General features: G+C 36.7%; 2 protein-coding genes across 2 annotated transcripts; both read right to left on the reverse strand.

The window, feature by feature from the left end:
* Positions 1–21,706: 21,706 nt before the first annotated feature.
* LOC131631939 (uncharacterized) lies at positions 21,707–22,192 on the reverse strand. The gene has a single exon (XM_058902698.1). It carries the CDS (start codon positions 22,190–22,192, stop codon positions 21,707–21,709), a length of 486 nt encoding a protein of 161 aa, XP_058758681.1.
* A 2,262-nt stretch (positions 22,193–24,454) lies between these two features.
* On the reverse strand, positions 24,455–25,999 carry LOC131631940 (uncharacterized). Its single transcript, XM_058902700.1, has one exon. It carries the CDS (start codon positions 25,997–25,999, stop codon positions 24,455–24,457), a length of 1,545 nt encoding a protein of 514 aa, XP_058758683.1.
* Between the last annotated feature and the right edge of the window lie 46,090 nt (positions 26,000–72,089).

The raw sequence follows: 72,089 nt of genomic DNA on the forward strand, positions 1-72,089 counted from the left end.
TATGTGGTAATGGAAAGTCATCTTTTGGACTGGCTTTGTTCAAGTCACGGTAGTCAACACACATTCTGACTTTTCCATCTTTCTTCGGAACTGGCACTATGTTGGCCAACCATTGAGGATACTCAGAAGTGACAAGAAAACCTGCGTCGAGCTGTTTTTGAACTTCCACTTTAATCTTGTTAGCCATATCAGGGTGAGTCCTTCGCAATTTCTGCTTGACCGGCGGACATTCTGGCTTCAATGGCAAGTAATGCTGAACAATATTGGTATCCAACCCAGGCATGTCTTGGTAGGACCAGGCAAACACGTCAACATATTCTTTGAGAAGGTCTGTCAACTTACTCTTGATATCAGTATCAAGCAGCGATCCAATGGTCACTTCTTTTTTGTCTTCTTCAGAACCCAAGTTGATCTTTTCTAAAGGCTCTTTGTGAGGCAAAATGGTTCTTTCCTCGTGCTTAAGTAATCGAGAGATCTCGTCCGGGATCTCCTCTTCTTCCTCTTCCTCGGCTTCGAACACAGGAAACTCAAAGTTGGGAGAGGGCATAGGGTTATTGCATTCAATGGGTTTATCAATAGTTAATCTGCACATGTGATTTATATCTATTTCAGAAAATTTATGAATGCAGGAGTGTATGCAGATTTTTTTTGAAAAGCTTTTTTTGGTTTGGTTTTTTTAGGATTACCATTTCCAGAAAAAAGCAAAAAATAAAATACATAATGTAGGGAATTCAAAATGACACTTTATTTATGATTCATTTTTGAAACAAAGCCCTAAACACAAACTCATTTGTCTTGGGCAGGACAAAGAGGGAAACTTTTAAAAACAAAGCCCTATACACAAAGTTATTTGGGCGGAACATTTAAAAGAAAAGCCCTATAAAACATCTCTCTGCTTTGGGCAAGGCAGGAGGTCAAAATAACAGCGAGGTGATTACTTTAAGCGGCGAACAACATTCGGAACATCGACAGCTTTCCAGTAGCAACGAACTCCTCTATGTATTATGTATTCAGGAAAATTCCCCTCAGAATCATCTTCAGTATTGACCGCTGGTCGAGCAGGATTTGAAGGTCCTGGTTTGTCAACCTTGTTTTTTGTAGAGTTGAAACGGTCTTCTTCTACTTCTTGAAGAGCATAAGACGAGTCACAATCCTCAGAATTTTCAGGATGTATTTCCCAGTCTTCAGGATGAAGAGACTCATTGTCAGCGACACTTTCTGAGTCAGTTGCGGGACCATCTTCCCCTTCATCTTCAAAAATGGCATTTATGTGATGGTAACCATCTTCAGGATTATAAACCTTGGCAGATGCATTGAAGTCAGTAATTTCAGGCTGCTGAGAAAATTGACAGTATTGGTAAGCCTCTTCTGGTTGACTATTATATTCAAAGGAATCTCCCCATCCAGTTGGTTGGATATCCTCAATCGCAATCTTTGAACTTTCAGGTGCAGTGTATTTCACCATGTAATCAAATTTTCCACTTGGTTGTCCCAAGGTGTCCCAAACCTCTGCAGGAATAGGCGGAATTTCTTTAGCACTTGTTTTCTCTGAAGGAGGATATGGTTCTTCCTGAGATATATATCCTGAGTCATTGAGATAAAATTTCCATTCTTCTTCATCATCGGAGAGACCTTCTTCGATGCATTCTTCGATAAGGACATTAACCTCTTGAGGAATTGGGTTAAGGAATCCTCCACTAATGAATGTTTCTTTGATCGGACGAAGGGTTTCATCCTTCTTGGTGTAGTTTGAGAATGTTGGTGAACATCCGAGTCCTGCTCTGGTTTCATTCTTGGTAGGGATCACAACTTGCCCCCAGCCAGTGGTAGTTCCATCTTTCACTACTTTTACCGCCTCTTTGTAAGAAGAGATTGATGCTTTCTTCTTGGAAGATTCGTCTTCTAAAGAGAGACCTTGGAACTGAGTTCCTTCCACATCATCAGCACTTATGAAAGAGAAATTGGATAAATGGCTCACCATCAAGGCTTGTTCTCCACTTATTGTTACCAATTTTCCATTTGTTACAAATTTTAACTTTTGGTGGAGCGTAGAAGTTACTGCCCCTGCTTCATGGATCCATGGTCGTCCTAACACACAGCTATAAGCAGCTTGAATGTCCATGACCTGGAAGGTGATTTGAAATGTATGTGGACCAATTGTCATAGGAAGGTTGACTTCGCCGATAACAGATTTTCGCGATCCATCAAATGCTTTGACTACTACACCACTGAACTTCATAGGCATTCCTTGGTAAGACAAGCGAGCAAGAGTCGTCTTTGGCATAACATTCAAGGAAGATCCGGTGTCTACCAACACATTGGACAAAGAGTCTGACTGACAGTTCATAGAAATGTGCAAAGCAAGATTGTGATTTTTACCCTCCTCGGGGAGTTCTTCATCACAGAAGCTTAAATTGTTACAGGCTGTTATGTTAGCTATTATCCCATCAAAGTGATCAACAGTCACATCATGATCTACAAAAGCTTGATCCAAGACCTTCATCAGGGCTTCCCTGTGGGCTTCTGAATTCAACAGCAATGAAAGTATTGAGATTTTTGAAGGAGTCTGCATAAGCTGATCCACAATCTTATATTCACTTCTTTTGATAAGTTTCAAAATTTCATCAAAGTCCGGATTGACATTGGTTCCACTGGACTGACCAACATCAGTGTTTGTATTACTAACAGGAGTTCCCTCAGGATTCCCTACTGGTGTATTCACAGGATTTTGCCCGGTAGCAGGAGCAACAGGCTGCTTCGGAGGTAGTGGAGTATACACACGTCCACTTCTTGTTACTCGACTTACATCAGCGATGTTCACAACAGATGAAAGAGTAGGTAAAGGAACTTCTTGTCCGTTCTTTATCATTGTTGCACTGTAATTGTATGGAACTGCCTTGTCAGAGTCATAAGGAACAGGTCCAGGTAGACAAATGATCAAAGGAGCAATAGGAACCTTTGGCTTGTTGTAAGTAACTTCCATGCGCTCAGGCATGTTGAAATGAGGAACGATGACGTTAACTGTAGGCATTTCCGAGTTGATATCTGAGACTAAAAGCTCATGCGGATAACATCCTATCATGTTAACTTCATTTTCATCCCTATTTCTGTAGATCTCAATAGTACCATTATCTAGCAAAACTTGGAGATCTCTTCTCACAATCGAACACCCGTGAGGATCCACACAACATATTCTACAGGAACCGTATTGATGCTGGCGAAAATTCTGCCCCCGACAAAGAGTAGCGTGCATTTGTACCAAATCTGCTCTTGAGAAGTTGATATTATAGACTCGGTATTGGCCAGGACATCCATATACCATGTTTACAACATGCCCTCCATGATTGGGCAGCGGATTTGCTTGCACATTAGGGTTCAAATTTCTGAAAGAGAGAAGATTAGATCTAACCAACCTCTGAACTTCATATTTCAAAGCTATGCAATGCTCAAGATCATGGCCAGGTGCTCCTTGATGATAAGGGCATGAGACCTCAGCTTTGTACCACCATGGGAGTCTCTCAGGTACTGGTGGTGGTGCTCTAGTTTGAACAAGACCTCTTTCAATCAAAGCAGGGTACAACTCTGTGTAGGTCATTGGAATCGGATCAAACTGTGGAGCTCTTTGTACACGATTCTGATTATTGTTAAGCTGTTGAGCCTGTGGTCGAGGCTGTTGTTGTTGAAACTGTGGGGTAAATCCCGGATTTGGTGTTGTGTTAACGACTGGTGTGATAGCAGCAACCTGTCGTTGACGATTGACGTTTCCTCTTGGCCTCCCTTGGGATACCATGTCAACACTTTGTTCTTTCTTCTTTGGGAAACCACTTCCGAACTTTTTGGTTCCACTCGAAGATCCACCTTCTTTAGTTAAACGTCCTGTTCGGACTCCTTCTTCTAGACGCATCCCCATGTTTACCATTTCGGTGAAATCACTTGGAGCACTAGCAATCATGCGTTCATAATAAAACGGACTGAGAGTATTCAAGAAGATCTTTGTCATCTCTTTCTCTTTTAACGGTGGATTAATCTGAGCAGCAGTTTCTCTCCATCGTTGGGCATACTCTTTGAAAGCTTCATGATCTTTCTGAGCCATGGACCGAAGCTGATCTCTGTCTGGAGCCATATCCGAGTTATACTTGTATTGTCGGACAAAGGCCTCACCTAGGTCATTGAATGTTCGAATATTAGTGCTATCCAAGCCTGTGTACCACTTCAGTGCGGCACCAGTCAAACTGTCTTGAAAGTAATGGATGAGTAACTGATGATTATCTGCATAAGTAGACATCTTCCTGGCATACATCACAAGATGGCTTTGTGGACAAGAACTACCTTTGTACTTCTCAAAGTCAGGGACCTTGAATTTAGCAGGTATTTGTACGCTGGGAACCAAACATAGCTCCTGGGCATTCTTTCCAAACAAATCTTTTCCACGGATAGCTTTAACTTCCAACTGCATCTTGTTAAACTGCTCTTGGAGATCTCCCACAAGATTACGCTGATTTGTGCTATCACCTTGATCATGATAAATCTCATTGTCTCCGTAAGGAACAGTGTGAACCATAGGAGTCGGAACCGTCATAGTGGGTTGAGAAAGTGCCATAGTGATTTGGGAAAAAGTTACCCCTGAATGTGGGATAAACGCCGAACCTTGTGCAGCAGGCGCTTCAGTTGTGGATGTTTGAACCCCAGAAACATTATGGCGGAAACCTGTACCAAAACTGAAAGGCGGGCCCCAACCTTCTGGCATGGAGAAAGATGGAATGCCGAACGCAACTGTAGAAACTGGAGTAGTGACTTCAGATGTTACTGTCGCTTGACTGTTGGGTGGCGGCGGCTGATTCTGTGCGGCCATCAAGGAGTCAACCAGAGTAGTGAGACTTTCCAACTTTTCCTGAAGGGTGGTCACTGTACCACGAAGCTCAATATTCTCTTGTTCAGAGTGTTCCATTACTCTTCTTCTGCTTGAACGAGTATTATATCTGTGATCTGATTGCGAGCGCGGTCGAGAAACTTTGAGACGCGACAGCTTGACGATCTATTGGAGAAAGATCCAAAAGATGAGACTCTATACAACAGACTCGATATGCAGAATGATGTATGCAAAAAGAAATTTATGATTTTTCCAAACATTTTAAAGATTATTTCCTTGCAAACATTTGAACACAAACTATTCTTTTATTCATTCATTTTTTATTGCAATAATGGGAAATGTTACAACATTGGAGCATAGCTCCTTACAAAAGCAAATGATAAATAAAAAGCTAAACAATCCTAAGCATCTTCATCAGACGAAGAACCAAATGCATTGTGCAGCTTGAGCTTCATGATTTCTTTCCCATAGTAAGCTTTCAATTCGGCCTTTTCAGTCCTCAGCTTGTCAACAGTATTCTTCCAATCATCAGGAGTCGGAGCGTTGCTTGTTGAGCCTTCAAGATTTTTCTTGCTTTCTTTGATGTACCTCTTTATTGCAGCGTCTTTCTGGCGAATCTTCTCATCTTTGCTTATGAGCCATCCATCTTGATAATAGAGAGTTTCTTCGTGATCTTTCACTCTCTTCTTCAACTTTCTATTTTCCACATCAGTTCTACGAAACTTTTCTTCCCAAGCATCTTTTTCTGTCCTCATTTTAGCCAAAGTGTCTTGGTATTCTTCCACAGTGGGAATGTTGGGTCGTTGAGACACTGCAGGAAACATGGGTTTTTCATAAGTATAAGGCATTTGGAACTCCTTGGCTCTTTTCTTTACCCAGCAGGTGTAGGCGTCCATGGCGATGCAATTTCTTTCCTCACCTTTTTCTTTCCATCGGACGTCGTACCAAGCTCTCACCATTCTTGCTTTCAACCTTTTAGGATTATCCCCTTCTCGGTAAAAGTATCCTTCCACTGAGGGACCAGCAGGTTTAACTGAATTTGCATACCCGAGTTGTCGTCGGGCTAGGACCGGATTGTAGTTAATTCCTCCTTGTGTACCAATGAGGGGTACGTTGGCGAACTCTCCACAACTATCAATGGTTTCTGTACCACAGCGAGCCAAGGTATACCAATGAATATCATTATTAGTAAGAGACATAAGTCTTCGAGGCCAACGCAAGCCTTCTCAGTTTTCAGTGAAAATAGGAGACTCAGGTAAGTGTGAAACAATCCATTTGAACAACAAAGGTGCACAACATACAATGATTCCACCGCCTTGGCGATTCCTATGATGGACAGAGAAATACATGTCACCAAGTAAAGTCGGAACAGGATTTCCAATCAGAAAGATCTTTATGGCATTGATATCAACAAAGTTGTCGACATTGGGAAACAGAACCAACCCATAGATGAGCAAGGCTAGTATAGCTTCAAAAGCTATCATGCTACCAGTTTCGATGAAATCAAAGGCTCTCTTTATTAGAAAGTGTGAAGTTAATCCCGGGAGGTTTCCTTTGGTAGTCCAATTACTCTCTACTTCAGACTTTTTCATGTGGATACTTGCTGCAATGACGTGTGACTTAGGAATGGCTTCCAAACCATTGAAGGGTATTTTGTCAGACACAGGAATACCTAAAAGATTGGCATACTCTTCCAAGGTCGGTACCAACTGGTAGTCTGGAAAGGTAAAACACCGGTAGACGGGATCATAGAACTGAACCAGAGTTTTGAGAAGTCCTTCATCAACATGAGTGTTCAGGATAGGCAAAAGCTTTCCATAACTTTTCCTAAAATTAGAAGGATCTTGTACAGAAGATGCTAACTCTATCAGTCTTTCTACATCAGGCGCTTTGAAACCGTACTTTTTGGTATACCTTTTTTCCATAACTTAATCCTATAATGTTTGCAAGGAAAATTCTCTAAAATTTTTTGGAAAAATCATGTTTTTTTTATGGAAAAAGATGGGTTTTTTTAATGAATGTATGAATGCATGGATGCATGGATGCCACATATTCAAACATGGTGAAACAAACATGGTAACACTAACATGGTATTACAAACATGGTACACAAACATGGTAACACAAACATGGTAACACAAACATGGTAACGCATAGGTTCAAAGGTCCAAAGTCACGAGCATGAGGTCAGAGAACCAAAAATGGGATAGATCTAGTTAATCACCTGCATGACATGTTCTACTGATACGTCAGAGTCTACATTTTTCTTTCGGATATTACCGGCCTTCCACAATTAAACTCATGAGCCAGGAATATTCTCAAGAAAAACTCGTCTGAGTGTGGTTCTCCGCATGACAACTAATCCAAGTCTTCACCTGAATAGTTTCTGCACCACAACCTAATAAGGCCAGGATGGGTTGGGGTTCTACGGTCTCTCAGCTTCTACAGTTCAATGAAAGTAATAATGTCTTTGCTACGAAACATGCTAAACATATATTACCAACAAGGAACCTCCACTGAGCGGAAGGATTCTCACGTGCGCCTGCACATGACTATACCCTCCACCTAATTTCTTATGTGTACTTAATCCGGGTTAGGATTTGTCCATAATGTATCACTTGTAACAGAACCACACAAGTAACAGAACCAGAACCACACATATAACAAAAAAAATGAAATAAAAAATAAAGCAAATAGAATTAACCCTTCCTTTGGAAACAATAAAAAGATGCTCCCCAGTGAAGTCGCCATTTTTCTGTCGCGGGCGAAAAACCGTTTTGTTCCTCTTTTTTTGTGGGATGAGACACCTGATGCCTTCTTTGGGCTCGAGTGCTCATAAAAAATGATTTTTCTTTTGTACCGACCAAACTTTTTATTGTTTCCAAAAGAGGAAAAGGAAAAAAGCTGCAATAACCTAAAAGTGGGGGGAGATCTTGGGTAAGAGGGTTGGTTATACGAAGGGAAGGTGTTAGCACCCAACGTATCTATAGTACTCTATAGGTTTCTTTGCTTTGTTTTTCATTCCATATTATTGAGAGGTTCTTGTGAAATAGGTGGGACCTAAGGTGTTTGTTTGATTATGCTCGCAAAGATCATCGCGATCCTCTGCATACATATCCCTTAGAGGGAATCAGAGCATCTGTAGCTCGGGGTCTACGGGTGCTAAGGTTTGAATGGTTTTCTTTTGTTTTGTTTTGCTCGCCAAGGATCGACCTTGTGCCTACGTATTCTCAAAGGGATGTTGAGAAAGTCAGAGCAATCGTAGTTCCCACTTATGCTAGTGGAAGCAAAGGAAAATAGACAAATGTCGTCTAAATGCTAGATGTATCTAATCTATATCATCACATACATCTGTTTGATTTTGTTTGAAAATCTTTTCATTATAAGCCCTGGGTCATGCCACTTATGGCGCTTAGAATGATAAAGATGTTTTTGTTTGTTTAACCAGCCTTGTGGCAAAAGTTTCAATGAAGTCAGCCTTGTGACAAAAACTTTGATTAATCAGCCAGCCTTGTGGCAAAAGTTTCAATGAAGTCAGCCTTGTGACAAAAACTTTGATTAATCATCCAGTACGGTGGTAAAACAGTTTGATTGATTAGCCAGCCTTGTGGCAAAAAAAGTTTGATTTTGATTGATTGATTGTTTGTGATGATATAGAAGAGATACTCCTATCATAGAGATGATAAATGTCTAATCTCCTAGGGTATTTGTGTTTGGATATTGGGGGATGCTTATAAGAAGCCCGTGGGTCCTTGTACGAAGCCCAAGAGGAGGCTATCCGAGGGTCCTTGCATTGTAAGCCCAAGAGGAGGCTATGGGAGGGACAATCCAGGGTCCTTGCATTGTAAGCCCAAGAGGAGGCTATGGGAGGGTCACTCGTTTGTACAAAGCCCAAGGGGAGGCATGGTATAGTTGGTTTGAGCTCTTAGAGCGATTTCACCGGGAAACCATACTCTATGTCCTAACCTAAACTAGAGAGATTCTTTGCACGAAGCCCAATAGGAGGCTATGGGGAACCTAGTGTTGTACTAAGTTGAACAAGCACACATATCACACATATGAACAAACATGAACAAGTATGAACAAACATGAACAGGTATGAACAATTATATATATATGACAGAGTGTGTGTATATAATGGAGTTTATGAAGGAAATATACCTGTAAGCATGATCCATTTGTATACACAGGGCTCGGGACTCACACTCGGGGAGAAGTCCACTTGAGTTTATTCAAAGCTATGTAAACAGGTATTTACAAAGGGGCTCGGGACTTATACCTACATGGAGGCCCATGATATTTTTGGGAAGGTTTAAAGAAACCTTCATTTTTGGTTTGTTATTCAAAGTTAAAAAAAACAGATTGAGATATGTACAAAAGGCGTACAATGAAATACCTAATTTCATGTACTGGAATGGGTATGTACAAAAGGGGCTTGGGACTTATACCTACATGGAGGCCCATGGTATATTTACAAAAACATGGTTGATTGTTTTATTTACAGACGCGTTGTTTGAAAAACCGTTTGAAAGTTTGTTTTGAAAGAGTTTTCTGTACAAAGAAAAACTGTATAAAAGAAAAAAGAGTGGGTCTTATACTCTCTAATATTCGAGAGGCCCCTGTTTTATTTTCATAAAACAGGGTGGATGGTTTTGAAAATGATTTGAATGTTTGAAAAGATTTTATTTTGAAAAAAGTTTTATTGTTTAAAAAACTGTACAAAAAGAAAAGAAATGGGACTTACACTCTCTAATATTCGAGAGGCCCCACATCGTTTTGAAAATCAATTGATCAATTAAAAAGATTTAATCAATAGTTTCAAAAAGAAATGGTTTATTGTCTTTGAAATGAATCGTGATCGCTTGTTTTAAAACGATTTGAATTTTGACAAAAGTCAACTTAATTAAGTTAAAACAAGTTTTAAAGCTTAATTAAGACCTAAATGATTAGGGTTTGATCACAAAAAATATTTACAAGTGATTAGGTTAAAAATTAAATGAAAAAAACAATATTTAAAGTATTTTAAAAACACTTAAAAATGTATTATTTTAAACCTAATTAAAAACATATTAAATGAATCTTTTTTTGTGATTTTTTTTGATATTCATGAAATATATGTGTTAAATAAAGAGTGTACAAAAAATGAATGAAAAATGAATTAATTTGATGTGTTAAATAATTAAATGAAGTTGTAAAAGAAAAATGAAAGAAAAATAGTTGTAAAAAAATGTTTTGGTCCCGAAGGGTGTTGAACCCGTGACCTTATGCTCACCACTCAAATACTTAGCCAACTGGACCACGCGCGTGGTCTGTTTAACACTTTCAACGAATTTGTTATATTTTTGAATCAATTTCTAATTTCAGTTTCAAAATCTGGCGCCAAGAACACATGAACAATTTGAATTTGAAAATTCTGAAAACTGGATTGTTTTGATCAAGTGAATAGCCTATCTTGCTCGATTTTCCACAAGGAACATGATGGTACCATTTAATTTCATTTATTTTCACTCTAAGATCATTAATTTTCTGATGAACACGAAGAACCCTAATTCCCTAATTCAATCTGAAATCGTGTTTGTGCAAGATAAATAGCAATTGATTGAGGGTTAATGATCCTCATGTGTGCAGAAATGAGATGGTATGTTCATATTTCATTCATGATGCATGATTCATAGAGTTTGAAGTTCAAGTAGCTTACCTTCAAAAACGACAAAAGTGAGAATCGAATTCTGCAAATGAGGAGTTCCAGTTGTTGTTTCTTGATCTGAACACCTTCAGTGGACCTTATGGAACATGTTTGGATGCCTGGAACAATTTGAAAACCTCTTGATCAATCCATGGTACTCGATCTGCAGTATGGTTCAAGTGAGGATCAAGCTTAGTGATTTTGGTGTTTCAGATCATGTATGATGGTTGGAATAGTTCATATGAAGTATATGGATGATGTTTAGAAGGTTAGTTTGGACAGAATTTGCTTGGTATGGATTTTGGCATGATAAGGCTAGTGTTATGCATATTTGGAGGTGAGATGATGATTCTGAGTTTTGGGATGATTTGAGGTGTGTGAATGGTTCAAACACATCATATATGATGTTTATGAGATGTTAGAATCATTACTTTGGCCAGAAATTCAAGGGTTTGGAGGTTGGGATTTCTTCCTCACTTTGGAACTTAAAACTTGCAATTCAAGAAAGAAAGAGAAAACCTATCTTTTGTGAGGTTTTGGTGTGATTTTGAATGAGGTAAGGACCTCTATTTATAGGCCAAACATTCTGAACTCAGAGCTTTGCAACTTGCTTCTTCTTTGGTGATTTGGCACTTTAAAGGATAGAAAGGAATCTTACCATTTAATGCATATGGTTAAAGTTACTAAACCATGGTTAAAATTTGCTATGCTTCTTATCTCTTTCCCATCTGTCTCAAATCAGAAAATATCTTCCAATTATTGCCTCTATGTATCATTACTTGGACCATTTGGCAATTTGGTTCATAACTTAGTGAAAATGGCATGAAATTTCAAGTGAAAAGTTCACTAATGTCAAAATTCAAAACCATGGCTACACTCCATATTTTTTCATGCTCTTGGACATTTTGGAAAGCTCATGTTACACACTTCAAAACTCTAGTTGGAAGTTTCTTCAAGACCTTTAAGGAAATGGGTGAAAAAGATCCATGAACTTTGAGAAAAATGAAGTTTTAAGTGAAGTTTTCAAAAAGTACCAACTTTGAAGCACCATATCTCTTAAATGGTTGATCTTATGGAAAAATTTTATATGTGTCAAAGTTGTTTATTGGATCAAAATCTACAACTTTCATGTTGGAAGTTTTTTTCAGTTTGTAGGTGAAATTTTGAGTTATTCCCCTCCAAAGTTTGGAAAAAACCATGAAAAACACTTAGAAATTTTTCTAAGTATGAAAGTCAAACTTTTGACTTTTTGATTCTTGATTGATTTTCTTGATTTTTCTTGATCAAATGACTTCATATATCATATATTTGATGATTCAAAACTTCAAAAGTCATGGTTGACCAAAATTCCCCAAAAGTCAATGGTGATCTTGTACAGTTGACTTTTTCAGACGAATCGCGTTTCCGGAGATTTCAAATGAACCAGGCTACCCTCACCAAATGAATGGTATGAATGAATCATATTGAAGCATTAGAGGATATTGAGCCATGGTTTGAGTTGTGGCACCATGTCCTGATTAAAAAGTCAGTTGTTCAGTGAATTAGGTCAAAAACCCTAATTGTCGACCTGATGAAATTGATGTCTGTGGATCTTGAATTGAGACACAATCTTCATTGGATATTATCATAGGGATTATTTGAAGATGATTGAAACCTTTGATTGAATTCCTGGGGGTTTTTAGGGTTTCCCAAATGTGATCCCTGATTTCAGTCCCTGATAGTTCAAAACCCTGATCTGAGGATTTGTCTGATCAATCTTTGTGTAGGAGATGTTATGAGCCAATGGATTAGGTCAAAATGATGCACTTGGGGTCTTGAGGTCATGTCCCAAGCCATTAGGTCAAATTCTGAGCAAAAGTCAAGAGTGTGCTGTCTTCAGTCAAAACCCTAATTCAGTCGATTCAAAGCTGTTGAGCTTGTTGAAATGAATCTCTGAGGACCAAATGTTGATTATTGATGAAGATGATTCATTTGAGATGAAGGGAGAACAAAACCCTAGTTGATTGTTGCTTGTACTGATGAGTGATTTCTTGATTAAATCCCTGCTGAGTCACAAGTAGCAAACACAAACTATGCAATTTGTTAGAGATGCAAATGATGCATATGCAATGATATGAGGTGGTATCTTAGGTCAAAAATTGGGGTGTGACAGTAATATATTGGCGTTCTTGGTATGATTTACACACCTGAGCTATCAATGCGATGTACCTGCGGGGTCCCTGAGCTATAAAAGGGAAGCACACAAGAATATCACACAAACGAGCATCCGCTCGTAAAGCAAACAAACCAACGGTACTGACCGAGTGGTACAAAAGTGGTCCCGCCATAGCCAAGGGGAGCAGCTCAACCCAAGTCAACCAAGCATTAGACCTCGCGAAAATGATCAGGCCATAGACAAGAGGGCGGACCCCTCTCAGCTACCAAGCCGTCACGGATCAGAAAGGAAAACGGTGCGTGCGTACACCGAGCATCAACGTCGAGCAACGCGAGCTATAGGAAAGGCGAGGGTCCGGCTGCATGAACCCGTTTCCTGACATACTCGATAACAAGATCTTATGTTGGTTCGAAAGCGAGCCACGCATAGCGTGCACATACTGAACAGACTCGATGAGACTAGGCGGGGGTTGATTGCTAACCCTTTCCGCATGCCTTCCATGAGGACTTAACAGAGTGCCATATAGGACTTATTACACCGTGACTCCCTGCCGCAAAGCACAAATGTAAACACACCAACAAAAACAGAGCCTCTTTCGAGGACTTGGCCAGATGCATGTCTAGATCCTACTTCTCATGTTATAGGATGATGCGGAAAGCGATAAAGTGTGAGAAAAGTAAAATGAAACGGAATCAATACCAAATGGATGATGATCCGTAAACTAAAGCGAAGAGAGCGAGTAAACTAGGATCCCGCGAGCGAGCTAGCAAAGCAAAAGCAAATAGTCAGCACACCGATTAGCCATGAAAGCACATAAAGGTCGACGTGCGCGTCGAGCACAATCACAATACACCTGCAAGAGGAACAAGCAAACCAAACAAGCAGATATAAAGTAATAGGAATGTGTCTCCAAGATGAGAACACAAAGCAAGTGAATGAACCTGTATCCCGCAAGTAAAGCGGAACACTCATAGAATGAGCATCGACCGGTGACCGTCCAAAAGCCTCGCACACTAGCACACACGCTAGAGATGACAAGACACCGCAATCGGAATTGCGTTATTGCTATTCAAAAATAAACTGGACAAAACAAACATGGAAAAGGTGCGGTAATACGTGAATAAGCATGCAAAAATCACACCGGAAGCCGACAAAAGTACCATCATGGAAAACGCAAAATTCAGCAATACAAATCATTCCACAAAATAGTAAAGCTCACGAGCTTTCCAACGATATAAAGAACATGCAAATCGGAGTTACGAGTCAAAAGATATGAACATTCAAATTTGGAAAAAAAAAACTAAAAAAAAGCATGTAACCGGTTACATGAATCAGGTAACCAGATACATCACTGGCAGAAGCCATTTTTTGGAAAAAACAGGGTCATGTAACCGGTTACATGAATCAGGTAACTGGTTACATCACTGGCAGTGGCGAAAAAAGGTTAAAAACAAGTCATGTAACCGGTTACATCAATCAGGTAACCGGTTACATCACTGGCAGTGACGAAAAATGACCAAAAACAAGTCATGTAACCGGTTACATCAATCAGGTAACCGGTTACATCAGCACCAGAAGTGAAAAATCAGAAAATCAACATTCAAAAGCACTTCAATCATGCATCCAATAAGAGATGTAACCAAGCACGAATTTGCCTCAATTTGTACAGCATTATGAGCATCAAACAAACACAATTAGGCATCAATCCACATAGATTTCAAGTCATCATCAATAATCATCAAGTAACAAGTTCATGCAAGCATTATAACAAACACATAGTACACCAAACTTGTATCCACATGCAATTGCAAGCGAAGATATCAATGGATCCCACATTTAATCATCATCAACATCAATTACGCATGATCAACCCCTAGATCTAGCATTCGAATCATGTTAACACCAACAATTAAGCACTTATTTCAAGGTTCAAAGGCTTACCGAATGAAGATCTTTAACCGACGCGCGAACCCGAACACGACACGAACGCGAACACGACGCGAACGCGACACGAATGCGAAAGCAAAATCCAAGGGGAGAGAGGGTGAGGCGCGCGAGCTAGTGAGGAGAGGGAGCGAATCCGAACTCGAGATCTTGAACTTCAGTCCATGTTGATCTTGATTCTTGAAGAAAATTGATGAATATTGATGAAAGTTTTATGTAATTTGTGGTTTTGATTCAAGAGAATTGAGAGAGAATTGAGAAAAAGTGTTTTTGATGTTTTGGTGAATTGAAATTATGAGAGTCCCCCTTTTTGATTTGTGAAGAGCAAAATGTTTATATATTGTCAACGCGAAATGTCCAAATTGCCCTCGATGCGTCTTATTTTGGCTCGTTTTTAAGGAAACTCGGTTCGGCTCTGAATTCCGGAACAAAACCAATGCCACTGTGAAGATGACCAAATTCTTGACTCGTCGCGAGAATCGCCTTAATCCGATAAGCGACGAAGAAATTACGCGCGTTTGAATGATGAGAAACGCCGATTCATCTGGCGCGACTCTGTAGAATTTTGTGAGTACCGCTCAAAGAACTCGATAAAACTCCAACTTAGGCTCGAAATCTGAACAAGCATGTGTGACGAAGAATCGAAGCTAACGAAATATCTGAGAAAATGCCCCCGGAATGGACTTCATACGATAAAAATCGAAGGAGTTATGAATTTTCGAACTCGGCGCGACATACTCGAAAACACACTTTTTACCGAAACAACGCGATGATATTTAAAATTCTGGGAGTTTTCCGTACATAATTGGCCTTCGGTCCGAACATATGAAATCTTGGTATTGATGATACGGAGCTCCAGTTAAATTTTCAAGCGAATCCGACGAGCGGATTGTGAGATATGAATTTTCCGAGGTCCGAAACCCTACATTCAGCACTGTTTTTCACTGCGAAATCTCAAGTAATTTGCAAATTTGACGACCTGCCTCAAAGAATTGGCTTCCGAGCCGAACATGAAAGTTGTAGATATCGTCGAAACAGTCGAAGTAGGGCGGGAACTTAGCTCATATCACTTTCAGAATAAGACTTGTGAATTTTCTCGTATTTCCACTGTTTAAAGCATTTTTCACACCTTATCTTCTTAAACCCATGAACACTCTTTATTATTTTTCTTCAATTTTTGAATGACGAAATAAACGTCATTATTAACTTATAACTCAAATAAAGAGGGCAAATTTTGGGGTGCAACAGGCTCCTAAACGGATGGGCTTGTACAGTCAATTAGGCGTATTCGCACTTGTGGATACCATATTGCGTATGGATGATGATGAGGCCGTGACGCCGTGTAGGCAACTTCATCGCTATAACTCGTCACGGATGGAATGCCACATTGGATCTATCTGTTTCATCTAGCGATGGGTCTTGTGCGAGTCTTCTTGACGACAAGTACTTGGTTACTCACCGAGGGTGTGTGTGCAGCCTTGGTAGTTGGTTGTTACCGCTTCTGGATTCCCCGTACATGGGTAGGGGTCTGCATACGTGTTTGTTGTACTGTTTGTGTACTTGTGATACGATGACTCATATGGTGGATGATTCATGTGTTTTCTCCGTACTAGTACCGGATGTGAGGATAAACTCCGGATCAATGGTGGATTCGGTTTTGATGCATGTACCCTGTAGATCCGAGTGGACCCATAGGATAGGAGGACTCACTGAGATTTAGTAATCTCACCCCAATCAACTTATATTTTTTCAGGTGCAGTTTAGTAGCGTTTGGTCAGTAGCAGGTTTGGACCGAAGATTTGGAAGTGGTGATTGCTCAGAGACCTCGTCAAATCTCGTTTTCCGCTGTGCAGATCCATTGAAGACACATGTTTGGTTATTCTTAGTAGAATTTCATGTTGTACTCAATATAGATCTTTCTATAACTATAGCTTTCGTATGTACTTAATATCAATTTTAACGTTTCATGCATAATATACTAGTCAGTTATGTATGGGATGTTATAGTTGGTATCATAGCAGGTCAATTCTCGGCCGAGCCATGAGACATCACTAGCAATTTCTTTTCCTCCTCACGTGCGCGTTTCTAGCCTGATTTTAGTGATATCTCATTCAGTTGTTGAACTTGATCAACTCATCGACTGAGTGCGTGACAGTAAGGTTACGGCAGAGCCGCCACGAGGACTCGTAAAACCTGTAAGTGTTGTAACCCCAAGTAGTTGGAGTAGGATGAGTGATGGACTATTTGGACGTTGTAAGTGGATAATGTTGGAGTCGTCAAGCTTAAGGAGTGCGTTTGACGTGAAGTAGTGATACCCGAACTGCCAAGGTGTGGATCGAGACAACTAGAACCCCCAGGATTTTGACTGGATGAAGTGAAACATTCTCTAAGTCTTGGTAATAGCAAGGGAAATCCAGACAGGATTGAGTAGGAGCCTTGTGAATGAGATTCTACGAAGGTGTTGAGTTGGGAATTAGTAGGATTCTGTACTGACGATGCTGCCCGGTGTTAAGTGTGGCTGGTGAGTTAATAGGACATAATGACCTTTGGAAATGCGGATAGAGGAGTTAGACCTTTCTAATCGCGCTGGTACGGACAATAATTGTATGGGCGGAGTATTAGATCCTGATCCAACTTGAAGTACCCTAAGCGAGAGTAGTTACCTAGTAAGGGTTTGTGGAATGTACGAGTGTGGTAACTTACAATTGGGCGAGGTTTGAATACCCGGTCGATAGAAGAGGATACATATTTTTGTTCTTATCATTTTATATTTAAGTTCTAGAACTACGCTAGATGGAATATGAAATGATGTAGAAGCGTGAAATGTAGAAACCTAAGTTCTTGTTAGTTGTTGTTCTTCTGACCCCGAGTGAAGCCATGGAACTACGCTTGGCGTTGGGTGTTCAGGCGAGTAAGAACTAAGATCTATCTGGAATGAACTATCTTTGGAATCTCATGCATGCGCGGAACGAGTGGGTACGCGCACTACATAATAATCCGAAGTTGAACTTCAAATCTTCTTGTTTAGCGTTTTGGCTTTCCGAGTAAGTAAACCTTGATGTGTAGCACTCCCAGGTTTTAGCATCCTGAGGAGTGTGATTCGAAGGACTTGAGGAACGATGAACCTGTTGGAGGCCTGTTCAGACACTTGTCGGTTGCAACTATAGGATATAATGCCACAATATCGCTATCGTGCACAAGATGCGTGAGTCATCCTTTTTCCGACATGTGTGGGACAAAAGTGATCTGAAGCTCAAGGTAGAATCCTAATTTGGAACTCGTGAGACACAGATCCAGACTCTCATAAGGTATGTGGGATAAGGATCCATAGGTCGCGCTCGATAGTGGAGGAATAACTAGATAGGCGATGGTGGGATGGATCAAGATCTGATACTATGCTTATAGACACTCTGAATGATCGTGCTCGCGCAAGTTAGAGTCAGATTATACCTTGGGGACGTTCTCGTTTCGTGAAGTGTTAAGTTGGCATTTTGCATGAGTGTCTAGAGTGGGACTCATGTGTGACCATGATATCTTGGTCAGCATAGTGAGTGGCTATCATGTACCATTGGCGACCGGTGGTGGAATATGCGAATTGTATCTTGGACTAGTTTGATGTGTGACATATCTAGGAGAATGTCTGTAGGTACTCTGAGTGAAGAAATGTCAATCTTGGTAAGGCATAGACATTTTGGTTCAAGAACTTCTGAGGAGTCTATAAGGGAGATGTTCGAAATGCAAAGTGAAATTTCTTGCGTTGTGGCTACACTCATACCGTTGGAAGCACTGCAATGGAGGATGCAGCCGCCGAGGAAGTCAGTTAAGTGTCTAATTCAGAGGTGGAATAAACATTAGATGACTGTGTGAATGGAGTGTGGCCATGGGAGGATTGTTATATTAGTAAATTGCACGAGTTATCAGAGGTGATACTACACTAAGAGAATGAAGGTGTATGGTTGGGTAGAAGTTGTGTAAAACTGCTAGAGTTATCATGAGCTGCAGTATGTTTTTGAAGGGTTTATTATACCGACTAAGCAACCAGACTTGTTGGAAGGGAAAAACATAGCAGTTGTACGCTGTGGAAATCAGTGACAAGGACGAACCTCTAAGTCAGTGAGTATTTGGGTTTCAATGTCCTGAGATCGAAACGTGTGCCTAAGTTGTGGTAGATGAACTATATGGAATGGCAGAGTAAGTAGAAACTTTATTTTGGAGAGTACGCAACTCCGAGGAGTAGTAGTCGACGATGGATGTATATGGAGTTCTGGCTCGTGCTGTAATTGGACAACTGCAGATAAGGAACTGTTGTGTAGTAAGTGAACTAAGTGAATTGTGGATATAACGCGACTAAGACGATTTCAAGGTGCGTGACTTGTTGGAATCAGAGTAGCGCAACGGATCAAGGAAGAACCAGATAATTCTGAGGTAGGAATGAACGGACTATTTTTAGGATTTTATGTTGGGATGAAAGTATCTTCCTAAGGGAAGTTGCCGAAGCAGCATTTCGTTCATTCTAGTCTCTCAAGGATCACCATAAACTCGAGAGGTGTTGTCAATGGACCAGCTAGGAAATACATTTTGAAACACCCCACACATATCATTGCCTAGGATAATAAGTGCATGGCATTAATGGTACTGAAATCATGCATAAATACGCAGCGGATATTATAATGTTAGTACAATGAGTACAAAACAAGCCGAAACAATCATGGCTGAATACATAAGTATCAAGTACTAATTCATGAGTTCCAAAAGAGAGTACATAAACTCAAACATAAGGTACTGAAGCTGAAGGAATAAAGAAAAGAAACAGGTCGTCGCCATCAAACATCACTGCAAGACTAAGTCGCCTTACCCCTGCCCTTGTCCTGTCTCGAAGATCCTGAAAAACAATAATTGAAATGGGGTGAGATTACTAAATCTCAGTGAGCCTCCCTATCTTAAGGGTTTGCTCGGTTTTACAAGGTACATGCATCATAAACGGATTCACCTAGAATCCGGGGTTATGCCTCACGTTTAGGTGTAAATACAAACAAGGGTATCACCACAATTGGAAGTCCCTTAACTATCCAATAAGGCGTTCAATAAAACAACAATTCACAATATGCAAACTCACATCCTTATGTGAGGAATCAAGGAGTTATACCCATCTGACTAGGCTACCTCTGCCACGTACCCTCGGTGAGTATCCAAGTACATATATGTCGAAAGACTTGCGCAAGCACACCGCACGATGAATTCGGGTCATCCCTATATGGAATTCCACCCGAGATGAGTTAAGTTGTACCATTACCTACGTGGCATTTACAACTTCATCACCAAGCACGCTAGTGAGTTACCAAGTGGGAAACGCCATTAAAGACCCCGGTCTTGCTTCCACTGCAATGGTATTCATCCTTTGTACGCAGGTGAGTAAACAGGTGCAATATGTCCTTTTCGACGTACAAGCCCACCGGGAGAAAGCCTAGTAACACTGTCTAATTGACGTTACTAGAGGCAAGTAATCCAGTGATTGCCGACGTGGCATCACCCACTTACCATACTAATCACGCAGGTGAGTTACCAAGTGGGAAACGCCATTAAAGACCCTCACTTGCTTCCACCGCAATAGTAGCTCAGGTAACGCAAAATATACGTATGTAGACACGTATATACAATAGGCATAAAGCGAAATCATCCATGGTATATAATACATAACACAAACGCCACACGGGCTACCAATGGGCATCCACATAGTGGGTAAATAGGATTTACTATCCTAGTAGTACGGTTATACTCCGATTCACGCATATTCAACCAAGGCAAGTTCACAAAAATCAAGCATCCGAACGTCCAACTGGAACGACGGGAAAACAATTTACATTGTATTATATGCACATAATATTAGACAAAAATCCATCGTATAAATATCATGTCATTTGTACATACTCGTCACATGTGAGTTAAATATGTTTCGATCATGGAATATATTAAACATAATCAAACCATATAATTATTTAGAACGTACATGGACACACATTAGTATCATAACAAAGAGGCTTCTGGTTCCCGACATGGAACGGAACTGCACTCTGGGGAATTAAACATACCATTCTTGATTCTATAAATGTTAATCCGACATCATGTAACTAAACATCCATTTGCCATAAATTTTAAATCAATTAAAAGCTTTATATCTAAGCATATTCATAAAGATCATTAAAAGACCTTTTCAACGCTTCCGACCAGGCTTCATTTCGAGTTACGAAACTCAAGTTATGATCAAAACAATAAAAGATGTTTTCCTGTCAGTAAGCAATCGATTTGCATCTTACTGCAATCGATTTACACCTGTAGCAGAGCCCAAAAATGACATTTTCAGGAAGGAAAATCGATTTACAACCCATGCGAATCGATTTGCTACTGAAGCAGAGTCAAAAAAACGTATTTTCCTGCATAAAACCAGTTCCAAAATATCCTAAAACATTCCTAAGGTTCCCTAATGATCCAAATTCGAACTCCATCATGTATCATCATTCTACGACATATAATTGCATCAAAGAACACATACTTCATCCATTAAAAAACATGCAATGATTTTTTTATCACACAAATCCTCAATTTTCCCCAAATTCCAATTTCCCCACAAAACCCCAAGTCTCTAAATAGAGACTCACCTTAGATTGAATGAAGATTAAGCTACAACACTGGGCTAGGGAGATGGAGACAGTGATGAAATTCCACTTGCATGCAAGAAATTGATGAACTTGAAAAATGAACTTCTTCCTCTTCTTCCCTCTTTCACGGTTCCCTTCCTCTCTTTTCTTTCTCTATTTCTGTTTTCCAAATCTGAATCTTGTTTTCAAAATAACAAGAGTGGAATGTCAATATTGCCCCCAAACCATTCTCTTATTCCTAAAGTGCCCTTTAGTCATAATCCAACTAACTTAGTTACTACATTCTTTTGTTTATTTATTTTATTTTTTTCCTTTTAATAAATAAACAAACAATAGTGGGTTGTTACATTCTCCCCCCCCCCCCTTAAATAAGAATTCGTCCTCGAATTCGAAAACTTACCAGAAAAGATGTGGATATGACTCTCGCATCTCTGCTTCAAGCTCCCAAGTGGCTTCCTCCGGGCGAGATTCTTCCCACAACACCTTCACAAGCGGTATCTCCTTATTCCTTAATGACTTGCTAGCGTACTCCAAGATACGAGCCGGTTGAGGTTGGAAAGGAAGGTCGGGCTCTATCTCCACGGCATCGGAAAGGATAGGATGAAACGGATCTGGTACGAACTTCCGTAGCTGAGATACATGGAAGACATCATGCAGCCCGGATAGTGAAGGAGGTAATGCCAACTGATACGCCACTTCACCTACCCGTTTCATGATCTGATAAGGTCCCACATACCTCGGACTAAGTTTACGAACCTTGAATGGTCCCTTCAACCTAAGTCTCGGAGTCACCTTCAAGTACACATGATCACCCGCATCAAATCTCAAAGGTCTCCGTCTCTTGTCCGCATAACTTTTCTGACGATCTTGAGCCTTTTTCATCTTCTCTCGGATTTCCTTAATCTATTCCGTTGTTTCTTGTATTATTTATGGTTCAAGATTCCCTCTTTCACCAACTTCCGACCAACACAATGGGGAACGACACCTCCTCCCATAAAGTGCCTCATATGGTGCCATACCGATACTCGAGTGGTAACTATTATTATACGCAAACTCGATCAACGGTAGATGGTCCTTCCAACTTCCACCACTTTCCAAAATACAAGCCCTCAACATGTCCTCAATTGTTTGGATGGTTCTCTCTGTTTGTCCGTCCGTCTGAGGATGGTTCGAAGTACTCAAATTCAGTTCCGACCCCATCTCTCGGTGAAAAGCTCTCCAAAAATATGAAGTGAACTTCGGATCTCTATCTGACACAATGCTAGACGGTACACCATGCAATCTTACAATCTCTTCTACAAAGAGTCGGGCTAGATGAGGAGCATTGTGAGTAGACTTCACCGGTAGGAAATGTGCACACTTTGTCAAACGGTCCACTATCACCCAAATGGAATCATGACCACCTAAAGTACGAGGCAGTCCAACAACAAAGTCCATGGATATGCTGTCCCATTTCCATATAGGAACATCCAACGGTTGTAGCATTCCACCAGGCCTTTGGTGTTCAATCTTCACCTGTTGACATATACCACATTGTTCCACATAACTAGCAATATCTCTTTTCATACCTGGCCACCAGAAATGTTTCTTCAAGTCTTGATACATTTTGGAAGATCCAGGATGAATGGTAAATTTGCTCTTATGTGCTTCATCAAAATTCATCCTCTTCAACTCCATATCATTTGGTACACACACACGCTGTCCAAATAGGATTACCCCGTCAGATGCTCGAGAGAATTCCGGAAATTTCTCTTGAGCTTGCAACTCCATATCACCATATTGAGCTTGGCAGATTCTTTCTCGCAAAACATTCTCAACATTGAGATTACTAATCAACACACCCGTAGGTGCCCACACAAACTGCAAACTGAGATTCCAAAATTCTTCCATCAAATTGAATTCCATCATCATCAACTCCGCTACACGAATCTCCTTTCTGCTCAAGGCATCTGCAACCTTATTAGCCTTTCCTGGATGATACCTCAGATCAAAATCAAAGTCTTTCAAATACTCCATCCACCTCCTCTGACGCATATTCAGTTCTTTCTAGTCAAAAAGGTACTTTAAGCTTTTGTGATCACTAAACATTTCAAAGTGGACTCCATACAAGTAATGTCGCCACACTTTAAGTGCAAACACAATAGCCGTAAGTTCAAGGTCATGAGTAGGATAATTCTCTTCATGAGATCTTAGTTGTCTAGATGCATAAGCCACAACTTGACCTTCTTGCATTAAGACACCACCTAATCCTTTCTTTGATGCATCACAGAAAACTTCATAGGATTTATCCGGATCTGCAATTATCAGTACCGGAGTAGTAGTCAACTTCTTCTTCAACCTTTGGAAACTCCGCTCACAATCGGAATTCCACTCAAAAGTAACTTCCTTCCTCGTAAGTCGGGTCGTAGGTAAAGCTAGCTTTGAGAATCCCATAATGAACCGCCGATAGTAACCTGCTAATCCAAGGAAACTCTGAACTTCACTTGCATTCTTAGGTCGTTCCCAATTAATCACTGCTTCTACCTTTGACGGATCCACAGCCACACCGCCACCAGAAATGACATGTCCAAGGAACTTCACCTCGGACATCCAGAATTCACACTTACTCAACTTTGCAAATAATTGTTTCTCTCGAAGAACTGACAACACAATCCTCAAGTGTTCCATATGCTCATCCACCGTCTTAGAATATATTAAAATGTCGTCTATGAATATCACCACAAACCGGTCCAAATATGGTTGGAACACACGGCTCATGTAGTCCATAAAGACAGCAGGGGCATTGGTCACTCCAAACGGCATAACCAAGAATTCATAGTGGCCATACCGCATTCTGAATGCGGTCTTCGATACATCGGAATTCTTCACCCGAATTTGATGATATCTCGACCTGAGATCAATCTTCGAGAACACACAGGCTCCTTTCAACTGATCCAGGAGGTCATCAATCCGTGGTAAAGGATACTTGTTCTTTATGGTCACTTTGTTGAGTTGTCGATAATCAATGCACAAGCGCATACTACCATCCTTCTTCTTGACCAATAATACCGGAGCACCCCAAGGAGAGACACTTGGTCTGATAAAATGTTTTGCTATCAACTCCTCTAACTGACTCTTCAATTCTCTCAACTCTGCAGGAGACATTCAATATGGAGCAATAGAAACTGGAGCTGTTCCAGGAACAAGATCAATAGAGAATTCCACTTCCCTTTCTGGAGGAAGAAAAGTGACATCCTCCGGAAACACATCTGGAAACTCACAAACGATAGGAATATTTGATATATCTTTCTTGGTTTCAGATTCTGCGGTGAGAGCTAAAAGAAAAGATCTCTCCTGAACATAGAGATAACTAATCAGGTTAATTGTACCTTCGATTAGATTCCCAATCGCATCAATAGGAGCAGTCTCTTCTGCAGGAATAAAGATAGCCTTCTCCTTGCAACCAATGTATACTGAGTTGGCCGACAACCAATCCATGCCCAGTACTACATCAATCTTCTTTAGAGGCAAGCAAATAAGATCAATAGAGAACCTTCGGTCGTTGAAAGAGACTGAACAATCTCTACAAATCTCCAAGGCTTCGACCACATCATCCGTGGCAGATGAAATCAACATAGGAACAGAAAGACTAGTAGCTTCAAATCCGAGTCGGCGCACACAAGAATTAGAAATAAAAGAATGCGTTGCTCCACAATCTACAAGAACAAAACAAGGTTGGTTATTTATAAAACACGTACCAGCAACAAGACTTGTGTTTCCTTGAGCCTTTCGAGCATCCAAGGTATACACTCGCCCTGTGGTCTTCTTAGGAATGTCTGGCCTAGGGCAGTTAGGCCGGAGATGACCTTCCTGTCCACACTTGTAACACTTCACTGGACCGCTTCTACAGTTTCCATGGTGTTTGCTCCTACATTTGTTACACCAAGGAGGCTGAGTTGAACGGTTGACATAAGCGGGTTTCATTGCTGGAGGAGAGTTACGAGGCTTCAAGAATTGGCTCACTTTCCCTTGGTTTTGGCGAAAAGGTCGGTTTTGCTCCCTTTCTTCCTTAACCCTCTTCAGACTGTTTTCAGCAACATAACATTGTCGGAGACACTCAGCATAAGTAGTGAACTCCCTCTGAGACACACTGTGGGCAATATCAGCATTAAGGCCAAACAAAAACTGATCAATCTTCCATAACTCATCTGGTGCATAAACAGCTTGTCTGGAATAAGCAGCCCTGTCCTCAAATTTTTCAGCATATTCAGAAACAGTGAGATTTCCTTGCTTGAATAACTGGAACTCTCTTTCTTTCTGGGCACGGATGCTGTTAGGGAAGTACTTCTCTAAGAAAGCGGTCTTGAAATGTTCCCAATCCTTAGGAATCCCTTGAGAAGTGAAGCGAGTGGAGGCAGTATCCCACCACCTACCTGCAGGACCCTTGAGTTTCTGAGCAGCAAAAATAACCTTTTCCTCCACAGTGCAGTGAATAGCCTGGAATATCCTCTCCATGATATACAACCAATCATGGGCTACAATATGATCCAGGCTACCTGCAAACTCTGGAGGAGTCATCCGAAAGAAAGCACGAAAATCTGGCCCATTAGGAACTGGATGAACGGGAGCAGCTGGTTGTTGTTGTTGATTCCCTTGCATACCTTGCATCATTTGCATCATCATCTGGTTTTGTTGTTGAATTTGTTGCATCATCTACAACCAAGGTGCATTGGCATCACCAGCTGGATTGGGAATTGGAATTTCAGGCGGATTAGGAATTGGATTCCTTCTGGGTCTCCCAGGTCCTCTGCGTTGCTCAGCCATCTTCCTGTTAGTCCTACACACAGAATCAAGTTGATCAGGCTTAATACCATGAGTAGAACGCAAGGAATCATGCTAACAAACACGCAATTGAGACAGAACTATGCTGACTATGATGTTTCAAGGCGAAGCCGAGAATCGACCAGCTTTGATACCAACTGAAACACCCCACACATATTATTGCCTAGGATAATAAGTGCATGGCATTAATGGTACTGAAATCATGCATAAATACGCAGCGGATATTATAATGTTAGTACAATGAGTACAAAACAAGTCGAAACAGTCATGGCCGAATACATAAGTATCAAGTACTAATTCATGAGTTCCAAAAGAGAATACATAAACTCAAACATAAGGTACTGAAGCTGAAGGAATAAAGAAAAGAAATAGGTCGTCGCCATCAAACATCACTGCAAGACTAAGTCGCCTTACCCTTGCCCTTGTCCTGTCTCGAAGATCCTGAAAAACAATAATTGAAATGGGGTGAGATTACTAAATCTCAGTGAGCCTCCCTATCTTAAGGGTTTGCTTGGTTTTACAAGGTACATGCATCATAAACGGATTCACCTAGAATCCGGGGTTATGCCTCACGTTTAGGTGTAAATACAAACAAGGGTATCACCACAATTGGAAGTCCCTTAACTATCCAATAAGGCGTTCAATAAAACAACAATTCACAATATGCAAACTCACATCCTTATGTGAGGAATCAAGGAGTTATACCCATCTGACTAGGCTACCTCTGCCACGTACCCTCGGTGAGTATCCAAGTACATATATGTCGAAAGACTTGCACAAGCACACCGCACGATGAATTCGGGTCATCCCTATATGGAATTCCACCCGAGATGAGTTAAGTTGTACCATTACCTACGTGGCATTTACAACTTCATCACCAAGCACGCTAGTGAGTTACCAAGTGGGAAACGCCATTAAAGACCCCGGTCTTGCTTCCACTGCAATGGTATTCATCCTTTGTACGCAGGTGAGTAAACAGGTGCAATATGTCCTTTTCGACGTACAAGCCCACCGGGAGAAAGCCTAGTAACACTGTCTAATTGACGTTACTAGAGGCAAGAAATCCAGTGATTGCCGACGTGGCATCACCCACTTACCATACTAATCACGCAGGTGAGTTACCAAAAGGAAACGCCATTAAAGACCCTCACTTGCTTCCACCGCAATAGTAGCTCAGGTAACGCAAAATATACGTATGTAGACACGTATATACAATAGGCATAAAGCGAAATCATCCATGGTATATAATACATAACACAAACGCCACACAGGCTACCAATGGGCATCCACATAAGGGGTAAATAGGATTTACTATCCTAGTAGTACGGTTATACTCCGATTCACGCATATTCAACCAAGGCAAGTTCACAAAAATCAAGCATCCGAACGTCCAACCGGAACGACGGGAAAACAATTTACATTGTTTTATATGCACATAATATTAGACAAAAATCCATCGTATAAATATCATGTCATTTGTACATACTCGTCACATGTGAGTTAAATATGTTTCGATCATGGAATATATTAAACATAATCAAACCATATAATTATTTAGAACGTACATGGACACACATTAGTATCATAACAAAGAGGCTTCTGGTTCCCGACATGGAACGGAACTGCACTCTGGGGAATTAAACATACCATTCTTGATTCTATAAATGTTAATCCGACATCATGTAACTAAACATCCATTTGCCATAAATTTTAAATCAATTAAAATCTTTATATCTAAGCATATTCATAAAGATCATTAAAAGACCTTTTCAACGCTTCCGACCGGGCTTCATTTCGAGTTACGAAACTCAAGTTATGATCAAAACAATAAAAGATGTTTTCCTGTCTGTAAGCAATCGATTTGCATCTTACTGCAATCGATTTACACCTGTAGCAGAGCCCAAAAATGACATTTTCAGGAAGGAAAATCGATTTACAACCCATGCGAATCGATTTGCTACTGAAGCAGAGTCAAAAAAACGTTTTTTCCTGCATAAAACCAGTTCCAAAACATCCTAAAACATTCCTAAGGTTCCCTAATGATCCAAATTCGAACTCCATCATGTATCATCATTCTACGACATATAATTGCATCAAAGAACACATACTTCATCCATTAACAAACATGCAATGATTTTTTTATCACACAAATCCTCAATTTTCCCCAAATTCCAATTTCCCCACAAAACCCCAAGTCTCTAACTAGAGACTCACCTTAGATTGAATGAAGATTAAGCTACAACACTGGGCTAGGGAGATGGAGACAGTGATGAAATTCCACTTGCATGCAAGAAATTGATGAACTTGAAAAATGAACTTCTTCCTCTTCTTCCCTCTTTCACGGTTCCCTTCCTCTCTTTTCTTTCTCTATTTCTTTTTCCCAAATCTGAATCTTGTTTTCAAAATAACAAGAGTGGAATGTCAATGTTGCCCCCAAACCATTCTCTTATTCCTAAAGTGCCCTTTAGTCATAATCCAACTAACTTAGTTACTACATTCTTTTGTTTATTTATTTTATTTTTTTCCTTTTAATAAATAAACAAACAATAGTGGCTTGTTACACATTTTGTGGATGGCATACGGTCCGATGTTCGTAGGTAGTTTGTAAGTCACAAGGGTTGGACATAGTATCGTGACCCCCGAAATGCTGAAGGCTAGTGAGGACATTCAGTTGGAGCAAATTCTTTGTGGTTATGTCTTGTGTACTATAATCGTGCGGGAAGACTTGGACAATGGTTATAGGTCAGTTGTTGAATTTTGCCTCTCATCAGTAGAATCTTGTGTGAAGTTGTCAAATGTCATGGCTATAGTTGTAAGATATTACACCTTCGCGGTTTACGGTGACAGTTGTTATGTCTAAATTGGAGTAAGGAGATTTAGTTGTATAAGTAAAGGTAAACTTGGGACAACCGTCCTAAGACTTGGGAACCAGAAGTTGAGACCAAGACATTTGGCTAACGCCTAACGTCATTGTATGGACTTTTATGGAGAATAATTGGAAGTGTCATCATAGAAAGGAATATTGTAACAAGAATGCTTGGATGGGAAGTAATTCAAGGAGCCTGAGTGAATCAGTAAGTGTGTAGGACAAGGATGAGCATAACAGAGTTTGGACAACACATATCCAACATGAGTGGATTACTAGGGTTTATGAAGTTCTAGGGATTCAATGCAGAGCAGTGAAGGTCAAGGACCCTGGAAGGATATTTCCCCAGGTATGTCAAGATGAAGTATCTGAATAGACGTGTTGTTTGACGGTTAAGGTTTCTAATCATGCATAGTGGGACGCAGGTATTTTGACAGATTATGTTTCTTCGTATGGAATGACCCTCAGACAGAGTAGTGAGATTATCTGAAGAGAAATGTAAGGAACATTTCATCCCCTGGTTGGTATAGATTTGGACACGTTGTTTCCGTGGTGACTGGAAAGAATTCGAGGAAGAATTTAATTTAAGGGGGGAGAATGTAATACCCCGATTCTCCGACACAAGTTAATTATAATTTAATTGGTTAAGTGATGATTAGAAGGCATATTGATATTGGATTATATTAATCTAAGAAGGATTATTAGTAAGAGTTAGTGGAGTGGTTAGAATAAGATAGATTATTGGAATTGAACCAAGTGGCAAGGTGGTAATTCCCACTCAATTTGAGGGCTTAATGGACTTATGTATTGCTTGCATGTGGACATAATGGACATTGGACTTTAAGTGCATGAGCTTAAGTGTTGTTTGGCTTACACATCAATTTTTATGGTTGAAGTGGAGCAAGAGAAGCTTATGTTCTTCCTCATCACCTTCATTTTCGCAACCTTTTGGCAGCCCTCACTAAACTGATCATAACTCTCTGCTCACAGCTCCGATTGAGGTAATTCTTGAAGTTTTGGAAAGCTAACGAAATTATCTTCGATTTGGAATACTAATTCGCACTCATAGCTTGTTTATTGATGGAGATAAGCGCATTTGAAGTTGATCAATGGATGCTGAAAATAGGTGTAAAGTGGAATACGGGTTTGATGAATTTGGAGTTGAAGTTTTTGTCAAGTTAGGAGCTCAATTTCAGCATGTTCATCATCCAAAGCTCCATTGATGCAAGGTGAGTCCTTAGTTAGAAACTTGGGGAAAATTTGTGGCAAATAACATGTTGGGGTTTTGGGTTTTGAGTGATAAATCCATGAATCCATAGTGATAAATATGATTAATTCCTAATTGGTGATTCTATGTAATGCGTGCTTGATTTAATGCTTAGATTGTGTGTTATGTATGTAATGTGTACATTAGATCACTATTGCATGTTAGAATTCGTTGGGATTATGTTTGTGATGCAGGGAATCAATTATGGGGCAATTGGGAGTGATTTAGAACCCTTAAAATGCAGAAAATTGATTCTGCTTCAGGGTAATCGGTTACTGGCATTTGGGTAACCGGTTACTCTGTAGAAAATTGCATTACTAGGCATTTTGCATGCCAGTAACCGGTTACCCTAGGCAAAAGTGCAAAAATCAGCAAACTTTAGAAATCCGTAACTTTTGCGTCGTAAGTCCGTTTCGCGCAAACTTTATATTGTTGGAAAGCTAGTGACGTGTACTTTCTAATTAAATTGGTCCCCAAACCAGAATATTAACTTATCACGAGAATTTATGTCTTTCCGTTTGTTATTAATTATTATATCATGCATTAAGTAGAATGTTTATTTCTATTACGAATATTATATCCATGTTTGAGATGATATGCAACTATGTGATGTGCATGAAATCCTGTTGACACCATCGTTTTGGTTAAACGGTCGGCTTTGATTGTATTGTGTGATTGACGCTTGTTATGCGTGTGGTATGCTAGAATCGAAGTGGGCCAATACCGGGTGGTAAGACACTAATGTGTATGGACTAGTTTCCAAAGATACCATTGCGATGTACCTGCGGGGTCTTTCAGGGCGTTTCCCAAAGGCGTAATACATTGGCGTTCTTGGTATGATTTACACACCTGAGTTATCATTGCGATGTACCTGTGGGGTCTTTCAGGGCGTTTCCCAAAGGCGTAATACATCGGCGTGCTTGGTATGGTGGAGTTGTGATGCCAATTAGGCGATATCACTTGGATAACTCACCTATAGTGGTGCCACGTAGGCTACACCACTAGGCTCCTAATCGGATGGGCTTGTACAGTCAATTAGGCGTATTCGCACTTGTGGAAACCATATTGCGTATGGATGATGATGAGGCCGTGACGCCGTTTAGGCAACTTCATCGCTATAACTCATCACGGATGGAATGCCACATTGGATCTATCTGTTTCATCTAGCGATGGGTCTTGTGCGAGTCTTCTTGACGACAGGTACTTGGTTACTCACCGAGGGTGTGCGTGCAGCCTTGGTAGTTGGTTGTTACCGCTTCTATATTCCCCGTACATGGGTATGGGTCTGCATACGTGTTTGTTGTACTGTTTGTGTACTTGTGATACGATGACTCCTATGCATGTACCCTGTAGATCCAAGTGGACCCATAGGATAGGAGGACTTACTAAGATTTAGTAATCTCACCCCAATCAACTTATATTTTTTCAGGTGCAGTTTAGTAGCGTTTGGTCAGTAGCAGGTTTGGACCGAAGATTTGGAAGTGGTGATTGCTCAGAGACCTCGTGTAACATCCCTATTTGTCTTAGCATAATTTTATATACTAGAAGTTGCTAAGAAGAATTAATGGATTAGTTGGAATCAAAAGGAATTGATTAGAATCTAACTAAATGGCAAACTAGTAATTATTGCATGGTTGGAGGGTATAATGGACATTTCCATGTACCATTTAATTAAGTGTGAATTATTCCACTTCACTTCACAAATTCTGATTTGAGAGAGGCATAGAAGCTTAGAGAGAACATGAATGAGAATGAGGAAGAACAAAAGGCCATCTTCCATGATCAAGAGGATTGCATATGGAATTAGAGAGGAGATTGACCTAACAACATCATCAACATGCATGTGTGTGAAACTTAGTGATTATGGAGGAAGGACTATAATCAAGTGTAAGGATCAGCATCATCATCTCTACTCTCAATCAAGCAACTCAGAATCTCCATCAAATTGAGGTGAGTTCCATAGTTAGAACTTGGGGTATGAATTGGGATTTATGCATGATTAAGGGTTTAGATAGTGATCAATACCTTGCATGTGGATTTAATCGGTTAAATATCTGTTCTTTTGATGCAATTGTATGATATGGACTGTTAATATATGATGGGATTCGTATTTGGATTGTTGGGGAACCTATGGATGAGTTAGAACTCTTTTAGAACTGGTTTTATGCAAGAAAAACGTGATTTTTGCTTCTGGTTCAGTAAGCAATCGATTGCAGGGGTCAAGCAATCGATTGCACTGTGAAAAATTGACTTTCTGCGCTTCTGGTTCAGCGAGCAATCGATTGCACACCAGTGCAAATCGATTGCACCTGACAGAAAATTATCCCTTTACTGTTTCGACCATAACTGGAGTTTCGTAACTCAGAATTGGGCGCCGTCGGAGGCATTGGAAAGCTAATGGAAAGGGCTACAACATGCTCAAGCTTACACAACATTATCATACTCTTAAATACTAATCAAATCCATGTGAATATTCTTGTACCTTGGTTACTAAGAGATAATACTCGAATAATTGATTCGTTAACCGTCCTAAGGGCCGTAGTGCCCAAGTGTCCCCTTAAGAGGGTAGTAGGCATCATGGAATGAGCGGTAATGGAAATCAAAGCCAGCAACTTACACCAAAGATGTTGATGACTTATAGCTTGCGAATCTAACCATGTGAACCCAAAGGCGAGGTGGTCTTACTACATGGTGTGACTTGTGTATGTCGGTTAACAAAATATGGAGATGGTAAGGTGAACCTTAGGATACCTAAACCAAGATATATGAATGGATGTTAACCTGATATTCCTTTTTCCTATCAAGAGACTACTTTCGAAATCCTTCAATCTAATGGTGTAGTAAGTATGAGACGAGGGGTTAGAGAACAGACATAAGGATAGTAACTGCGAGTAGGTATGTTACATATATGTTGGCTATTTCTTGTGAATTATTTCCAAGGATGCCTCTGTGCCACATATATTGCAGGCATTCCTCGTGTGTGTGTGTGATCTCAGGAATGGGCCGTGCTCCATAGTTCAGGAGCTATTCTTCGGGGATGAACTCCCGGAGATGTGGGCCACACCTTCTCCTTTTGTCATCTCCTTGAGGGTGAATTTCTATGTGAGATTCGGGCCCTGGGATATTGGAGGAGTTGAATCGTGTGATGCGATTCAATGTCGATTCCATGGTTCTCTATAGTCATATGAGTTACTTACCATGTAGATTGAAAAGGTATGATTTGGGGTCTTGTTTCGAGGGCAGATGGGCAGGTAAACCCGGAAGACCAGACCTTGAGGGTAGCTCCCGACAAAAGGTTGGCAGGTAAATTCGGAAGACCTATTCTGGAGGAAACATGTACCTAATATCCGAACATGTGATATGTTCTCAAAATATCTAATCAGGTGGTCAGTGGACATTCAATCTTGGTGCTACGAGTTGACATGCTTTCCTGTACTGGATAGTGAGGAAACCTTAGGATCTGACATGGATCTGTAGTTGATGTATGTACCCTGTAGATCCGAGAGAACCCATAAGATAGGGGAACTCACTGAGATTTAGTAATCTCACCCCATTCATCTTATTATTTTTTTCAGGTACCGTGCAAGATTGAGTTTTGCTAGATGCTTGGATCAAGGGCTTTTGACCGGATGCCGTGAAGACTGTGCCGATCTTTTCTTCCGCTGTGTATTATTACCATTGTGTAGATATATTCACCGTATCCATCTTCAAGATGATTTATGAAATGTATACATCTTATGTTATTATTCCTGACTTTTGTATGTACTCAGTACTAGTTATTAGTATTCTGCTGATATGATTCTAGACACATATTGGTAGGGTGTTACACCTCGTCAGATCTCGTTTTCCGCTGTGCAGATCCATTAAAGACACATGTTTGGTTATTCCTAGTAGAATTTCATGTTGTACTCAATATGGATCTTTATATAACTATAGCTTTTGTATGTACTCAATATCAATTTTAACGTTTCATGCATAATATACTAGTCAGTTATGTATGGGGTGTTACAAGAAGTAAGTTTTTTCAATACCACAAAACTTTTATTTTGATAGTTTGATAACGATAAAATATAATATGGAATGGAAATGTAGATATAAGGAATAGGTGATGCCTTTAATTACATAAATATAAATTACCATAAAAATTTATAATGATATTCGCCAGTACATTTTAAATGAGTTCGTTATACAGTTCAATGATATAGATGTATTTATTAACGAATTTTTCGTCCAAGCTTATCTCTAAAAATATTTTTTAAAATTGACTTGATTAGAGTACATAGAATATTAATAAATTAGATAAATATTTGTGCATTAAAAAACTAGTAAAATATCCAATTTGTGAACAAAATTACAAATAATGATTCAATTTTATATTTTGCAATACATCCATAACAATATAGGTCAAAGGAGTTTATAAATCCAAAACCTTTTGAAATTTCCCCATATTTCTCCATTTGTCTAAGCGGACTGCCAAACGTTTCGGATTTATGAACCATGATAATCCACCCAAGAAAATTAATTGTTACTTTTTACCACCAAAACTATATTTATATAAGGAAACAAATTTAATTGTATGATGTGAAATATTTTTTGACAATTTGTTGGATTCATTGATTTATTTAAGGAAGGTTTGTAGGCATATATGAACATGTAATCTAATTTGGGTTCTTCACTAGTATCATATCAAACTTATTATTATTATTTTAAAATTACAAGTAAATTTTGTAAATACTATTAATAAATTATTTTCATAGGTTACAAATAAAAAAAATTGAAATAAAAATGCAGATAAAATAAGAAGTGCGTGACGCCTCTAATACAAAATTGTTACTTACTGAATTAATTTCTAAAGACATTCGCTTACGCTTTTTGAGTGAGTTTATTATAGAGTCAAGTAATATAGTTAATATTATTAACGAGCTTTTCGTGCAAGCTTAGCGTACATACAATATTACTAAATAAGAGGAATATTTACGTATGAATCAACTATATTATAAATTACAATTTTGAACAAATTTACAAATTGTGATTCAATTTTATCTTGTGCAAAATATTTAACACAATCTAGGTCAATTTAGTTTATAAATCCAAAACATTTTGAAAGTTCGCACATTTCTTCATTTCTCTATGTGGACTGCAAAAGGTTTTGGATTTATGAACCACAATAACCTAGGAAGAGACTTTGTGAACTTTTTACCGCCGCAACTATATTTATATTAGGAAACAAAAGTTCTTCTTTGATGAGAAATATTTCAGGAATATTTGTTGGATACGCTGAAATAACTAAAGAAGGTTTTTAGTATTATAAGAAACATTTCAGGCATGTCTGTAGGCTAATTTGAATATTTAAGCAATTCTGGTTCTTCACCAATCTCATATAAATTCTTTTGTTCCTATTTTTATAATAGAAGTTAGTTTTTTCAATACCACAAAACTTTTATTTTGATAGTTTGATAACGATAAAATATAATTTGAAATGGAAATGTAGATATAAGGAATAGGTGATGCCTTTAATTACATAAATATAAATTACCATAAAAATTTATAATGATATTCGGCGCTACATTTTAAATGAGTTCGTTATACAGTTCAATGATATAGATGTATTTATTAACGAATTTTTCGTCCAAGCTTATCTCTAAAAATATTTTTTAAAATTGTCTTGATTAGAGTACATAGAATATTAATAAATTAGATAAATATTTGTGCATTAAAAAAATTGTAAAATATCCAATTTGTGAACAAAATTACAAATAATGATTCAATTTTATCTTTTGCAATACATCCATAACAATCTAGGTCAAAGGAGTTTATAAATCCAAAACCTTTTGAAATTTCCCCATATTTCTCCATTTGTCTAAGCGAACTGCCAAACGTTTTGGATTTATGAACCATGATAAGCCACCCAAGAAAATTAATTGTTACTTTTTACCACCAAAACCATATTTATATAAGAAAAGAAATTTAATTGTATGATGTGAAATATTTTTTGACAGTTTGTTGGATTCATTGATTTATTTAAGGAAGGTTTGTAGGCATGTCTGAACATGTAATCTAATTTTGGTTCTTCACTAGTATCATATCAAACTTAATATTATTATTTTAAAATTACAAGTAAATTTTGTAAATACTATTAATCAATTATTTTCATAGGTTATAAATAAAAAAAATTGAAATAAAAATGCAGATAAAATAAGAAGTGCGTGACGCCATTAATACAAAATTGTAACTTACCGAATTAATTTCTAAAGACATTCGCCTACGCTTTTTGAATGAGTTTATTATAGAGTCAAGTAATATAGATAATATTATTAACGAGCTTTTCGTGCAAGCTTAGCATACATACAATATTACTAAATAAGAGGAATATTTACGTATGAATCAACTATATTATAAATTACAATTTTGAACAAATTTACAAATTGTGATTCAATTTTATCTTGTGCAAAATATTTAACACAATCTAGGTCAATTTAGTTTATAAATCCAAAACATTTTGAAAGTTCGCACATTTCTTCATTTCTCTATGTGGACTGCAAAAGGTTTTGGATTTATGAACCACAATAACCTAGGAAGAGACTTTGTGAACTTTTTACCGCCGCAACTATATTTATATTAGGAAACAAAAGTTCTTCTTTGATGAGAAATATTTCAGGAATATTTGTTGGATACGCTGAAATAACTAAAGAAGGTTTTTAGTATTATAAGAAACATTTCAGGCATGTCTGTAGGCTAATTTGAATATTTAAGCAATTCTGGTTCTTCACCAATCTCATATAAATTCTTTTGTTCCTATTTTTATAATAGAAGTTAGTTTTTTCAATACCACAAAACTTTTATTTTGATAGTTTGATAACGATAAAATATAATTTGAAATGGAAATGTAGATATAAGGAATAGGTGATGCCTTTAATTACATAAATATAAATTACCATAAAAATTTATAATGATATTCGGCGCTACATTTTAAATGAGTTCGTTATACAGTTCAATGATATAGATGTATTTATTAACGAATTTTTCGTCCAAGCTTATCTCTAAAAATATTTTTTAAAATTGTCTTGATTAGAGTACATAGAATATTAATAAATTAGATAAATATTTGTGCATTAAAAAAATTGTAAAATATCCAATTTGTGAACAAAATTACAAATAATGATTCAATTTTATCTTTTGCAATACATCCATAACAATCTAGGTCAAAGGAGTTTATAAATCCAAAACCTTTTGAAATTTCCCCATATTTCTCCATTTGTCTAAGCGAACTGCCAAACGTTTTGGATTTATGAACCATGATAAGCCACCCAAGAAAATTAATTGTTACTTTTTACCACCAAAACCATATTTATATAAGAAAAGAAATTTAATTGTATGATGTGAAATATTTTTTGACAGTTTGTTGGATTCATTGATTTATTTAAGGAAGGTTTGTAGGCATGTCTGAACATGTAATCTAATTTTGGTTCTTCACTAGTATCATATCAAACTTAATATTATTATTTTAAAATTACAAGTAAATTTTGTAAATACTATTAATCAATTATTTTCATAGGTTATAAATAAAAAAAATTGAAATAAAAATGCAGATAAAGTAAGAAGTGCGTGACGCCATTAATACAAAATTGTAACTTACCGAATTAATTTCTAAAGACATTCGCCTACGCTTTTTGAATGAGTTTATTATAGAGTCAAGTAATATAGATAATATTATTAACGAGCTTTTCGTGCAAGCTTAGCATACATACAATATTACTAAATAAGAGGAAGATTTACGTATGAATCAACTATATTAAAAATTACAATTTTGAACAAATTTACAAATTGTGTTTCAATTTTATCTTGTGCAAAATACTTAACACAATCTAGGTGAATTTAGTTTATAAATCCAAAACATTTTGAAAGTTCGCACATTTCTTCATTTCTCTATGTGGACTGCAAAACGTTTTGGATTTATGAACCACAATAACCTTGGAAGAGACTTTGTGTATTTTTTACCGCCACAACTATATTTATATTAGGAAACAAAAGTTCTTCTTTGATGAGAAATATATAAGGAAAGTTTCTAGGATACGCTGAAATAACTAAAGAAGGTTTTTAGTATTATAAGAAACATTTCAGTCATGTTTGTAGGCTAATTTGAATATTTAAGCAATTTTGGTTCTTCACCAATCTCATATAAATTCTTTTGTTCCTATTTTTAAAATAGAAGTAAGTTTTTTCCATACCACAAAACTTTTATTTTGATAGTTTGATAACGATAAAATATAATATGGAATGGAAATGTAGATATAAGGAATAGGTGATGCCTTTAATTAAATAAATATAAATTACCATAAAAATTTATAATGATATTCGCCAGTACATTTTAAATGAGTTCGTTATACAGTTCAATGATATAGATGTATTTATTAACGAATTTTTCGTCCAAGCTTATCTCTAAAAATATTTTTTAAAATTGACTTGATTAGAGTACATAGAATATTAATAAATTAGATAAATATTTGTGCATTAAAAAACTAGTAAAATATCCAATTTGTGAACAAAATTACAAATAATGATTCAATTTTATATTTTGCAATACATCCATAACAATATAGGTCAAAGGAGTTTATAAATCCAAAACCTTTTGAAATTTCCCCATATTTCTCCATTTGTCTAAGCGGACTGCCAAACGTTTCGGATTTATGAACCATGATAATCCACCCAAGAAAATTAATTGTTACTTTTTACCACCAAAACTATATTTATATAAGGAAACAAATTTAATTGTATGATGTGAAATATTTTTTGACAGTTTGTTGGATTCATTGATTTATTTAAGGAAGGTTTGTAGGCATATATGAACATGTAATCTAATTTGGGTTCTTCACTAGTATCATATCAAACTTATTATTATTATTTTAAAATTACAAGTAAATTTTGTAAATACTATTAATCAATTATTTTCATAGGTTACAAATAAAAAAAATTGAAATAAAAATGCAGATAAAATAATAAGTGCGTGACGCCTCTAATACAAAATTGTTACTTACTGAATTAATTTCTAAAGACATTCGCTTACGCTTTTTGAGTGAGTTTATTATAGAGTCAAGTAATATAGTTAATATTATTAACGAGCTTTTCGTGCAAGCTTAGCGTACATACAATATTTCTAAATAAGAGGAAGATTTACGTATGAATCAACTATATTATAAATTACAATTTTGAACAAATTTACAAATTGTGATTCAATTTTATCTGGTGCAAAATATTTAACACAATCTAGGTCAATTTAGTTTATAAATCCAAAACATTTTGGAAAGTTCGCACATTTCTTCATTTCTCTATGTGGACTGCAAAAGGTTTTGGATTTATGAACCACAATAACCTAGGAAGAGACTTTGTGTACTTTTTACCACAGCAACTATATTTATATTAGGAAACAAAAGTTCTTCTTTGATGAGAAATATTTCAGGAATATTTGTTGGATACGCTGAAATAACTAAAGAAGGTTTTTAGTATTATAAGAAACATTTCAGGCATGTCTGTAGGCTAATTTTAATATTTAAGCAATTCTGGTTCTTCACCAATCTCATATAAATTCTTTTGTTCCTATTTTTATAATAGAAGTTAGTTTTTTCAATACCACAAAACTTTTATTTTGATAGTTTGATAACGATAAAATATAATTTGAAATGGAAATGTAGATATAAGGAATAGGTGATGCCTTTAATTACATAAATATAAATTACCATAAAAATTTATAATGATATTCGCCGCTACATTTTAAATGAGTTCGTTATACAGTTCAATGATATAGATGTATTTATTAACGAATTTTTCGTCCAAGCTTATCTCTAAAAATATTTTTTAAAATTGTCTTGATTAGAGTACATAGAATATTAATAAGTTAGATAAATATTTGTGCATTAAAAAAATTGTAAAATATCCAATTTGTGAACAAAATTACAAATAATGATTCAATTTTATCTTTTGCAATACATCCATAACAATCTAGGTCAAAGGAGTTTATAAATCCAAAACCTTTTGAAATTTCCCCATATTTCTCCATTTGTCTAAGCGGACTGCCAAACGTTTTGGATTTATGAACCATGATAAGCCACCCAAGAAAATTAATTGTTACTTTTTACCACCAAAACCATATTTATATAAGAAAAGAAATTTAATTGTATGATGTGAAATATTTTTCGACAGTTTGTTGGATTCATTGATTTATTTAAGGAAGGTTTGTAGGCATGTCTGAACATGTAATCTAATTTGGGTTCTTCACTAGTATCATATCAAACTTATTATTATTATTTTAAAATTACAAGTAAATTTTGTAAATACTATTAATCAATTATTTTCATAGGTTATAAATAAAAAAATTGAAATAAAAATGCAGATAAAGTAAGAAGTGCGTGACGCCATTAATACAAAATTGTAACTTACCGAATTAATTTCTAAAGACATTCGCCTACGCTTTTTGAATGAGTTTATTATAGAGTCAAGTAATATAGATAATATTATTAACGAGCTTTTCGTGCAAGCTTAGCATACATACAATATTACTAAATAAGAGGAAGATTTACGTATGAATCAACTATATTAAAAATTACAATTTTGAACAAATTTACAAATTGTGTTTCAATTTTATCTTGTGCAAAATACTTAACACAATCTAGGTGAATTTAGTTTATAAATCCAAAACATTTTGAAGGTTCGCACATTTCTTCATTTCTCTATGTGGACTGCAAAACGTTTTGGATTTATGAACCACAATAACCTTGGAAGAGACTTTGTGTATTTTTTACCGCCACAACTATATTTATATTAGGAAACAAAAGTTCTTCTTTGATGAGAAATATATAAGGAAAGTTTCTAGGATACGCTGAAATAACTAAAGAAGGTTTTTAGTATTATAAGAAACATTTCAGTCATGTTTGTAGGCTAATTTGAATATTTAAGCAATTTTGGTTCTTCACTAATCTCATATAAATTCTTTTGTTCCTATTTTTAAAATAGAAGTAAGTTTTTTCAATACCACAAAACTTTTATTTTGATAGTTTGATAACGATAAAATATAATATGGAATGGAAATGTAGATATAAGGAATAGGTGATGCCTTTAATTAAATAAATATAAATTAACATAAAAATTTATAATGATATTCGCCAGTACATTTTAAATGAGTTCGTTATACAGTTCAATGATATAGATGTATTTATTAACGAATTTTTTGTCCAAGCTTATCTCTAAAAATATTTTTTAAAATTGACTTGATTAGAGTACATAGAATATTAATAAATTAGATAAATATTTGTGCATTAAAAAACTAGTAAAATATCCAATTTGTGAATAAAATTACAAATAATGATTCAATTTTATATTTTGCAATACATCCATAACAATATAGGTCAAAGGAGTTTATAAATCCAAAACCTTTTGAAATTTCCCCATATTTCTCCATTTGTCTAAGCGGACTGCCAAACGTTTCGGATTTATGAACCATGATAATCCACCCAAGAAAATTAATTGTTACTTTTTACCACCAAAACTATATTTATATAAGGAAACAAATTTAATTGTATGATGTGAAATATTTTTTGACAGTTTGTTGGATTCATTGATTTATTTAAGGAAGGTTTGTAGGCATATATGAACATGTAATCTAATTTGGGTTCTTCACTAGTATCATATCAAACTTATTATTATTATTTTAAAATTACAAGTAAATTTTGTAAATACTATTAATCAATTATTTTCATAGGTTACAAATAAAAAAAATTGAAATAAAAATGCAGATAAAATAATAAGTGCGTGACGCCTCTAATACAAAATTGTTACTTACTGAATTAATTTCTAAAGACATTCGCTTACGCTTTTTGAGTGAGTTTATTATAGAGTCAAGTAATATAGTTAATATTATTAACGAGCTTTTCGTGCAAGCTTAGCGTACATACAATATTACTAAATAAGAGGAAGATTTACGTATGAATCAACTATATTATAAATTACAATTTTGAACAAATTTACAAATTGTGATTCAATTTTATCTGGTGCAAAATATTTAACACAATCTAGGTCAATTTAGTTTATAAATCCAAAACATTTTGGAAAGTTCGCACATTTCTTCATTTCTCTATGTGGACTGCAAAAGGTTTTGGATTTATGAACCACAATAACCTAGGAAGAGACTTTGTGTACTTTTTACCACAGCAACTATATTTATATTAGGAAACAAAAGTTCTTCTTTGATGAGAAATATTTCAGGAATATTTGTTGGATACGCTGAAATAACTAAAGAAGGTTTTTAGTATTATAAGAAACATTTCAGGCATGTCTGTAGGCTAATTTTAATATTTAAGCAATTCTGGTTCTTCACCAATCTCATATAAATTCTTTTGTTCCTATTTTTATAATAGAAGTTAGTTTTTTCAATACCACAAAACTTTTATTTTGATAGTTTGATAACGATAAAATATAATTTGAAATGGAAATGTAGATATAAGGAATAGGTGATGCCTTTAATTACATAAATATAAATTACCATAAAAATTTATAATGATATTCGCCGCTACATTTTAAATGAGTTCGTTATACAGTTCAATGATATAGATGTATTTATTAACGAATTTTTCGTCCAAGCTTATCTCTAAAAATATTTTTTAAAATTGTCTTGATTAGAGTACATAGAATATTAATAAGTTAGATAAATATTTGTGCATTAAAAAAATTGTAAAATATCCAATTTGTGAACAAAATTACAAATAATGATTCAATTTTATCTTTTGCAATACATCCATAACAATCTAGGTCAAAGGAGTTTATAAATCCAAAACCTTTTGAAATTTCCCCATATTTCTCCATTTGTCTAAGCGGACTGCCAAACGTTTTGGATTTATGAACCATGATAAGCCACCCAAGAAAATTAATTGTTACTTTTTACCACCAAAACCATATTTATATAAGAAAAGAAATTTAATTGTATGATGTGAAATATTTTTTGACAGTTTGTTGGATTCATTGATTTATTTAAGGAAGGTTTGTAGGCATATATGAACATGTAATCTAATTTGGGTTCTTCACTAGTATCATATCAAACTTATTATTATTATTTTAAAATTACAAGTAAATTTTGTAAATACTATTAATCAATTATTTTCATAGGTTATAAATAAAAAAATTGAAATAAAAATGCAGATAAAGTAAGAAGTGCGTGACGCCATTAATACAAAATTGTAACTTACCGAATTAATTTCTAAAGACATTCGCCTACGCTTTTTGAATGAGTTTATTATAGAGTCAAGTAATATAGATAATATTATTAACGAGCTTTTCGTGCAAGCTTAGCATACATACAATATTACTAAATAAGAGGAAGATTTACGTATGAATCAACTATATTAAAAATTACAATTTTGAACAAATTTACAAATTGTGTTTCAATTTTATCTTGTGCAAAATACTTAACACAATCTAGGTGAATTTAGTTTATAAATCCAAAACATTTTGAAAGTTCGCACATTTCTTCATTTCTCTATGTGGACTGCAAAACGTTTTGGATTTATGAACCACAATAACCTTGGAAGAGACTTTGTGTATTTTTTACCGCCACAACTATATTTATATTAGGAAACAAAAGTTCTTCTTTGATGAGAAATATATAAGGAAAGTTTCTAGGATACGCTGAAATAACTAAAGAAGGTTTTTAGTATTATAAGAAACATTTCAGTCATGTTTGTAGGCTAATTTGAATATTTAAGCAATTTTGGTTCTTCACCAATCTCATATAAATTCTTTTGTTCCTATTTTTAAAATAGAAGTAAGTTTTTTCAATACCACAAAACTTTTATTTTGATAGTTTGATAACGATAAAATATAATATGGAATGGAAATGTAGATATAAGGAATAGGTGATGCCTTTAATTAAATAAATATAAATTACCATAAAAATTTATAATGATATTCGCCAGTACATTTTAAATGAGTTCGTTATACAGTTCAATGATATAGATGTATTTATTAACGAATTTTTTGTCCAAGCTTATCTCTAAAAATATTTTTTAAAATTGACTTGATTAGAGTACATAGAATATTAATAAATTAGATAAATATTTGTGCATTAAAAAACTAGTAAAATATCCAATTTGTGAATAAAATTACAAATAATGATTCAATTTTATATTTTGCAATACATCCATAACAATATAGGTCAAAGGAGTTTATAAATCCAAAACCTTTTGAAATTTCCCCATATTTCTCCATTTGTCTAAGCGGACTGCCAAACGTTTCGGATTTATGAACCATGATAATCCACCCAAGAAAATTAATTGTTACTTTTTACCACCAAAACTATATTTATATAAGGAAACAAATTTAATTGTATGATGTGAAATATTTTTTGACAGTTTGTTGGATTCATTGATTTATTTAAGGAAGGTTTGTAGGCATATATGAACATGTAATCTAATTTGGGTTCTTCTGTAATACCCCGTATTAATTAAATGCTCTAATGTATTAACTGACACTGAGGTTTTATCAATTGATACGTTAGAGATGCTTTTGGACATTAAGTTAGTAGTGTTAACTTAAAAGATATTTTTCTTATATCCTTTTCTTTCTATTTCTTTCTCATTCTTTAAACAAAACAAGATTCTAGAGAGAAGGAGTAGAGAGAAGGAGGAGCAAAAAGAGAAAGAGGAAAGCTTGGATTTCGATCATTTCTCCGCCGAATCAACTCATCTTCGACATCAACGACTCTTAATCGAGGTGGGTTCTAGTTAGAAACTTATAGCTTTGATTGTGGATGAGAAATCATAAGTTTTGATTTAGGGTTTTGTATAGAGGAAATCTAGGTTTTGGACAAGTTCATCAATGTTCATGAGCAAAGTGATTATAATCCTTGAATAGATCAACTATAGTTTGTATCCATGCTTTAATCTGATCTGGAACAGGTGTGAATGGATTTAGATGGTTTTTGAACCATGGATCTGTGTATGAGGCAGAGCTGGGAACTGAGTTCTCGCGCGCTTCGCGGCGCGAACGAGGCTGCGCGGCGCGAACTATGCAGGTTTTAGGGGTTCTGTTTCTGCCTTCAGTACGCGGCGCGTACTGGGTGTCGCGGCGCGAACAGTTTGGAAATCTTTAGAGTTTTGCTACTGCCAGAGGGTTGGCGGCGCGTAAATTAGTTAGCGGCGCGAACAGTGTTAGAATTATAGTGGTTTGCTTCTGCCATAGGGTTCGCGGCGCGACCTAGTTGTGCGCGGCGCGAACTGAAGCTTACTTAACCAAATTTTCTTAACTTAACGGAAATTGTTTCAAGCATAACTTTTGAACCATAACTCTGTTTTAGTCACCGTTCGAAGTGATAGGAAGCTAGAAGCGTGTACTTTCTAGTAGTATAGGTTTTGGGAACAAAGGGAGAATTATTTAATCGAGAATTGGGAAATTGCTTGAGTACTTGGGTTGGTTTTCGTTCGAATTCTTGAGAACGTTATGCTTTTAGTATGATACTTGTGTATTCTATAATTGTTACTGAGTTCTATTGCAGGTGGATTAGTATACCTTGTTATAAATGTTTATATCAAGAGGGTTGAATAACTTCATTGTTATGTGAATAAAGGATAAGTGAGGAAAACTAGGAATTGTTAGGTTTTATAGCTTAACAAAGAAAACCTAGGATGAGACATTATATGGAACATACGTGTTTTGAATCTTATGAGGAAAGGCTAACAGGCCTAGTGATTTGCGTGAGCGGTCACCAAAGTATGAAAGGCTAACAGGCCTAGTGGTTTGCGGAAGCGATCACCATTGTTGATGTATTAATCGGAACCGTAGTATTTTCTTTATTTCTTTATTTTTCCTTTGAATGCTAACAGGCATTCACCGTGCAGAGAGGCACAATAATCTTGGCAGGTTTGATTCCCGCTTTTGTGTACGAATGGAACCTACGGGTAGAGACTTGTGATGGTGTACGGACCATGTGAAGTGACGATTCATGGGGAAAGGCTCATGAGTCCGAATCCATGTCGTATGTCAAGATTTTCCAAAGGATCCGTGACTCGTGCCACCTCCTAGACGTAGAAGGGGACGGGAATATGGGGATGCCTTGGTATTGGTTTCCGATTAATAATCTTGTGTTGAGTTGTTGAACTCTAAGTATGATTCCATATAATGTTAGTGTGTGAACTCAAGGTCTAGTTCCTTATGACTTGAGACTTATAGATTAGAACCTTGTAAAGCCGAGAGGATCCATAGGATAGGGAACTCACTGGGATTTTATATCTCACCCCATTATATATTGATTTCAGGTACTACAGGTTCCGCGAAGGGTAAGGAGAAAGAAGTTTGATTTCCTTATTCCTTGTTCTTATTTTGGATATGGCGAAGCTTCCGTTGTGAAGTTCTTTTGAGATCATTGTCTGATCTAGTTCTTAGCTTTTTATTTTGAACATCTTGTATGTATTATGCCATTGTGTAGAACTTTAGTATTTGGGCATTAATATGTATAATGTGTTGTCTAGGAACTTATTGGTATTTCAGTACCAAATACTTGGATTCATGTATACTTATATGATTTGATGCATGTATTTATATATGGGTGTTACAGTTGGTATCAGAGCAGGTCGTATCCTCGACCTAGCCATGAGATATTATAAGTGTTTCTTTCTGTCCAAGATGTGTTGTGTTCCCATGAGTTTTGTTGTGTTATGACTATGGCATTGAGCCTGATCAACTTAATCCCATTTTGATAACCTCCAGGAACATGGCGGACGGACGCAGGACTCGTGGTCGACCCCCCACACGACCTCCACAAGTGAATACACCGGATGGCGGTGCGAATGTTCCATGGCCCCAGTTCATGCAACAGATGCAACAGCAGCAGAATCAGTTCATGCTGCAGATGATGCAACAGATGAATGGCGGTCATAATGCTCCAGTGGTTGTGCCCGAAGCTGTAGGTGGGACTTATAGAGATTTCATTCGCATGAATCCTCCGGAATTTCATGGTGGATTAGATCCTATAAAGGCGCATGAGTGGGTGGCCAATGTAGAAGGAATCTTTGAGATCGTGCATTGTAGTGAAGAGGACAAGGTAGTGTTTGCTTCTCATTCGCTGAAAGGTCCAGCTATGAGGTGGTGGAAAGGTGCTTCTGCTTTGATGATTACTCAGGGAGTACCTAAGGAATGGGAGAATTTCAAGACCACTTTTATGGAGAAATACTTTCCTAGTTCACTGAGGACTAAGAAGGAATTGGAGTTCCAGCAGTTAAGGCAGGACAATATGTCAGTAGCTACTTATGCTGAGAAGTTTGAAATTTTGGCTGCTTACTCTAGGCAGGCCGCGTATGCTCCTGATGAGGGTTGGAAGGTGGACCAGTTTCTGTTTGGTTTAAGGGCTGATATCTCACATAGTGTGTCCCAGAGGGAGTTCGCTACTTATACAGAGTTGTTGCGACAATGTTATGTGGCCGAGACTAGTTTGAAGAAAGTTCAAGCTGAGGAAGATTTGAAGAAGAAGAATCAACATGAAAGAGGAAGGCCAAGCCAACAATTTCGACCTAGGCCACAAGCTTTCAAAGGAAAGCAAGTGCAAGGTCCTCGGTCTAGTGTACCTCCGGTGTGTCGTAGTTGCGGTAAGAATCACCTTGGAAGATGTGCCTTTGAAGGGGCGAAATGTTTCCATTGTCATCAAGAAGGGCATATGGCTAGGAATTGTCCTCAGAATAGGAATCAAGTTCAAGGAAGAGGTACTGGTAGAGTTTATACCTTGGATGCTAAGAAGACCAAGGGTGATAACTCTTTGATTGCGGGTACGTGTTTCATTAATGGGCATTCTTGTTTTGTTCTATTTGATTGTGGAGCAACACACTCTTTTGTGTCATTGCAATGTATGAAGCGACTTGGGTTGCAAGCTACTCCTTTATTTCCTCCTATGGCGGTTACTACTGCTATGGATGAGATGGTAGAGACACCGTTGGTGTGTGAAAATTGTGTGTTATCTGTGGGTGGTAGGAATTTCCGGATTGATCTTGTTTGCTTACCACTTGAAAAGGTAGACGTTGTGTTGGGAATGGATTGGCTTTCTGCTAATTCGGTGTTCATTGGGTGTGAGGAGAAGTTAATCATTATTCCAACTGAAGAAGCTACTCCGAAGGATGTGTTGACTACTATACTTGAAGGTACGGTAGGTATGATTAATTTCTTGTTTGAGAAAGAGAAGTCTGTTCTGTTGGTTCTCACTAAGGAGACGGATGACAAGTTAGAGGTTTCACAAATTGCTGTCGTTAGAGAATTTCCTGATGTTTTTCCCGAGAATGTCACTTCTCTTCCTCCGGAAAGGGAAGTGGAATTCTCTATTGACCTGGTACCGGGAACGGCTCCTATATCCGTTTCTCCGTATCGGATGGCACCACTTGAATTAAGAGAATTGAAGGGGCAATTGGAAGAACTGATGGCTAAACATTTTGTGCGACCTAGTGTCTCACCGTGGGGAGCTCCAGTGTTGTTAGTAAAGAAGAAGGATGGTGGGATGAGACTATGTATTGATTACCGTCGGTTGAATAAGGCCACCATCAAGAACAAATACCCTTTGCCTAGGATAAACGACTTGTTAGATCAATTGAAAGGAGCCTGTGTGTTCTCGAAGATTGATTTGCGGTCAGGTTATCACCAAATCCGTGTGAAGAGCTCAGATGTGTCAAAGACTGCATTTAGAACCCGTTATGGCCATTACGAATTCTTGGTGATGCCTTTCGGTGTTACGAATGCTCCAGCTGTTTTCATGGATTATATGAATCGGTTATTTCAGCCTTACTTAGATCAATTTGTGGTAGTCTTTATCGATGACATCCTTATTTATTCTCGTACTCCACAAGAGCACGAAGAACACCTGAGGATTGTTCTGTCGGTACTGCAAGAAAATCAATTGTTTGCTAAGTTAAGTAAGTGTGAGTTTTGGATGATAGAGGTAAGATTTCTTGGTCATGTTATATCTCAAGGAGGTGTGGCAGTAGACCCGACAAAAATCGAAGCGGTAATTAATTGGGAGAGGCCGAGCAATGTCTCAGAAGTCCGAAGTTTCTTGGGCTTAGCCGGCTACTACAGAAGATTTATAAAAGGGTTTTCTCAATTGGCTTTACCAATGACTAGACTTACTCGGAAGGAGTGTCCTTATGATTGGGATTCGGGGTGTGAACGGAGTTTCATGGGCTTGAAGGAAAGGTTGACGACTGCTCCTGTTTTGATCGTTCCTGACCCAAATAAGTCCTATGAAGTATTTTGCGATGCTTCCAAGAAAGGATTAGGAGGGGTTTTGATGCAGGATGGTCAGGTGGTAGCATACACATCTCGACAGTTAAAGGTTCACGAAGAGAATTATCCAACTCATGATTTAGAATTGGCTGCGGTTGTTTTTACCCTAAAGGTGTGGCGTCATTACTTGTATGGAGTTCATTTTGAAATGTTCAGCGACCACAAGAGTTTAAAGTACCTATTCGACCAGAAAGAGTTGAATATGCGTCAGAGGCGGTGGATGGAATACTTAAAGGATTATGATTTTGACTTGAAGTATCATCCAGGCAAAGCAAATAAAGTGGCGGATGCTTTGAGTCGGAAGGTGTTAAAGAGGGCCGAATTAATGATGTCAGAATATGCACTATTGGAGAAATTTCGAGATCTCAACCTTCAATTTGTTTGGACCCAAAATGGAGTATTGATGGGAAACTTGAATGTTAATTCTACTTTGAGAAACGACATCCAACAAGCACAAGCGTCTGATACTAAGTTACAAGCGGTGTTGGTTCAACCAGGTTTTACTCGAGCTACAGATGGGGTGATTATGTTTAATCAGAGGATTTGTGTTCCGGATGATGCGTTATTGAAAAGAAGGATTTTGGATGAAGCTCACAAGGGTGCTTTCACTATACATCCGGGTTCTTCAAAAATGTACCAAGATTTAAAAAGGGATTATTGGTGGTCCGGAATGAAAAGAGATGTCGCAGTGTACGTATCAGAGTGTGCGGTGTGCCAACAAGTAAAGATTGAACATCAAAGGCCGGGTGGATTGTTACAACCACTAGAGATTCCACTATGGAAGTGGGATAGTATTTCAATGGATTTTGCGGTTAGTTTACCTCGTACTCAAGGTGGATATGATTCTATTTGGGTGATTGTAGATCGGTTGACGAAATCTGCACATTTCTTAGCCGTGAAGACTACTTACAAGGCAAGTCATCTTGCACGGTTGTTTGTCGCAGAGATTGTGAAGTTGCACGGTGTACCCTCTAGTATTGTGTCGGATAGAGATCCAAAGTTTACTTCAAGGTTTTGGAGAGCTTTTCAGCAAGCGATGGGATCTAAATTATGTTTGAGCACGTCGAACCACCCTCAAACGGATGGTCAAACGGAACGAACGATACAAACCTTGGAAGATATGTTAAGAGCTTGTGTGCTTGAAAGTAGAGGAAATTGGAAGGAGCTTTTACCATTGATTGAATTTGCTTACAATAACAGTTATCATGCGAGTATCGGTATGGCACCTTATGAGGCATTATATGGGAGAAAATGTAGAACACCGTTGTGTTGGTCAGAAATTGGTGATGATAGAATTTTGGGACCCGAAATTATTCAAGAGACCACGGACAAGATTAGAATGATTCGTGAGAAGGTTAAACAAGCACAGGATCGTCAGAAGAGTTATGCGGATAACCGTAGGAGACCTTTGGAGTTTATGGAAGGTGACCATGTATTTTTGAAAGTTACTCCGAGGTTGAGGTTGAAAGGACCGTTTAAGTCAAGGAAGTTAAGTCCGAGATACGTGGGACCGTATGAGGTTCTAGAGAGGATTGGTGAAGTAGCTTACCGTTTAGCCTTACCACCTTCTCTATCAGAAATGCATGATGTCTTCCACGTGTCTCAACTGAGGAAGTTTATTCCCGATCCTCTCCAGCCGGTGTTACCAGATGCAATTGAGATAGAATCAAATTTGACTTTTGAACCCTTACCGAGCCGTATCGTAGGAAGAGAGACTAAAGTGTTACGCAACAAGGAGATTCCCCTTGTCAAGGTTCAGTGGGATGTGACGCATCCGGGCGATGCTACATGGGAACTTGAATCGGAAATGCGGGATGCTTACCCTCACCTTTTCAGGTAATTCTTAAATTCGAGGACGAATTTCTATTTAAGTGGGGGAGGATGTAATACCCCGTATTAATTAAATGCTCTAATGTATTAACTGACACTGAGGTTTTATCAATTGATACGTTAGAGATGCTTTTGGACATTAAGTTAGTAGTGTTAACTTAAAAGATATTTTTCTTATATCCTTTTCTTTCTATTTCTTTCTCATTCTTTAAACAAAACAAGATTCTAGAGAGAAGGAGTAGAGAGAAGGAGGAGCAAAAAGAGAAAGAGGAAAGCTTGGATTTCGATCATTTCTCCGCCGAATCAACTCATCTTCGACATCAACGACTCTTAATCGAGGTGGGTTCTAGTTAGAAACTTATAGCTTTGATTGTGGATGAGAAATCATAAGTTTTGATTTAGGGTTTTGTATAGAGGAAATCTAGGTTTTGGACAAGTTCATCAATGTTCATGAGCAAAGTGATTATAATCCTTGAATAGATCAACTATAGTTTGTATCCATGCTTTAATCTGATCTGGAACAGGTGTGAATGGATTTAGATGGTTTTTGAACCATGCATCTGTGTATGAGGCAGAGCTGAGAACTGAGTTCTCGCGCGCTTCGCGGCGCGAACGAGGCTGCGCGGCGCGAACTATGCAGGTTTTAGGGGTTCTGTTTCTGCCTTCAGTACGCGGCGCGTACTGGGTGTCGCGGCGCGAACAGTTTGGAAATCTTTAGAGTTTTGCTACTGCCAGAGGGTTGGCGGCGCGTAAATTAGTTAGCGGCGCGAACAGTGTTAGAATTATAGTGGTTTGCTTCTGCCATAGGGTTCGCGGCGCGACCTAGTTGTGCGCGGCGCGAACTGAAGCTTACTTAACCAAATTTTCTTAACTTAACGGAAATTGTTTCAAGCATAACTTTTGAACCATAACTCTGTTTTAGTCACCGTTCGAAGTGATAGGAAGCTAGAAGCGTGTACTTTCTAGTAGTATAGGTTTTGGGAACAAAGGGAGAATTATTTAATCGAGAATTGGGAAATTGCTTGAGTACTTGGGTTGGTTTTCGTTCGAATTCTTGAGAACGTTATGCTTTTAGTATGATACTTGTGTATTCTATAATTGTTACTGAGTTCTATTGCAGGTGGATTAGTATACCTTGTTATAAATGTTTATATCAAGAGGGTTGAATAACTTCATTGTTATGTGAATAAAGGATAAGTGAGGAAAACTAGGAATTGTTAGGTTTTATAGCTTAACAAAGAAAACCTAGGATGAGACATTATATGGAACATACGTGTTTTGAATCTTATGAGGAAAGGCTAACAGGCCTAGTGATTTGCGTGAGCGGTCACCAAAGTATGAAAGGCTAACAGGCCTAGTGGTTTGCGGAAGCGATCACCATTGTTGATGTATTAATCGGAACCGTAGTATTTTCTTTATTTCTTTATTTTTCCTTTGAATGCTAACAGGCATTCACCGTGCAGAGAGGCACAATAATCTTGGCAGGTTTGATTCCCGCTTTTGTGTACGAATGGAACCTACGGGTAGAGACTTGTGATGGTGTACGGACCATGTGAAGTGACGATTCATGGGGAAAGGCCCATGAGTCAGAATCCATGTCGTATGTCAAGATTTTCCAAAGGATCTGTGACTCGTGCCACCTCCTAGACGTAGAAGGGGACGGGAATATGGGGATGCCTTGGTATTGGTTTCCGATTAATAATCTTGTGTTGAGTTGTTGAACTCTAAGTATGATTCCATATAATGTTAGTGTGTGAACTCAAGGTCTAGTTCCTTATGACTTGAGACTTATAGATTAGAACCTTGTAAAGCCGAGAGGATCCATAGGATAGGGAACTCACTGGGATTTTATATCTCACCCCATTATATAATGATTTCAGGTACTACAGGTTCCGCGAAGGGTAAGGAGAAAGAAGTTTGATTTCCTTATTCCTTGTTCTTATTTTGGATATGGCGAAGCTTCCGTTGTGAAGTTCTTTTGAGATCATTGTCTGATCTAGTTCTTAGCTTTTTATTTTGAACATCTTGTATGTATTATGCCATTGTGTAGAACTTTAGTATTTGGGCATTAATATGTATAATGTGTTGTCTAGGAACTTATTGGTATTTCAGTACCAAATACTTGGATTCATGTATACTTATATGATTTGATGCATGTATTTATATATGGGTGTTACATCTTCACTAGTATCATATCAAACTTATTATTATTATTTTAAAATTACAAGTAAATTTTGTAAATACTATTAATCAATTATTTTCATAGGTTACAAATAAAAAAAATTGAAATAAAAATGCAGATAAAATAATAAGTGCGTGACGCCTCTAATACAAAATTGTTACTTACTGAATTAATTTCTAAAGACATTCGCTTACGCTTTTTGAGTGAGTTTATTATAGAGTCAAGTAATATAGTTAATATTATTAACGAGCTTTTCGTGCAAGCTTAGCGTACATACAATATTACTAAATAAGAGGAAGATTTACGTATGAATCAACTATATTATAAATTACAATTTTGAACAAATTTACAAATTGTGATTCAATTTTATCTGGTGCAAAATATTTAACACAATCTAGGTCAATTTAGTTTATAAATCCAAAACATTTTGGAAAGTTCGCACATTTCTTCATTTCTCTATGTGGACTGCAAAAGGTTTTGGATTTATGAACCACAATAACCTAGGAAGAGACTTTGTGTACTTTTTACCACAGCAACTATATTTATATTAGGAAACAAAAGTTCTTCTTTGATGAGAAATATTTCAGGAATATTTGTTGGATACGCTGAAATAACTAAAGAAGGTTTTTAGTATTATAAGAAACATTTCAGGCATGTCTGTAGGCTAATTTTAATATTTAAGCAATTCTGGTTCTTCACCAATCTCATATAAATTCTTTTGTTCCTATTTTTATAATAGAAGTTAGTTTTTTCAATACCACAAAACTTTTATTTTGATAGTTTGATAACGATAAAATATAATTTGAAATGGAAATGTAGATATAAGGAATAGGTGATGCCTTTAATTACATAAATATAAATTACCATAAAAATTTATAATGATATTCGCCGCTACATTTTAAATGAGTTCGTTATACAGTTCAATGATATAGATGTATTTATTAACGAATTTTTCGTCCAAGCTTATCTCTAAAAATATTTTTTAAAATTGTCTTGATTAGAGTACATAGAATATTAATAAGTTAGATAAATATTTGTGCATTAAAAAAATTGTAAAATATCCAATTTGTGAACAAAATTACAAATAATGATTCAATTTTATCTTTTGCAATACATCCATAACAATCTAGGTCAAAGGAGTTTATAAATCCAAAACCTTTTGAAATTTCCCCATATTTCTCCATTTGTCTAAGCGGACTGCCAAACGTTTTGGATTTATGAACCATGATAAGCCACCCAAGAAAATTAATTGTTACTTTTTACCACCAAAACCATATTTATATAAGAAAAGAAATTTAATTGTATGATGTGAAATATTTTTTGACAGTTTGTTGGATTCATTGATTTATTTAAGGAAGGTTTGTAGGCATATATGAACATGTAATCTAATTTGGGTTCTTCACTAGTATCATATCAAACTTATTATTATTATTTTAAAATTACAAGTAAATTTTGTAAATACTATTAATCAATTATTTTCATAGGTTATAAATAAAAAAATTGAAATAAAAATGCAGATAAAGTAAGAAGTGCGTGACGCCATTAATACAAAATTGTAACTTACCGAATTAATTTCTAAAGACATTCGCCTACGCTTTTTGAATGAGTTTATTATAGAGTCAAGTAATATAGATAATATTATTAACGAGCTTTTCGTGCAAGCTTAGCATACATACAATATTACTAAATAAGAGGAAGATTTACGTATGAATCAACTATATTAAAAATTACAATTTTGAACAAATTTTCAAATTGTGTTTCAATTTTATCTTGTGCAAAATACTTAACACAATCTAGGTGAATTTAGTTTATAAATCCAAAACATTTTGAAAGTTCGCACATTTCTTCATTTCTCTATGTGGACTGCAAAACGTTTTGGATTTATGAACCACAATAACCTAGGAAGAGACTTTGTGTATTTTTTACCGCCACAACTATATTTATATTAGGAAACAAAAGTTCTTCTTTGATGAGAAATATATAAGGAAAGTTTCTAGGATACGCTGAAATAACTAAAGAAGGTTTTTAGTATTATAAGAAACATTTCAGTCATGTTTGTAGGCTAATTTGAATATTTAAGCAATTTTGGTTCTTCACCAATCTCATATAAATTCTTTTGTTCCTATTTTTAAAATAGAAGTAAGTTTTTTCAATACCACAAAACTTTTATTTTGATAGTTTGATAACGATAAAATATAATTGTAACACCCCATACATACATTGCCTAGGATATACGTATATGGCATTAAAATGGTACTCGAAAATCATAAACATAAGCAGCGGATTGGATAATATATAAGTACAAGTACAAAAGCCCAAACTGTTATGGCCAAAATACATGAGTTCCAACTGGTACGAATACATATCCATAGTACAAAAGATGATAGTACAAAATATCAAGAACTATAAAAGAACGCATCGCCAAGAAACACCATCTCGAAGCTAAGGCATCTTACCCTTCCCACGATCCTGCCTCGAACCACCTGGAAAAATAATAATTGGAATGGGGTGAGATTACTAAATCTCAGTGAGTCTCCCTATCTTACGGGTTCACTCGGTTCTACAAGGAGCATGCAATCAATGGATCCACCGAGAATCCGGGTTACCTCACGGCTAGGTACAAGTACAAACAAGGTATACCACCATTAGAAGTCCCATAACTATCCAATGTGGCTACAAAGATAATCACACAATCAAAACCACCGTATGCAAACCCGTACCCATGTACGAGGAATCCAGGAGCAAGTTACAGCCCGCTCATTAGGCTACGCAATCCACACCCTCGGTGAGTTACACCCGTGCATCGCGTCAAGAGACTTGTACCGGCACACCGCAAGATGGAACAAACGAGTCCTAAGTGGCACACCGGTTGCAACGAGTTGCAGCGGTGACATTGCCTACATGGCGTCACAGCCTCGTCAACCATCAAAACGCACGTGTGAGGGACCCAGCCAGCTCAGTACAAAACGCCATCTTGACAACACGAGCCCACCGGGCGAAAGCCTAGTGATGTTGCCTATGTGGCATCACTAGAGGTGAATCGAAAGTAATGTTGCCTACATGGCATTACTTCTCCACCATACCAAGTACGCCGATGTGTAACCGCTAGTGGAGAAACGCCCTATAAGACCTCCACATGCACATCGCAATGGTAGCTCAGGTGTGTAGAACATACCGAGAACGCTGATGTGTACTGCAAGTGTGGAAGTGCCCCCATACGGCCCACACAAGCACATCGCAACGGTACCAAGTGTTCTATGCGGTTTATCCCCTAATAGCCTAGGGCCACTCCGATTCAAGCATACCACAACACAATCAAACCACACAGGCAAAGCGTCTCCGAACGTTCAACCGGAACGAACGAGAATAACAATGATCACATCATAACACAATCAACAATTGCATAGCTCAAATATACATGCATACAAGTAAGATGATGATCATATCATAGCCTCATACACTTAAAACAAGTACTGGCATATCATACAAGTCATAAGAGGCCTTCAATTCCGATACGAAACGAAACTGCACTCAAATGGGAGAAATATCACTTCTGTACCAGACTAGTTCGCTACAGCGAACTCAAACAGAAGCTAAACTCCTTCAAACCCAGGTCAGTTCGCTACAGCGAACTCCAGCGAAGCCCCGATTCGCTACAGCGAAGGAAAGTTCGCTACAGCGAATAAATCAATTCAGCTCCCAGGTTTATTCGCTACAGCGAATCATTCGCTACAGCGAATGAAAGTTCGCTGCAGCGAACTCTGCAAAATCAGCAAAAATGCAGAAACGTATTTGGGGTCCCCAAGCCCCAAATTTCCACATGCATCCATTCTTAAGCGAAAATGAGACATAGAAACAATATGTAAACTAATTATTGATACCAATAAGGTCTAACACATGCAAAAGGATGAGGATCAAAAGCATTTACTCACAAACCCTTAATCCCCAAAGTTAGCATAAACCCTCAAACATTCCCCATGGTCTCTATCTATGAGACTCACCTGATTAAGCTGAGGAAGAAGCTCTAAAAATCAGAAGTAGATGATGAAGGTTGATGGATCAAAGGTGCATGCAAGGCTGAAAGTTGAAGTTGGCAATGGGTCTTCCTCTCCTTCCTTCTTGTTTCACGTTCTTCCTCTTCTACTCTCCACAATTCTGTTTTTGGCTTCTAAAAATCAGAATTGTTCCAAACCAAACAACCCTTAAGACTTAGATAGAGTGCAAAGACTTAAGTATCCCCCAACTAAACTTTATTTACCAAAGTGCCATTTAGTTACATTCTAACTAAATAGTTATTCCTAATATTTAGTCTCTTGAAATAATATTAGGATATTACATTCTCCCCCCCTTAAATAGAATTCGTCCTCGAATTCGAAAACTTACCAGAATAGGTGAGGATACAACTCCCGCATCTCCAATTCTAGCTCCCAAGTAGCTTCGTCAGGACGCGACTCTTCCCACAACACCTTCACAATAGGTATCTCTTTGCTTCTCAACGACTTACTAGCATACTCCAAAATACGACACGGATTCAGTTGGAATGAGAGATCTGGTTCTACTTCAATCGTATCGGGTAGAATAGGATGAAACGAATCCGGCACAAACTTCCGCAACTGAGACACATGGAATACGTCATGCAGCCCGGATAGTGAAGGAGGCAATGCTAACTGGTATGCGACCTCACCTATCCGTCTCATGATCTGATAGGGTCCTACGTATCTCGGACTAAGCTTGCGCGTTTTAAACGGTCCTTTCAACCTCAACCTCTGAGTCACCTTCAAGAACACATGATCTCCTACGTCAAACTCCAACGGTCTCCTTCGTTTGTCCGCATAACTCCTTTGTTGATCTTGAGCTTGTTTCATCTTATCTCGGATCATCTTAACCTTCTCCGTGGTTTCTTGAATTATCTCCGGTCCAAGAATTCCTTTCTCACCAACTTCAGACCAACACAACGGTGATCGACACTTCCTCCCATACAAGGCTTCATATGGGGCCATACCGATACTCGCATGATAACTGTTGTTATACGCGAATTCTATCAAAGGTAAGTTATCTTTCCAATTTCCACCAATTTCCAAGATACATGCCCTCAGCATATCCTCAATGGTCTGAATAGTCCTTTCTGTTTGTCCATCTGTCTGAGGGTGGTTAGAAGTGCTCAAATTTAGATCTGTACCCATCTCTTGATGAAAAGCTCTCCAAAATCGGGAAGTGAACTTCGGATCTCTATCTGACACAATGCTAGAAGGTACACCGTGTAATCTCACAATCTCCACTACAAAAAGCCTCGCAAGGTGAGAGACCTTGTGAGTTGTCTTAACCGGTAAGAAATGAGCGGACTTAGTCAAACGGTCCACTATCACCCATATTGAGTCATGGCCACCTAAGGCTCGAGGTAGTCCCACAATGAAGTCCATTGATATACTGTCCCACTTCCATACAGGAATATCCAATGGTTGTAGCATACCACCGGGCCTTTGGTGCTCTATCTTCACTTGTTGGCAAATCAAGCACCGCTCTACATAATCCGCCACATCTCTCTTCATACCAGGCCACCAAAAATTTCCTTTCAAGTCTTGATACATCTTGGTCGATCCGGGATGGATGGTGAATTTGCTCTTGTGAGCCTCGTCCAGAATTAACCTCCTTAACTCCGCATCATTTGGCACACACATCCTTCGTCCAAAAAGAATGAGTCCATCAGATGTACGAACGAAATCAGGAAGGTTTGCTTTAGCCTGCAATTCTACATCACCCCACTGTGCTTGACGGATCCTTTCCCTCAACTCATTCTCAATACACAAGTTACTAATCAATACACCCGTTGGTGCCCATTCAAATTGCAGATCCAAATTTCTAAACTTCTCCATAAGGCCAAATTCTAACATCATCAGCTCTGCAACCTTAATCTCCTTTCTACTCAAGGCATCTGCTACCTTATTAGCTTTACCGGGATGGTACTTCAAATCAAAGTCAAAGTCCTTCAAGTACTCCATCCATCTCCTTTGACGCATGTTAAGTTCCTTCTGATCAAAGAGGTACTTCAAACTCTTATGATCGCTAAACATCTCAAAGTGAACTCCATACAAATAATGTCGCCACACCTTAAGTGCGAACACAATTGCAGCGAGTTCAAGGTCATGTGTAGGATAATTCTCTTCATGAGATCTCAGCTGTCTAGATGCATAAGCTACGACCTGTCCATCTTGCATCAACACTCCACCCAAGCCTTTCTTAGAAGCATCACAGAACACTTCGTAAGATCGGTTTGGATCTGGGATCACCAACACTGGAGCAGTAGCCAGTTTCTCCTTGAGTTTCTGAAAACTCTTCTCACATTCTGAATTCCAACTAAACGAAACCTCCTTCCTTGTAAGCCTGGTCAAAGGTAATGCTAGCTTGGAAAATCCCATGATGAACCTCCGATAGTAACCTGCCAAGCCTAGGAAACTACGGACTTCAGTTGCATTCTTGGGTCGTTCCCAATTTATCACTGCTTCTACCTTTGAAGGGTCTACAGCTACGCCGCCACCAGATATGACGTGTCCAACAAATTTGACTTCAGACATCCAGAACTCACACTTGCTAAACTTCGCAAACAACTGCTTTTCTCTAAGAACCGACAACACAATCCTCAAATGCTCCATGTGCTCTTCAATAGTCCGAGAGTAGATCAAGATGTCATCTATGAAGATCACCACGAACTGATCCAAGTATGGTTGAAACACCCGGTTCATGTAATCCATAAAGACAGCAGGAGCATTGGTTACCCCGAATGGCATAACCAAGAACTCATAATGACCGTATCTCGTCCTAAAAGCAGTCTTAGATACATCCGAACTCTTAACCCGAATCTGATGATATCCCGACCTGAGGTCAATCTTCGAGAACACACAGGCTCCTTTTAATTGATCCAGGAGGTCATCAATTCGCGGCAAAGGGTACTTGTTCTTTATGGTTACCTTGTTCAGCTGACGATAGTCGATGCACAAACGCATACTACCGTCCTTCTTCTTCACTAATAAGACTGGGGCTCCCCATGGTGAAACACTAGGATGAATGAAGTGTTTCGCCAACAACTCCTCTAATTGACTCTTCAACTCTCTTAGCTCTGCAGGAGACATTCGATAAGGGGAAATCGAAACTGGAGCGGTACCCGGAACAAGATCAATAGAGAATTCAACTTCCCTTTCCGGCGGAAGAGAAGTAACATCCTCAGGAAATACATCGGGAAATTCACACGCAACTGGAATCTCCGATACACTCTTCTTGTCCTCGGAGTCCGACGTAAGAACCAAAAGGAAAGACTTCTCTTGAGCAAAAAGATAATTGATCATGTTAACTGTACCTTCAAGAAGATTTTCAATGGCATTGGTTGGTGTAGTCTCCTCAGCAGGAATGAAGATAGCCTTCTCTTTACAACCGATGTACACCGAGTTAGCTGACAACCAGTCCATACCAAGTACTACATCGATCTTCTTAAGAGGTAGACAAATGAGATCAATCAAGAATCTACGACCATTGAAGGTAATAGAACACTCCTTGCAAATTTCTCGAGTTTCTACTACATCGTCGGTAGCCGACGAGATAATCATAGGATTAGGAAGAAGACTCGTCTCAAAACCAAGCCTCCGCACACAAGGATAAGAAATAAAAGAATGTGTTGCTCCGCAATCAACTAGCACAAACAAGGGCTGATCATTAACATAACACGTACCAGCAACAAGGTTAGTGTTTCCTTGGGCCTTCCTAGCGTCCAAGGTGTAAACACGACCTTTAGTCTTCTCCGGAACATCTGGGGCAGTACAATCCCTCGCATAATGCCCTGGCTGATGGCACTTGTAACAATTTCCGAAATCCGGTCTACAATTTCCATAATGCTTCTTGTTGCACTTGCCACACCAAGGAAGTTGAGTTGAGTTACCACCATGGGTCTGTTTCTTCACCGCTGGAGAAATACGGGGTTTCAAATGCTGTCCCGTCCTTCCGTGATCCCTACGGACTGACCTGTTCTGCTCTCTCTCCTCTTGAACCCTCTTCAATGTGTTTTCAGCAACATAGCATTGCCTCAAACACTCAGCATAAGTGGTAAATTCCCTCTGAGACACACTGTGTACAATATCAGCATTCAGCCCCATGAGGAACTGATCAATCTTCCACAACTCATCTGGTGCATAAGCTGCTTGTCTGGAATAGGCAGCCATGTCCTCAAACTTCTCAGCATATTCAGACACCGACATGTTGCCTTGTTTGAAGGTTTGAAACTCACGCTCCTTCAAAGCACGCACACTGTTGGGGTAGTACTTCTCCAAGAAAGCTGTCTTGAAATGTTGCCAATCCTTCGGAATCCCTCGGTTAGTGAAATACGTAGACTCCGTATTCCACCATCTACCTGCTGGTCCCTTCATTTTCTGAGCAGCAAAGATCACCTTCTCTTCCTCTTGCACTGGATAGCCTGGAATATCATCTCCATGCCATACAACCAATCATGAGAAATCACAGGATCTAAGCCACCCAAGAACTCTGGCGGATCCATCCGAAAGAAGGCACGAAAGTCAGGCCCTGCTGCAGCATGAGGAGTAGGAGCAGGAGCGGTTGGTTGCTGCCCTTGCATGCCTTGCATCATTTGCATCATCATTTGATTCTGTTGCTGCATCTGCTGCATTATCTGCACCCAAGGCACGCCTGCATTCTCCGGTTCAGTCTCAGGCTCCACATTCCTCGTCTTGGGCCTTCCGGGACCTCTGCATTGTTCAGCCATCTTCCTGTTTGTCCTACACACGGAATCAAGTTGATCAGGCTTAATGCCATAAGTAAGACATAAGGAATCATGCCGACACTACACATATGAGGCAGAATTATGCTGACTTATGATGTTTCGTGGCAAAGCCGAGGTTCGACCAGCTCTGATACCAACTGTAACACCCCATACATACATTGCCTAGGATATACGTATATGGCATTAAAATGGTACTCGAAAATCATAAACATAAGCAGCGGATTGGATAATATATAAGTACAAGTACAAAAGCCCAAACTGTTATGGCCAAAATAGATGAGTTCCAACTGGTACGAATACATATCCATAGTACAAAAGATGATAGTACAAAATATCAAGAACTATAAAAGAACGCATCGCCAAGAAACACCATCTCGAAGCTAAGGCATCTTACCCTTCCCACGATCCTGCCTCGAACCACCTGGAAAAAGAATAATTGGAATGGGGTGAGATTACTAAATCTCAGTGAGTCTCCCTATCTTACGGGTTCACTCGGTTCTACAAGGAGCATGCAATCAATGGATCCACCGAGAATCCGGGTTACCTCACGGCTAGGTACAAGTACAAACAAGGTATACCATCATTAGAAGTCCCATAACTATCCAATGTGGCTACAAAGATAATCACACAATCAAAACCACCGTATGCAAACCCGTACCCATGTACGAGGAATCCAGGAGCAAGTTACAGCCCGCTCATTAGGCTACGCAATCCACACCCTCGGTGAGTTACACCCGTGCATCGCATCAAGAGACTTGTACCGGCACACCGCAAGATGGAACAAACGAGTCCTAAGTGGCACACCGTTTGCAACGAGTTGCAGCGGTGACATTGCCTACATGGCGTCACAGCCTCGTCAACCATCAAAACGCACGTGTGAGGGACCCAGCCAGCTCAGTACAAAACGCCATCTTGACTACACGAGCCCACCGGGCGAAAGCCTAGTGATGTTGCCTATGTGGCATCACTAGAGGTGAATCAAAAGTAATGTTGCCTACATGGCATTACTTCTCCACCATACCAAGTACGCCGATGTGTAACCGCTAGTGGAGAAACGCCCTATAAGACCTCCACATGCACATCGCAATGGTAGCTCAGGTGTGTAGAACATACCGAGAACGCTGATGTGTACTGCAAGTGTGGAAGTGCCCCCATACGGCCCACACAAGCACATCGCAACGGTACCAAGTGTTCTATGCGGTTTATCCCCTAATAGCCTAGGCCCACTCCGATTCAAGCATACCACAACACAATCAAACCACACAGGCAAAGCGTCTCCGAACGTTCAACCGGAACGAACGAGAATAACAATGATCACATCATAACACAATCAACAATTGCATAGCTCAAATATACATGCATACAAGTAAGATGATGATCATATCATAGCCTCATACACTTAAAACAAGTACTGGCATATCATACAAGTCATAAGAGGCCTTCAATTCCGATACGAAACGAAACTGCACTCAAATGGGAGAAATATCACTTCTGTACCAGACTAGTTCGCTACAGCGAACTTCTGTTCGCTACAGCGAACTCAAACAGAAGCTAAACTCCTTCAAACCCAGGTCAGTTCGCTACAGCGAACTCCAGCGAAGCCCCGATTCGCTACAGCGAAGGAAAGTTCGCTACATCGAATAAATCAATTCAGCTCCCAGGTTTATTCACTACAGCGAATCATTCGCTACAGCGAATGAAAGTTCGCTGCAGCGAACTCTGCAAAATCAGCAAAAATGCAGAAACGTATTTGGGGTCCCCAAGCCCCAAATTTCCACATGCATCCATTCTTAAGCGAAAATGAGACATAGAAACAATATGTAAACTAATTATTGATACCAATAAGGTCTAACACATGCAAAAGGATGAGGATCAAAAGCATTTACTCACAAACCCTTAATCCCCAAAGTTAGCATAAACCCTCAAACATTCCCCATGGTCTCTATCTATGAGACTCACCTGATTAAGCTGAGGAAGAAGCTCTAAAAATCAGAAGTAGATGATGAAGGTTGATGGATCAAAGGTGCATGCAAGGCTGAAAGTTGAAGTTGGCAATGGGTCTTCCTCTCCTTCCTTCTTGTTTCACGTTCTTCCTCTTCTACTCTCCACAATTCTGTTTTTGGCTTCTAAAAATCAGAATTGTTCCAAACCAAACAACCCTTAAGACTTAGATAGAGTGCAAAGACTTAAGTATCCCCCAACTAAACTTTATTTACCAAAGTACCATTTAGTTACATTCTAACTAAATAGTTATTCCTAATATTTAGTCTCTTGAAATAATATTAGGATATTACAATAATATGGAATTAAAATGTAGATATAAGGAATAGGTGATGCCTTTAATTACATAAATATAAATTACCATAAAAATTTATAATGATATTCGCCAGTACATTTTAAATGAGTTCGTTATACAGTTCAATGATATAGATGTATTTATTAACGAATTTTTCGTCCAAGCTTATCTCTAAAAATATTTTTTAAAATTGACTTGATTAGAGTACATAGAATATTAATAAATTAGATAAATATTTGTGCATTAAAAAACAAGTAAAATATCCAATTTGTGAACAAAATTACAAATAATGATTTAATTTTATCTTTTGCAATACATCCATAACAATATAGGTCAAAGGAGTTTATAAATCCAAAACCTTTTGAAATTTCCCCATATTTCTCCATTTGTCTAAGCGGACTGCCAAACGTTTTGGATTTATGAACCATGATAAGCCACCCAAGAAAATTAATTGTTACGTTTTACCACCAAAACCATATTTATATTAGAAAAGAAATTTAATTGTATGATGTGAAATATTTTTTGACAGTTTGTTGGATTCATTGATTTATTTAAGGAAGGTTTGTAGGCATGTCTGAACATGTAATCTAATTTTGGTTCTTCACTAGTATCATATCAAACTTAATATTATTATTTTAAAATTACAAGTAAATTTTGTAAATACTATTAATCAATTATTTTCATAGGTTATAAATAAAAAAATTGAAATAAAAATGCAGATAAAGTAAGAAGTGTGTGACGCCATTAATACAAAATTGTAACTTACCGAATTAATTTCTAAAGACATTCGCCTACGCTTTTTGAGTGAGTTTATTATAGAGTCAAGTAATATAGTTAACATTATTAACGAGCTTTTCGTGCAAGCTTAGCGTACATACAATATTACTAAATAAGAGGAAGATTTACGTATGAATCAACTATATTAAAAATTACAATTTTGAACAAATTTACAAATTGTGTTTCAATTTTATCTTGTGCAAAATACTTAACACAATCTAGGTCAATTTAGTTTATAAATCCAAAACATTTTGAAAGTTCGCACATTTCTTCATTTCTCTATGTGGACTGCAAAACGTTTTGGATTTATGAACCACAATAACCTAGGAAGAGACTTTGTGTATTTTTTACCGCCACAACTATATTTATATTAGGAAACAAAAGTTCTTCTTTGATGAGAAATATATAAGGAAAGTTTCTAGGATACGCTGAAATAACTAAAGAAGGTTTTTAGTATTATAAGAAACATTTCAGTCATGTTTGTAGGCTAATTTGAATATTTAAGCAATTTTGGTTCTTCACCAATCTCATATAAATTCTTTTGTTCCTATTTTTAAAATAGAAGTAAGTTTTTTCAATACCACAAAACTTTTATTTTGATAGTTTGATAACGATAAAATATAATATGGAATGGAAATGTAGATATAAGGAATAGGTGATGCCTTTAATTACATAAATATAAATTACCATAAAAATTTATAATGATATTCGCCAGTACATTTTAAATGAGTTCGTTATAGAGTTCAATGATATAGATGTATTTATTAACGAATTTTTCGTCCAAGCTTATCTCTAAAAATATTTTTTAAAATTGACTTGATTAGAGTTAATAGAATATTAATAAATTAGATAAATATTTGTGCATTAAAAAACAAGTAAAATATCCAATTTGTGAACAAAATTACAAATAATGATTTAATTTTATCTTTTGCAATACATCCATAACAATATAGGTCAAAGGAGTTTATAAATCCAAAACCTTTTGAAATTTCCCCATATTTCTCCATTTGTCTAAGCGGACTGCCAAACGTTTTGGATTTATGAACCATGATAAGCCACCCATGAAAATTAATTGTTACTTTTTACCACCAAAACCATATTTATATTAGAAAAGAAATTTAATTGTATGATGTGAAATATTTTTTAACAGTTTGTTGGATTCATTGATTTATTTAAGGAAGGTTTGTAGGCATGTCTGAACATGTAATCTAATTTTGGTTCTTCACTAGTATCATATCAAACTTAATATTATTATTTTAAAATTACAAGTAAATTTTGAAAATACTATTAATCAATTATTTTCATAGGTTATAAATAAAAAAAATTGAAATAAAAATGCAGATAAAGTAAGAAGTGCGTGACGCCATTAATACAAAATTGTAACTTACCAAATTAATTTCTAAAGACATTCGCCTACGCTTTTTGAATGAGTTTATTATAGAGTCAAGTAATATAGATAATATTATTAACGAGCTTTTCGTGCAAGCTTAGCATACATACAATATTACTAAATAAGAGGAAGATTTACGTATGAATCAACTATATTAAAAATTACAATTTTGAACAAATTTACAAATTGTGTTTCAATTTTATCTTGTGCAAAATACTTAACACAATCTAGGTGAATTTAGTTGATAAATCCAAAACATTTTGAAAGTTCGCACATTTCTTCATTTCTCTATGTGGACTGAAAACGTTTTGGATTTATGAACCACAATAACCTAGGAAGAGACTTTGTGTATTTTTTACCGCCACAACTATATTTATATTAGGAAACAAAAGTTCTTCTTTGATGAGAAATATATAAGGAAAGTTTCTAGGATACGCTGAAATAACTAAAGAAGGTTTTTAGTATTATAAGAAACATTTCAGTCATGTTTGTAGGCTAATTTGAATATTTAAGCAATTTTGGTTCTTCACCAATCTCATATAAATTCTTTTGTTCCTATTTTTAAAATAGAAGTAAGTTTTTTCAATACCACAAAACTTTTATTTTGATAGTTTGATAACGATAAAATATAATATGGAATGGAAATGTAGATATAAGGAATAGGTGATGCCTTTAATTACATAAATATAAATTACCATAAAAATTTATAATGATATTCGCCAGTACATTTTAAATGAGTTCGTTATACAGTTCAATGATATAGATGTATTTATTAACGAATTTTTCGTCCAAGCTTATCTCTAAAAATATTTTTTAAAATTGACTTGATTAGAGTTAATAGAATATTAATAAATTAGATAAATATTTGTGCATTAAAAAACAAGTAAAATATCCAATTTGTGAACAAAATTACAAATAATGATTTAATTTTATCTTTTGCAATACATCCATAACAATATAGGTCAAAGGAGTTTATAAATCCAAAACCTTTTGAAATTTCCCCATATTTCTCCATTTGTCTAAGCGGACTGCCAAACGTTTTGGATTTATGAACCATGATAAGCCACCCAAGAAAATTAATTGTTACGTTTTACCACCAAAACCATATTTATATTAGAAAAGAAATTTAATTGTATGATGTGAAATATTTTTTGACAGTTTGTTGGATTCATTGATTTATTTAAGGAAGGTTTGTAGGCATGTCTGAACATGTAATCTAATTTTGGTTCTTCACTAGTATCATATCAAACTTAATATTATTATTTTAAAATTACAAGTAAATTTTGTAAATACTATTAATCAATTATTTTCATAGGTTATAAATAAAAAAATTGAAATAAAAATGCAGATAAAGTAAGAAGTGTGTGACGCCATTAATACAAAATTGTAACTTACCGAATTAATTTCTAAAGACATTCGCCTACGCTTTTTGAGTGAGTTTATTATAGAGTCAAGTAATATAGTTAACATTATTAACGAGCTTTTCGTGCAAGCTTAGCGTACATACAATATTACTAAATAAGAGGAAGATTTACGTATGAATCAACTATATTAAAAATTACAATTTTGAACAAATTTACAAATTGTGTTTCAATTTTATCTTGTGCAAAATACTTAACACAATCTAGGTCAATTTAGTTTATAAATCCAAAACATTTTGAAAGTTCGCACATTTCTTCATTTCTCTATGTGGACTGCAAAACGTTTTGGATTTATGAACCACAATAACCTAGGAAGAGACTTTGTGTATTTTTTACCGCCACAACTATATTTATATTAGGAAACAAAAGTTCTTCTTTGATGAGAAATATATAAGGAAAGTTTCTAGGATACGCTGAAATAACTAAAGAAGGTTTTTAGTATTATAAGAAACATTTCAGTCATGTTTGTAGGCTAATTTGAATATTTAAGCAATTTTGGTTCTTCACCAATCTCATATAAATTCTTTTGTTCCTATTTTTAAAATAGAAGTAAGTTTTTTCAATACCACAAAACTTTTATTTTGATAGTTTGATAACGATAAAATATAATATGGAATGGAAATGTAGATATAAGGAATAGGTGATGCCTTTAATTACATAAATATAAATTACCATAAAAATTTATAATGATATTCGCCAGTACATTTTAAATGAGTTCGTTATAGAGTTCAATGATATAGATGTATTTATTAACGAATTTTTCGTCCAAGCTTATCTCTAAAAATATTTTTTAAAATTGACTTGATTAGAGTTAATAGAATATTAATAAATTAGATAAATATTTGTGCATTAAAAAACAAGTAAAATATCCAATTTGAGAACAAAATTACAAATAATGATTTAATTTTATCTTTTGCAATACATCCATAACAATATAGGTCAAAGGAGTTTATAAATCCAAAACCTTTTGAAATTTCCCCATATTTCTCCATTTGTCTAAGCGGACTGCCAAACGTTTTGGATTTATGAACCATGATAAGCCACCCAAGAAAATTAATTGTTACTTTTTACCACCAAAACCATATTTATATAAGAAAACAAATTTAATTGTATGATGTGAAATATTTTTTGACAGTTTGTTGGATTCATTGATTTATTTAAGGAAGGTTTGTAGGCATGTCTGAACATGTAATCTAATTTTGGTTCTTCACTAGTATCATATCAAACTTAATATTATTATTTTTAAATTACAAGTAAATTTTGTAAATACTATTAATCAATTATTTTCATAGGTTATAAATAAAAAAAATTGAAATAAAAATGCAGATAAAGTAAGAAGTGCGTGACGCCATTAATACAAAATTGTAACTTACCGAATTAATTTCTAAAGACATTCGCCTACGCTTTTTGAATGAGTTTATTATAGAGTCAAGTAATATAGATAATATTATTAACGAGCTTTTCGTGCAAGCTTAGCATACATACAATATTACTAAATAAGAGGAAGATTTACGTATGAATCAACTATATTAAAAATTACAATTTTGAACAAATTTACAAATTGTGTTTCAATTTTATCTTGTGCAAAATACTTAACACAATCTAGGTGAATTTAGTTTATAAATCCAAAACATTTTGAAAGTTCGCACATTTCTTCATTTCTCTATGTGGACTGCAAAACGTTTTGGATTTATGAACCACAATAACCTAGGAAGAGACTTTGTGTATTTTTTACCGCCACAACTATATTTATATTAGGAAACAAAAGTTCTTCTTTGATGAGAAATATATAAGGAAAGTTTCTAGGATACGCTGAAATAACTAAAGAAGGTTTTTAGTATTATAAGAAACATTTCAGTCATGTTTGTAGGCTAATTTGAATATTTAAGCAATTTTGGTTCTTCACCAATCTCATATAAATTCTTTTGTTCCTATTTTTAAAATAGAAGTAAGTTTTTTCAATACCACAAAACTTTTATTTTGATAGTTTGATAACGATAAAATATAATATGGAATGGAAATATAGATATAAGGAATAGGTGATGCCTTTAATTACATAAATATAAATTACCATAAAAATTTATAATGATATTCGCCAGTACATTTTAAATGAGTTCGTTATACAGTTCAATGATATAGATGTATTTATTAACGAATTTTTCGTCCAAGCTTATCTCTAAAAATATTTTTTAAAATTGACTTGATTAGAGTTAATAGAATATTAATAAATTAGATAAATATTTGTGCATTAAAAAACAAGTAAAATATCCAATTTGCGAACAAAATTACAAATAATGATTTAATTTTATCTTTTGCAATACATCCATAACAATATAGGTCAAAGGAGTTTATAAATCCAAAACCTTTTGAAATTTCCCCATATTTCTCCATTTGTCTAAGCGGACTGCCAAACGTTTCAGATTTATGAACCATGATAATCCACCCAAGAAAATTAATTGTTACTTTTTACCACCAAAACTATATTTATATAAGGAAACAAATTTAATTGTATGATGTGAAATTTTTTTTGACAGTTTGTTGGATTCATTGATTTATTTAAGGAAGGTTTGTAGGCATATATGAACATGTAATCTAATTTTGGTTCTTCACTAGTATCATATCAAACTTAATATTATTATTTTAAAATTACAAGTAAATTTTATAAATACTATTAATCAATTATTTTCATAGGTTACAAATAAAAAAATTGAAATAAAAATGCAGATAAAATAAGAAGTGCGTGACGCCTCTAATACAAAATTGTTACTTACTGAATTAATTTCTAAAGACATTCCCTTACGCTTTTTGAATGAGTTTATTATAGAGTCAAGTAATATAGTTAATATTATTAACGAGCTTTTCGTGCAAGCTTAGCGTACATACAATATTTCTAAATAAGAGGAAGATTAACGTATGAATCAACTATATTATAAATTACAATTTTGAACAAATTTACAAATTGTGATTAAATTTTATCTTGTGCAAAATATTTAACACAATCTAGGTCAATTTAGTTTAGAAATCCAAAACATTTTGAAAGTTCGCACATTTCTTCATTTCTCTATGTTGTCTGCAAAAGGTTTTGGATTTATGAACCACAATAACCTAGGATGAGACTTTGTGTACTTTTTACCGTCGCAACTATATTTATATTAGGAAACAAAAGTTCTTCTTTGATGAGAAATATTTCAGGAATATTTGTTGGATACGCTGAAATAACTAAAGAAGGTTTTTAGTATTATAAGAAACATTTCAGGCATGTCTGTTGGCTAATTTGAATATTTAAGCAATTCTGGTTCTTCACCAATCTCATATAAATTCTTTTGTTCCTATTTTTATAATAGAAGTTAGTTTTTTCAATACCACAAAACTTTTATTTTGATAGTTTGATAACGGTAAAATATAATTTGAAATGGAAATGTAGATATAAGGAATAGGTGATGCCTTTAATTACATAAATATAAATTACCATAAAAATTTATAATGATATTCGCCGCTACATTTTAAATGAGTTCGTTATACAGTTCAATGATATAGATGTATTTATTAACGAATTTTTCGTCCAAGCTTATCTCTAAAAATATTTTTTAAAATTGTCTTGATTAGAGTACATAGAATATTAATAAATTAGATAAATATTTGTGCATTAGAAAAATTGTAAAATACCAATTTGTGAACAAAATTACAAATAATGATTCAATTTTATCTTTTGCAATACATCCATCACAATCTAGGTCAAAGGAGTTTATAAATCCAAAACCTTTTGAAATTTCCCCATATTTCTCCATTTGTCTAAGCGGACTGCCAAACGTTTTGGATTTATGAACCATGATAAGCCACCCAAGAAA

The sequence above is a fragment of the Vicia villosa genome, unplaced genomic scaffold (assembly GCF_029867415.1).
Source record: "Vicia villosa cultivar HV-30 ecotype Madison, WI unplaced genomic scaffold, Vvil1.0 ctg.000883F_1_1, whole genome shotgun sequence".
Taxonomy (NCBI): domain Eukaryota; kingdom Viridiplantae; phylum Streptophyta; class Magnoliopsida; order Fabales; family Fabaceae; genus Vicia; species Vicia villosa.

Excerpts from the sequence above, each read along its gene's own strand:
- LOC131631940 (XM_058902700.1), bottom strand. The coding sequence starts at position 25,999 with ATGCAACAAATTCAACAACAAAACCAGATGATGATGCAAATGATGCAA.
- LOC131631939 (XM_058902698.1), bottom strand. The coding sequence starts at position 22,192 with ATGAAAAAGGCTCAAGATCGTCAGAAAAGTTATGCGGACAAGAGACGG.